This window comes from Brachypodium distachyon, chromosome 4 (assembly GCF_000005505.3).
Source record: "Brachypodium distachyon strain Bd21 chromosome 4, Brachypodium_distachyon_v3.0, whole genome shotgun sequence".
Classification (NCBI taxonomy): domain Eukaryota; kingdom Viridiplantae; phylum Streptophyta; class Magnoliopsida; order Poales; family Poaceae; genus Brachypodium; species Brachypodium distachyon.
Window position 1 is genome coordinate 16,580,442 of NC_016134.3, and position 69,117 is coordinate 16,649,558.

Here is a 69,117-nt window from a genome sequence, read left to right on the forward strand (position 1 = left end):
TTCTTGTCTTGAGCCCCCGCAGAACCTCTGCGTTGGCTCGCTCCGCCTGTACGTTGCTCCTCGGGTAAGCGACGGACACGAAGCGCAGCTTAGTGCCCATGCCTTCGCAGTAGGCTTGCAACGCCGCGCTCGTGAATTGCGTGCCGTTGTCGGTGACGATGCTGATAGGAACACCAAACCGGCACACAATTCCCTTAAGGAACTTGATGGCCGCCTGGGCGGTCACCTTCCACCCATTTGGAGAACTTGTCGACGGCCACAAACAAGTATTCGTAACCGCCAACCGCCCTTGGTAGCTTGCCGACGATGTCCAGTCCCAAGACCGCGAACGGCCATGAGGACGGGATGACATGCAGGGCCTGGGCTGGTTGGTTGCTCTTCTTTGAGTGGAACTGGCACGCTTCGCACGTCCTCACCAGCCGCTCTGCGTCGGCCAGGGCCGTGGGCCAGTAGAAGCCATGCCGGAAAACTTTCCCGGCCAAAGCCCGGGAGGCCACATGGTGCGAACATGTGCCTCGATGTATGTCTTCCAACAGCGCACACCCTTCTTCCTGCGACACGCAGAGGAGTTTGACACCATTCGCACGCCTGCGGTAGACGCTGCCGTCTATCACAGTGTACATCTTGGCTTGCCACGCTACGCGCTCCGCGGCGACGTCATCCTCCGGGAGAGCCTCTCCTTTCAAATAGCGGGCGATCTCTTCCGCCCAGGGAGGAATTTCTTTGCTAACGCATGCCGCCATATCAGCGGCATGGACCCCTGCTGCTGCAGGGGTTCCCTCGGTTGCCGGAGGGGCATCCCCGGCAGCCGGCTGGGGGGTGACTGAAGGAGCCAGTTGCTTCTGACAGAACACCCCCGCCGGAGGCTTCCGGCGCTCTGCTGCCATCTTGGCCAGCTCGTCAGCAGCGAAGTTGTCCCTTCGAAGCGCAAACCCTTGAACTTCCGTTCCAGCATGCGGACCTCTTCTACATACAGCGCCATTTGAGGTCAATCGTAGTCCTTGTTCACCTGATTGATCACAAGCTGGGAATCACCGCGAACAACCAGGCGCTTAATGTCGAGGGCAATCGCTGCCCGCAGCCCGGCAAGCAGGCATTCGTACTCCGCCGTGTTGTTGGTGGAGTTAGCGAAGTCGAGTTGGACGGTGAACCGTAGCTGGTCCCGTGTGGGTGATTCGATGACGACCCCAGCCCCCGCTCCCTGGAGACTGAATGCACCGTCGAAGTAGAGGACCCAGTGGTCCTCGTCCAGCTTGCCGGGAAGGCCGGTCTCCGACTCACTTTCTTCTACGCCCGTGGACGTCCACTGCGCGATGAAGTCCGCCAGGGCCGTGCTCTTGATGCTTTTGGAGTTGGCGAATTGGAGGTCAAACTCCGATAGCTCCATCCTCCATTCGGCCACCCTCCCGGTGGCTTCACGGTTGGTGAGGGTCCTCTCGAGGCAGAACCCGGACACCACCGTGACGTGGTGCGCCTGGAAGTAGTGGCGCAACTTGCGGGACGCAAGTAGAATCCCCAGAAGAAGCTTCTGTACTTGCGGGTATCTTGTCCGCGCGTCGCGCAACACCGTACTGACGAAGTATACCGGTCGCTGCACCAACCGCTTCCGAGGCGCCGGGGTTGCCGGCTTTGGGGTGGTCCCTGGGTTTGAGGCGGTTGCCGGAGGCTGCTCAGCCCCCTGCCCCGCAGCCCCAATCCCCGGGACGTCTTCCTCCCTCTCGGCAACCAGCACCGAGCTGACCACCTGGTTAGTCGCCGCTAAGTAGAGTAGCAATGGCTCGCCCAACTTGGGGGCGACGAGGATGGGCGGTGACCTCAGGTATCGCCTGAGTTCCTGGAGCGCCGCCTCGGCCTCGACAGTCCAGTCGACTGGACCCTTCTTCTTCATTACCCGGAAGAAAGGCAGGGCACGCTCGCCCAGCCTGGAGATGAAGCGTCCAAGCGCGGCAACGCAGCCGTTGAGTCGCTGGACATCTTTCACCTTGCGGGGGGCCTCCATCTTCTCGATGGCTTCTATTTTGGTCGGGTTGGCCTGTATCCCCTGGTGTGAAACCAAGAAACCCAGAAGCTGCCCGGAGTTGACACCGAAGGTGCACTTATCAGGGTTCAACCTGAGCTTGATCTTGCGGAGGTTGTCAAATGTCTCCCGCAGGTCATCAATCAACGAGTCCCTACGCTTCGATTTGGGCACTACTACAGGGTTAGCCAGCCAAGTGGGGTACAAAACATCCCTGAGCGCCCCGGCAGCCCTGAGCTTGCCCACCTCTTGCTTGATGAAATCTTTCCGCTCTTGTGCCTGCCGCCGGATCTTCTGCTTGACGAGGTGCGCGTCCGGGCGCACCGCGAGCCGATGCTCAATCACCTCCCTGGGGACTCCGGGAAGGTCCGACGGTTCCTAGGCGAACACATCGGCGTTTTCCCGGAGGAAGGTGACGAGGGCGCTTTCCTATTCGGCGGTCAGGTTCGCACCGACGGTAACGGTGTGCTCCTTGTCGCCGGCTTGGAGGGGCAGCTTCTTCACTTTGGCGGCCTCCTCCCGGAGCTCTCGCCCCTTGCCGGGACGCAAGCCCGAGCCTGCGCCTTGCGGGGTGGCGCGGGCCTTCTTCGTTGCCGGGGCGTCACCCGGCAAGGCGTCATCCTCGAGAACACCTTCGTCGGCGGCATCAGCTGCAGCAGCGGCCCGGACGACCTCGCCAACGCACCAAGCAGCGTCTTTGAGATCGCACCCGATGGAGAGGACTCCGTAGACGGATGGCATCTTCATCACGCCGTAGGCGCAATGCGTAGCCACCATAAACTTGATCAGCGCCGCCCGACCAAGGATCCCGTTGTAGGGCAACGGGGTATGCACCACGTCGAACACTATGTGCTCGGTCCTGATTGCTTCCCTGGACCCGAAGGTGACCGGCAGCGTGATGCGTCCCAGCGGGCGCACGATCCCGGGGTTCACCCCCCGGAACGGTTCAGTGGGCTTCAGCTGCTCCATCGGCAGCTGGAGCTTTTCCCCCAGCCTGGCGGATAGGAGGTTAAGCCCCGCTCCGTTGTCCACCAGCACCTTGGTCACCGTCATATTGCTAATGATCGGCGAGACGACGAAGGGTATTACCCCGGAACCCAATTGTCGCACCGGGTGGTCGTCGGCGCTGAAGGTGCTCGGCACGTGCGACCACCTCAGCGGCTGTTGCGGCTCCGCATCTGGCAATAGCGCGCATATGTCGCGGGTGAGGCGCTTCACCGCGGCGTGGGATGGGAGAGCGTAAGCTCCCCCATGGATGCAGGCGACGCCACGAGGCTCCTAGAAGCCCGGCTCGTCGCCGCCGGAATAGTCGGACTCGCGCCGCTCCTCGGCGCGCGCCCTGTCACGCCCCTGAGGAGGGCGTTCCCGCACAGCGAGGGGCTGGCTGCGCCCTCCTTGGGGTTCAACCCTGCCGGCACCACCGCCGGCTGGCCTCAGACCCGCTCTGGGGTCGTTCGGGCAATCTCGGGAGAGATGCCCGATGTCGCCACAATTGAAGCAGGCGCCGGTGGCACGGCGCTCCTCGTGGCGCTGCTCCCTCCGCTGCTTAATCCCTTGCAGGACATGGCAACTCTGCGCGTCGTGGGTGGAGTTGTTGTGGATAGGGCAGCGGGCCGCGTCGTCCTGCTTCCCGCCAGACTCTCCGCCCGGCGAGGCCTTCTTCATGGGCCTCGCAGCAGGAGCCCCCGAGTCCGCAGCGAGGACTTGCTTCCCGCTGCGCTTACGGGAACCCTTCTTCTGCGAGCCCTCGCCAGGGCTCGCGGCAGCCTGGGCTGCCAGCTCGGGCGCTAGGCGCCCCGCCTCGGCCATGGCGCACTTGTGTGCCAAGGCGTACAAGTCCTGCGTCGTCCGGATCCGATGCGTGCTCAGCTTCTCACGCATCTTGGGATCGCGGACGTTGATGGCGAAGGTGTTGATGATGGCGGCCGCCTCCGCCTCCGGGATAGAATAGGAGAGGTTGGAGAAGCGGTTGACGAAGGCCCGCAACGTCTCTCCCGGTTTTTGCACGATGGTGTGCAGCTCCGCCATGGTTCCCGGGCGCTTATAGCCGCCCTGGAACGCGCTCACGAACTGCTCGCGCAGGTCTGCCCAAGTGGTGACGGATCCGGCGGGCAGGTTGAGCAACCAGGTTCGCGCTGATCCCTTCAGGACCATCGGGAACCAGTTCGCCCTGACCTTGCGTCGGCGCCGATGGCATGCATGCCCAGCGTATAAGTCAGAAAAAATCTTTGGGGTTAGCGGTCCCGTCATACGTACCGAGCGCAAGCGCTCGGAACTTACGGGGCCACACCACCCGTCGCAACTCACGCGCGAACACGATGCAGCCGTCTTCTGGGCCCAGGGGAGCGTCTTCTTGCTCCAGTGGGCGCTGGTGCTCCACCTTGCGCCTGCGCCGGCGCTCCAAGCGCGGGCGCAGATCCTCCTATTGTCGGGCATTCAAAATGCCACGCGCATCGCCCCTCGGGATGGTGGGCGATGAATTCGAGGACCCCTCCGGGCTCCCGTCTACCTGGCCCCGCTGAGGAGGGGGAGGGTTCTCCCCCTGTCGTGAGGCGGGCGGTGCGCCTTCGTGCTCTGAGTTCCGCCCGTGGTCGGAGCCGACCGGGGCGCCCTCGCCTTGCGGCTGTTGGGCGGCCAGGGCGAGAAGCACTTCCAACTCCTCGCCCCACGTCTCGTGCGCCGGCGTGCCCTGCTGCGGCTCGTACCGCACCTTGACGCACGTGGCGACGATGGCTTCAGCCGGTGTTCACACGGGGGGCAACCGATTTCCTGAACGGCTGCTTCCCGCCCTGGCCCCGGACGCCTCCAGGTGCGCAGGGTGCGAACCTCCAGGGGTCGCCCGTGACGCGGCGTGCTCCGGGTGCCGCTGCCGCGGGGCATCCTCGGGCCGCGACTCCACCTGTTGGCTGGCCCGGGCGACGCCATGCGTGCTCGCCCGACTGCCCCTGACGCTGGGGGCAGCCGGTCCCCTCGGCCGATTGTCGGTCGACGGTCGGGGAGGTGGTGGAGGCAACTGCGTTTGCTGCACCCTCGAGGGCTCGGGATTCTCTTGAGCTCCCGACTCGGGTCGCACGTCGTGCGACCGCGTGTGCGCCGCTGGGGCCTCACGCGGGTCAATGCGTGGATCACCAGCCCGCTTGGGGGGCATGGTGACAAGGCTCGTCGACGAAGAAGAGTGAAGCCGATGCCGATGGGAACTTCCGCTGCCGGCGATCTCCGGCGCTGTCCACTCCCGCGCCCCCTACCTGGCGCGCCAGATGTCGTCGCTCGGTGCTCCGACACCGGGGGCGTGCAGCCACGTCCCCCTTTTAGGTTCGGTAGGGGCGTCTGGGGTGGAGACCAGATGATCGCCGGCACAGCCGATGAGGCCCTACGGGGCCGGCGAGACAAAATGCTAGGGGTACACGCTGGTCCAAGAACAGACGACGCACGTTTTTTACCCAGGTTCGGGCCACCCGGAGGTGTAAAATCCTACGTCCTGCCTGTCTGAGCTGATATTGATTACGGATCAAATGTTTACAGTTTGCCGGGCAAGCTCCCGGGCTTTCTCTCAGTGGCTAGGCACTCCTCACTAATCTCCGCCGGCTGCTTACTGGAGCCAATAAGCGTCTATCGAGCGAGCTTCACCCGAACCAACTAACTGACCAACTGACTCTCCTCTCCCCCTGTCTGACCCGTCAACCCTCTAACCCCCTTGACCATTGGCATGGGTTCTCCTTTTACACAAGGGGGTGCCACATGTGCCACGGTGCATGGGCTACAAGTGTCCAACGGGGAGGCACGCAGCTCTCCCTGGTGAGCTGGTGGCATGCATGGGTGCCACCTCCGCCGCTACACGCCTAAGACCCTAGGGTAGGATTGGACAACCACTGTTCCTTGGATCGGACGGGTAACTACCCGTCGGTCGGCTCGTTTACTGAGCCGCGCGCCTTACTCCTTGCCTTGCTGGGACCGCGCGTTCCGCGCCCGTCATGCGCCCGTGTGGCGCTGTCCAGCGGGCCCCACGACCCGAGGCGGGGGCACGCGTCCGGGAACCCCTAGTCCCCGCAAGTCGGCCCGGGAAGCACCCGGGCCCAGCGCGCCCGGGAACTTCCTCCCGGGAAGCAGCTTCCCGGGAGGTGCCTAAGCGGGAATATTCCCAGAAGCCCCGCTAGCCCCTTGCGGGCTGGTAGCTTGCCGGGAAGCTCGTTGGCGCTCCCCGGGATGAGACTTTCCCGGGAACCCCGGGGGGGGAGGGGGGGGGCCACGCGTCGCACAGCGGTGGTACCCCGGGTGCCACTGGTGCGACACCACTTGACCCTTCAGCTGCGCAACCGAGAGCGATCGAGGCCCGAGAGGTAGACCAAGGTAGGTGCAAGGGAATCTCTCAATTGGGCAATGGAGCGCATGTCTATTGTCTAGCGACAGCCTCCTCCACCTCCGAGCAACGGATCAGGTGAGTAGAACTCTTACCAAGGTTGACCACCAAGTCTGGAGCCAACCCAAACTCATTTAGCAGCATCTCACAAGCTGAAATGTCCTCCACCGTGGGCCGGATGAAAAGGGCCACATCATCAACAAACATAGAAATTCTTCTATGCAAACCACTGTCCAAAAGCAACCCAACCTCGATATCCATGGCGATCACAAACAGCATGGGTGATAAGGGATCTCCTTGACGAAGCCCGCGCTGGTGATGAATACCAACCCCGAGAATGCCATTGAGTAGAACCTTGGTAGAGGCTGATCCTACAAGACCACTGATCCAAGCCATCCACTTAGAGCCAAAACCGAGCTTGATCAAGATGTCGAAAAGGAAGGACCAATGCAATGAATCAAAAGAATTCGTGATGTCGAGCTTGAGGAGAATGGAAGGCTGCCGATCCCTGTGGAGCTTCTTAACCGAAGATTGTACCAGTAAGAAATTATCGTGCAAGCATCTACCTTTGACAAATGTGCTTTGATGCTTCCCCACAATCTCCGGGAGACGAGTAGCCAGTCGGGAAGCAAGAACCTTGGCGAAGATTTTTCCAAAACCATGTATAAGGCTGATAGGGCGGAAGTCTTTGAGTTGAATTAATGGCATCTTGCTTCTTAGGAAGCGGTGTAATGTAAACTTGATTAAATGCCGCCAATCCACGTGTGTCAGCCGCGAGAGGAGAGCGAAGCAGTCCAAAATGTGGCCTTTTATGATGCCCCAGCAAGACTGGAAAAAGTCACCAGTAAAACTGTCTAGGCCTAGGAATTTATCCAGGGGCATCTCTCTAATAGTGTTCCACACTTCGTCCTCATATAAATCCGCCTCAAGCTCCACCAGGTCATGGCGTTTGACTTGTAAGAAATCAAGGTCGAGCCCAAACGGCCTGTCAGCCAAAGAGCCGAGAAGGTTGAAGTAGAAATCATCCACCGCCTCCGCCAAATCTTCGTGGTCTGATAGAAACCGCCCCTCCACCTGGATCTTCGTGACAAAGTTTTTTCTTTTGAGATGGCTGGCCTTAAGATGGAAAAATTGCGTGTTAGCATCGCCTTCCTTCAGATAGAGAATGCGCGATCGTTGCCATGCCATCATCCGCTCCAAGGAGGATAGAACTAGAAGCTTCATCAACCACCTCTCGTCGGGCATAAGGACCCTAGTTTCCATCGCAACCTCAAAACGCAAGCTGACTTCAGTCGCACCAACAACTGCAGCTTGACATTACCACTTACTCTATCGCTCCAACTTCTCAACTTTTTCGCACAGTTTTTCAGCTTTAGCGCTACACGCCTAAAGGGATTTCCTTCATGCACCACTTCCGCCCAGGCCTCCTCGACCACCTGAAAGAAGCTCGGCACCTTTATCCAATGCCCCGCAAAGTGATAGCGTCGGCCCACACGAATGTCAGCGTCTAACTCAAGCAACAAAGGGGCATGGTCAGAAGTTGCCGTGCTCAGGGCTGAGAGGTATGCATTCGGCCTGGAATTCTCCCAATCCTCCGTGGTGAAAACCCGGTCCAGTTTTTCAAGAGTTGGGACGCCATGCTCGTTTGACCAAGTGTATTGTCTCCCAGCAAGATAAAGCTCTTTAAGATCCAAGTCAGCTAACAGCCGCCGGAAAACGAGCCATGGAAGCATGATGAAGATTGGAGTTGCTCTTGTCCTCAGGGTTGACGATGAGATTAAAATCCCCAAGGATAGCCCAGAGCCCCACGTGAAGGTCACGGATATCTCTCAACTCCTGGAGAAAATCCAGGATTCTCTGACTCCACATGCGGGCCATAAACACCCGACATCCACCAGTTTCCACAAGAAGTAGCAACCAGAGCTGTGATCGCATGATCAGTAAGATGCGGATTAGACACTGAAAGCAACTCTGGCTGCCAGGCCAGCAAAATACCACCTCTCGTGCCAGACGTGGGAAGATAAAAAAAACTCAGAGTAATTCAATCCCAAACAGTGAGCCACAACAGACTCATCAATGCAACTTGGTCTCTTGAAGGCAGACCAGTGCCGGATTGGCGCTAGAAACAACAACAGAAAAAGCCGCTCGTTTCGCCGGTGCATTGAGACCATGCACGTTCCACACCAAAATACGAATGTTCGACGACATGAGATAAGCCCAAAGCAGACCACCGGAAGGACGCACAGAAGCGCATCAGACCACCTCCTCATCTGCCACAAGTGGGTCATCAGCTTGTCGAACAACGCAAAGTAGGCCTGCAATGCCTCCTCACCAATCTGTGCCCCTTCATTCATAATGCCGAGATGGGAGATCAATAGCTTCTGCTTTCGCTTGATAGAAGCAACTGCCCTCAGGCGCTGAGCCAGAGCCTCTTGCTGTGGCGCATGGTGGAAGGCGGACCACAATGCTTCTTCTTCGCCTTGACCGCCAGCGGGAGGGGGAGAACAGCCGATGCAGTCGATCTCAGATTAAGCCTGAAGGAATCCGCTGGGGCGGGGGTGGGACAGGAGTGGTAAGAGTGATGGGCATGAAGGGCTCTGCCGCGGCAGAAAGACCAGACCCCAGCAAAACCCAAAAGCATTCCAGGAAGGAAGTGCAATCCGAATCGACAACGGAGTCGTGGCCCCGCGAATCAGCCCAAGAGCCCAAGTCCTTCGAGGCAGAGGCATTAGGTTTAGCTCAGAATCCAAAGCCTGCATGGGACGGACCACCTGAGCCTCAAAATCGGAATCATTAGCACGCGGCCCATACACCACCAACTGGGCCCCCCCTTCCACTGAGCCCGAAACCACCGGGATGCTAGGGCTGATCTGGCAGATACGTGGCGCCGACAACTCCAGATCCGCTTCCCAACGCATGCGTTCCACGCGAGCCGCCAAGGAGACAGGACCATCCGGGGTGGGGAATTCGCCAAGACACAGATCCCCATCATCCACCACTTCAAGAACCGCAGAACGGCCAGTCATGACAACAGTCTCGGGATCCTTGCCACCCCCAACCGAAAGTGAAAGAGAAGTTGCTTTTGCTCTTTGACCCAATTTTGAATTTGGAGCAGCAGAGACGAGTGCCGGCCAGGGTTCGACCTCCACCGGCGGCGAGGTGCAAGTCCGACGAGTCCATGAAGAGCCCCCACCGCCAGCCCCTCCGCCAAATGAACCATTCACACGCAATCTAGAAGGCTCGCCATCAACGATACCTCTCGCCTAGGGGTAAGTGACAATACGGGATGGACGTCCATGAGCATCATCACCCTCCATGTCGTCGTCATCATCAGAAGAATGCCCGCCGCCGCCATGACCAGCAAGATGACCAAACCTCTCTTCGATGCTCAAGATGTGAATCGGCACCGGATAAACGAGAACATCTTTCTCCTCGAGAATGAGACAGAGCACGGGGTCAACATCTTCATCAAGCGGTGAAATTGGCTCCGGGATGCCGAGCTCCACCTCCCTCGCGATCTCACTCGGGCCGTCGGTCCACACGAATGCCGTAAAACGCCCCATGTCATTCATGTTCACTGTCTCGGTCCCCAAACTCTCGACCCAGCAAGCCGGACCAAAGATGGCGTATGCCGTGGCCGCGTCCTAAGCGTGGGCCGGCATGCCATCGAGCTGGACGTGCAACCGGAAGCGAAGAGACCAAAGACGCGCCTGCAACTGCCTATTCCACTTGCTGAACCTCACCGAAAAGCCCACACCTTCAGCTCACCAGCCGCCAACACTGCAGTCTGCGCCGCCTTGGAATCAAGGACGCAGAGGAAATCGACCGGCGAAAACTTGTGCACCGAGAAGTGGCCCTCCGCTGCCAGGCAGAGCCGGCAGACCACTCCCTCCACTTCCGAGACCGGAATCCTAAGCCTCGAACCTGAAACAGTCACCACCAGACTCGCCACGAGCGCCTCCTCCACAGCCATCAGTGCCGGAGAACACGAAATGATGACACACGCCCGCGGTGGGCGAGAGTGTGGGGCACCAACCACCTCCAGGAACAACACGAGGGAGCGCTCCGGAGCCGGTGGCACCTGGACCTGCACCGGCGCCACCGGGGCTCTGCGCGCTCGACGGCGTCAACAACCCCTCCCCGTGTTGGTGCTCCGACTCCTAATATTGATGTGGCACATCTTTAAATACATGATCCTTCTTCTCAAGAAGAAAGAAATAATGATCCTCCGAATCTTAACAGAGAGTTATCCCTTCTGAATGAAAATGATCCTGGATATATCACCACTCAATTCTGAATCTAGAACTAATAGTCACACGCCCCATGAGTTATCCCCGTCAACTCAATTTTGTTCTCCTCATTCGCATATAGGACCTCATGACATTTTGATCAGTTGTGGAATGTAGAAATTTTCTGAACAGAAAGTAAATAAATGCACATTACATATTTGTTGTCCCATTGAATAAACATAAGGACAAAGTGTCGTTTGCATGGATTCACTATTTCCAAGTGTTACAAACATTTTTTTTTCCATTCTTACTGAACGCAAATGTGTTTGCCACATTGGACATATATCAAAATGTGTCAAACACAACGAGTCTTGTCTCATCACTATGGTTATGGGTTTGACATAATTTTGTTCTCCTCATTCGCATGTAGGACTGCATAACGCTTTGATAAGTTGAATGTAGAAATTTTCTAAACATAAAAAAATGTGCAACATATATTTAGTGCTCCAACGAATACACCTTTGGAAAGGAGTGTTCATGACATAGAAGAATTGTTCGTTTAATTTATTAAAATTGGTCATATTTATTATAATTATATTTAACACATCAGAAATATAATATTTATTTTATTTGAAAATATACGCCGATGAAGTTTATAAAAATGTTTCGTAATTCATAAGAATTATTCATTTGAAATATGTTCACCAAAGAACTGAAAAATATATCATAAATTGTATATAGGAAAAGGTAATACTCTAGTGCAATTGTTAGTGCAATTCAAGTAATAGCAAAGAAAGGAAGAGAAGCAACCACACATTTCATAAATTGTTAGTGCAATTCTAGTGAAAAAGGAAAGAAAATAAAGAAGCGAAGACTGTACGTGCATCACCGGTTTCGAACCTACGACCACTCGCTTAGGTTCTGTACAAACAATGGTATAAAACGAGCAAACCAAGAAACAGATCCATTGTACATCAACTAATTCCAGTCAAACCCTATTTGTAGATGGCTTTCCGTAAATCGTTAGTGGACCGGCGAATACAAAACAACACACAAGATAGTGTTCGGGGCCTCTCAGCGCTCCACGCCGCTTTGTCGCTAGAGCCACTTTGTCGCTAGATAAGTACCTTCGACTTTGCTACTCGAAACCCTAAAGTTAATCAATATCCCCTCAGGTGCTATCGTCGCCCGCATCCGTCGCTGTTCCTCTATCTGGTTCAGCCGCTCCATAAGCTTCCACCGAGACCGCTGCCCCTCCTCCCTGCTCATGGTTCGGTACTAGCCGATTTTGCACCATGCACCGCCGTTATCCGATATCCTCACTCGGGCCGGATCAGGCCACACGCCGCGTCCCTCGGGGCGGATTGCGCCACGTGCCTCCTCCCTCTGGCCGGATCCGCGTCTCTCGGGCCAGAACAGGGCGAGTTCTACCTGGGCGCTTCAGAGCTGGGGCGGTGCTGGGGAGGGAGCCTCACTTGCCGCCGTTCTTCACGCCGGCGGTACTCTGTAGCACCGTGTCCTTGCTGCCCGTCCCCTGCCGCCGCCGTCATCTATGCGAGAAGGTGCTGCTGCTGCTGGACAAGGACGACGTCCCGGACGGAGGTCGATCCAGCCAAGCACTCTTCCATGTACCAGGTCCCTCCGCGCCCCCTTCTCTTGCTTTCCCTTTTTCCTACCGGCACCCATGACATTTTGGTTATATCTAGATGTGGTGCTACCTGCTAGCCTCCGTCCCCTGTTTGATTGGCTGCTTGGATCGGAATCTCAAGCCTAGCGTCCCTGTTCGTGCAGTTTAATATGTGTTGTCGAAATTTTCTCAGAAATTTGTATTCTCATTGTTATCTCAGCGATGTACCATTGATATCTCGTTGTTGTATCATTGATTTTGTCACATGCCATTCGAATTTCGAACAAATTTCATTGATATCGCGTTGATGTATCATTGATTGTGTCCATACCTTACAAACTTCGAACAGATTTCATCAATATGTCATTGATTTTTGTGTATGGCATTGAACTTTCATTGATCTATCATTCGGATTTTGTTACCATGACTTATTTCAATGGTATAGTAGAAACAAAATAATGATATAGTATGCCGGGATACATGAAATTGCAATGCTATTTAATGGCTGAAATTTTAATTTCATTGAAAAAAATCGTTATCGTTTTAAAATCGGCGGTATTGAAATGAATGATATTTCGAGAGTGTTGAATAACACGTATTTGAAACAGATGGCGGAGATGAAATAGACGAGAAGTAGAAAGAGGACATGGGTGGGACCCGGCTGCAAAATGGGGTGCAGCTACTCCGCGCTACGTGCCAAAGCCTGATTGAAGAACCCTTGGCGGTAGGCACCGGGCACGGTAAAAAACACTTTGGCCATGGGCATGGCACTCCTCCTCTTGGACCTCATCCAAACTTTCCTACGATACTTCAACATGGCAGTCAGGTAGATAATGCACTCTTCTTCTTTTCACAAAGAGAACCGTATTGTGTTGGAAGAAACTAAAAGCCAAGATATAATAGTCGTGTTTCTACTTACGGAAAAAGAAAGAATATGATCTTGTTTTCTGACGAGCTAGCCTATGTGGCTTTCTGCCTGAACAAGCCGTCCACAAGTCAAACCAATTGACCACCGAATCGATAACGACTAACATCCCAATCCACAAATATCGAATTGTCGGTGGTTCTGTGATGTTTCTTCATCGAAAGTTCTAGATAGAAAAATGAAAGTTATGTGATGTTCCGTTTGCATATTTGAAAATGAATTTCCATTTTGTTTTCAAGTTTATTTAAGTAATATATTAGATCCCTGTCGTGAATATCACGCCTCGTCATAAATTTTGTCTCCAAAAAATTCATCAACTTATGCTACATTTCCTCTTAGTTCTCAGCTCATTTTATGCGTTTCTCTGCTGTTATTTCCTCAAATACCTCTTCTTCAATTCTTCCACGAGATGCCAAAACAAAAATGTCTTAAAAAACATGATCATTCTATTCGACATGAAAGAAGTAATGGTCCTCTGAATCATGATAGGGAGTTGTCCCTTCAAAAAGGAAATGATCCTAAGTTGTAGACCCACTCAGTTCTGCATCTAAAACAAATAGTCACACTCCCCATGAGTTATCTGCTTCAACACAGTTTGGATCTCCTTGTTCGCATATAGCATTGCGTGACATTCGTATCAGTTGCGGAAAGCATAAATTTGTATGCAGAAAGTAAATGGACCTTATATATTTATTGTTCCAATGAATAAACATTGGGAAACAACTGTTTTTTTCATGGATTCAATATTTTCAAAAATGTTAGAAACATTTTTTCCATTTTTACTGAATGCAGATATGTTCCCCACATTGGACAAAAATCAAAATGTGTCTGGCACAACGAGGTCATCTCACCATTGTGGTTATGGGTTTGACATGACTTCAAGCATGAAAGATTTCACACGTTAACCTATAATAATGAGCGTTGTTCACTAATACACATAAGTATAATATGAAACATCTCATAGCACCAGAATGAAACACAGCTTGTTTCAAAAACGATGTTGTTGGAATATCACCCGTGTCCTACACCTAATAACGAAGTAAAAGGACGACCTCTTTAAGTAACTCCGATATAAAAATATAAACAATATGTCGACTTACCGGACATGAACAAAATTAGGAAATACAACAACAATATTATGGTTTTCAATACTCTTATTGGCTGCATTATCTTCATTCATGGACTGTAATAAGCATGATTCGTGTGCCTCCTCCCTCTGGCCGGATCCGCGTCTCTCGGGCCAGATCGGGGCGAGTGCTTCCTAGGCACTTCAGAGCTCGGGCAGTGCCAGGGAGGGAGCCTCACTTGCCGCCATTCTTCACGCCGGTGGCACTCTGTAGCACCGCGTCCTCGCTGCCCGTCCCCTGCCACCGCCTTCATCTGTGCGAGAAGGTGCTGCTGCTGCTGGACAAAGACGACGTCCCGGACGGAGGTCGATCCAGCCAAGCACTTCCATGTCCCAGGTCCGTCCGTGCCCCCTTCTCTTGCTTTCCTTTTTTCCTACCGGCACCCATGACTTTTTGGTTCTATCTTGATGTGGTGCGCGCTGCTAGCCTCCGTCCCCTGTTTGATTGGCGGCTTGGATCGGAATCTCAAGCCTAGCATCCCTATTGGTGGAGTTTGATATGTGTTGTGTAAATTTGCTTAGAAATTTTATTCTCATTGTTATCTCATCGATGTACCATTCATATCTCGTTGATGCATCATTGATTTTGTCACATGCCATTCAAATTTTGAACAAATTTCATTGATATCGCGTTGATGTATCATTGACTCTGTCCATACCATACGAACTTCGAACAGATTTCATCAATATGTCATTGATTTTGGTGTATGGCATTGAACTTTCATTGATCTATCATTCGGCTTTTGTTACCATGACTTATTTCAATGGTATATGTCACACCAGTGGCATCCAGGTGTACCACCGTTGCTCAACGCGTGGGTCGCCTCGCTTGCTCCCCGCAATGACGGCAACCGGGGCAGCACAGTGTCAGCTGCCCGGTAAGCCACCAACCCGGCAAGAGCCTGGGAAGGGGGTTGCCCTGGAGCAGGACTAGCCGGGCTGCGGGGGTTACCCCGGATGACAGCGTGAAGATCCCCGTCAGGACGCCCCCCGGGAAGCTCACTTGGCGGGGAGGGTGTTTCCTGGCGCAGGCGCTTACAACAGGGCCGGTGCTCAGTGCAGGCAGAGTATCGGTGCCATGTGGCCGCCCGGCACGCTCATTTTGTACAGGGCTGGTCGGAGCGTGGATTGTGGCACAAGCCGAGCATTAAATGCTCCGACAGGGTGGTGGTTTCCTGTCTAGTCAACCTACAGTGAGTAGCCCGCAATGAATCTAGGGCACGTATGGCCCTAGCTACAGTGTGTTTTACCGTGCATGCATGCCAGCGCAGCAAAGGCAAGCTGCCTTGGGTCTTCGTTCGGCACGTGTCCTAAGGCGCGTCCCCATGCAGACTGAGCCACCTGTGGTGTCCCCTTGAGTATAAAAGGAGGACCAGCGCCACCGGTCAAAGGGTTCCAGTTTTTCTAAGGTTAGACTCTAGCTGGGTTACGATCCCTAGAGATTTAGTTCAGAAGTAGCAAGTAGCCACTTAGCAGAAAGGGAGAGAGCGCCCGGGGACTCCCCCGGCAACCTGTAAACACTCGTTCATTGGTTAATACACCCTCAGAAGCAGGACATAGGGTTTTAGACCTCTGGGTGGCCCGAACCTGGGTAAACCGGCTTGTACCTAGCTACGCTCGTCATTGGCCTCGTCGGCGATCGCCGGAGCGATCCCCATCGCCCACTGCTGAACCTAAAAGGGGGTGCCTCGCATCCCCAATGTCTAAGCCCCGGGCTACGACATCTCCCGCACCAGGTAGGGGTCGCGTGCAGAGAGCTCGCTGGTGACCGCCGGCGCCATCGCCTACAACTACATCAGCTTCGTCTTCTCAGACGACAGTACTCGTCACTATGCCTCCTAAGCAGGCTGGCGACTCTCGGATCGATCCGCGTGGTGCCCCAGCGGCACACACGTGGTCACAGGACGTGCAGCGCGCGTCGCAGGATCAGGAGAACCCTGAGCATGCCCGGGTGCAGCAACAGCAGCAGTAGTAGCAGGTGATACTTCCTCCGACTCCGCGACGCTCCGTTGGAGACCGGCCGAGGCTAGCCCCGCAGCCTAGTGCTGGGCCCAGTCATAGCCGGGTCGTTACTCGTGCTCGCGAGCCACACAACGAGCAGCCGCGGGCCAATCTTTCTGTTGCGTCCCAAGCAACTCCCTCCGGCTCGCGGGATTGTCCGCAAGGCACCGGAGCCGTCCCGGACGGCAGCGCCAGGCAGGAGTGCGTGGTGCCTCCTGTCCGAACCAGGTCAGAAGCCCTTGTGGCAGCTCAAGCCATCATGCGCTACGAGTCACCGCAGGGAACACCGGTGCACGAGACGTGGACGGTGGAGCTCGCCGCCCTCCTCGCTGCAGCCAACCGCCGGTCAGGAGGATCGCGCGGCCAGTCTAGGGCTGACACCGACCCGGTAGCGGGGCCTGGTGTAGGCCCTAACCCCCAGCCGGAGCATGGGGTGCCCAGAGGAAACCGTCGCACGGGCAGGGAGCCCGGCGATGACTCCGTCGACTCGTCATCAACAGTCATGCCTGCGGACGTGCGGGGGATACTCAACGCACGTCAGCAGGAGGATCTGAGCGAGCGCCTTGAGCGGCGTTGCCAACTTGCACGTGACCGTGCCAACCCCAGAGGCCAAGGCGAAGCGCTCCGGGGGGCTGACGATGGTTGCCCCGCGTTCACCCGTGAACTGCGGCAGGTGGAGTGGCCCCGCAAGTTCCGAGCCCCGCCAACACTCGGGATGTACGACGGGACCACGAACCCTAAGGATTTCCTCCTAACCTATTCGTTGGGCATGAACGTCGTGGGTGCCGACGAGAAAGTTAGGGCCAACTAGTTCCCCGTGGTCCTGAAAGGATCGGCGAGGACCTGGTTGCTCAACTTGCCGTCGGGATCCATCTCCTCGTGGGATGACTTGCGCGGGCATTTTGTTAGTGCATCCCAGGGCGGCTACAAGCACCCGGGAACCATGGTGGAGCTGCACACCGTGGTGCAGAAGCCAGGAGAGACGCTGCGGAGCTTCATCAACCATTTCTCCAATCTCTCATACTCCATTCCTGAGGCGGAGGCTGCCGCCCTCATCAACACCTTCGCCATCAATGTCCGTGACCCCAAGATGTGTGAGAAGCTGAGCACGCACTGGATCCGGACGACGCATGAGCTCTACGCCTTGGCGCACAAGTGTGCCATGGCCAAGGAAGGGCGCTTGGCGCCCAAACTTGCAGCTAAGGCTGCCGCGAGTCCCGCTGAGGGCTCGCAGAAGAAGGGCTCCCAGAAGCGCGGCGGGAAGCAAGTTGCCGTGGAACCGAGGGCTACCTCGAGGCCTGCAAAAAAGGCCTCGTCCGCTGGCGGGTCTGGCGGCAATCCGGACGACGCGCCCTGCTGCCCCATCCACGCCAACACGACCCTTGACGCGCAGGATTGCCGCATCCTGCAGGGTATCAAGCAGAGGCGCGAGCAGCGCCACGAGGAGCGCCGAGCAGCCGGCGCCTGCTTCAACTACGGGGATATCGGGCATCTCTCCCGCGACTGCCCGAATGACCCCAGAGCTGGAGCGAGGCTTGCCGGCGGAGATGCCGGTAGAGAAGAAGCCTAGGGGGGTCGAGGCCAAGCCCGCGCCGGCAGGGAGCGGCCTCCCCGGGGACGAGACAAGGCTCATGCTGAGGAGCAGCGCGAGTCTGATTACAGCGAGGGCGACGAGCCTGGCTTCCAGGAGCCCCGCGGCATCACCTGCATCCATGGAGGAGCTTATGCTCTCTCATCCTATAGCGCGGTAAAGAGCCTCACCCGGGAGGTGTGTGCGCTGTTGCCGGACATGGAGATGCAGCAGCCGTGGAAGTGGTCGCACGTGCCGATCACCTTCAAGTCTGACGATCACCCAGCCCGGCAGCTGGGGTCAGGGGTTCTGCCCTTCGTGGTCTCACCGATCATCAACAACATGACGGTGACCAAGGTGCTGGTGGAGAACGGACCGGGGTTAAACCTCCTATCTGCCAGGTTGGTGGAGAAGCTTCAGCTGCCGCTGGAGCAGATGAAGCCCACCGACCCGTTCCGGGGAGTGAACCCCAGGATCGTGCGCCCCTTGGGGCGCATCACGCTGCTGGTTACCTTCGGGTCCCGGGAAGCATTTAGAACTGAGCACCTCATGTTTGATGTGGCTCATACCCCGTTGCCGTACAACGGGATCCTTGGTCGGCCAGCGCTGATCAAGTTCATGGCGGCAACCCATTGCGCCTATGGCGTGATGAAGATGTCGTCCACGTATGGAGTCTTGTCCATCAAGTGCGATCTCAAGGACGCGGCTTGGTGCGTTGGCGAGGTCGTCAAGGCCACCGCCGCAGCCAATTCCGGTGACGAAGGCGTCATCGGAAGCGAAGGCTCGCTGCCGGGCGATCACCCCGCAGCGAAGAAGGCTCGTGTTACCCCACAGCAACTTGCCGAGGGAAGCACAAGCTCGAGCTACCGCCCCGGCAAGGGCCAGAAGCTCAAGGAGGAGGCCGCCAAGTTGAAGAAGCTGCCCCTTCAAGCCGGCAACGAGGAGCGCACCGTCACCATCGGTGCGAAACTCGATGCCAAATAGGAAAACGCCATCATCACTTTCCTCCGGGAGAACGCCGACGTGTTCGCTTGGGAACCATCGGATCTTCCCGGAGTCCCCAGGGAGGTGATCGAGCATCGACTTGCGGTGCATCCAGACGCCCGCCCCATCAAGCAGAAGGTCCGCCGGCAAGCACAGGAGCGAAAAGACTTCATCAAGCAAGAAGTGGACAAGCTAAAGGCTGCGGGGGCTATCAAGGAAGTACTGTACCCCACTTGGTTAGCAAACCCAGTTGTAGTACCCAAGGGGGAAAACAAACTGCGCATGTGTGTAGATTTTACTGATCTCAATTGTGCATGTCCTAAAGACCCTTTCCCTGTACCCCCCATTGATCAAATAGTAGATTCCACTGCCGATTGTGATTTATTGTGTTTTTTGGATGCCTTTTCCGGCTACCATCAAATTAAGATGGCAGTTGAGGACGAGGAGAAAACGGCGTTCATCACCCTGGTTGGCTACTACTGTTACACGTGCATGCCTTTCGGGTTGAAGAACGCGGGCTCAACATTCCAGCGTGCCTTACGCGAGTGTTTGTGACCCCAGCTAGGCCGAAATGTTGAGGCCTACATGGTTGATATTGTCATCAAGTCAAAGCGTGGGGACTCGCTTATTGATGACTTGCGGATGACGTTCGATAACCTCCGCAGGATCAAGCTCAAGTTGAACCCCGAGAAATGCACTTTTGGTGTAGACTCGGGGCAGCTTCTGGGCTTCTTGATTTCACACAGGGCGATTCAAAACAACCCAAAGAAGATAGAAGTTATCGAGAAGATGGAGTCTCCCCACAAGGTAAAGGACGTCCAGCGCCTCAACAGCTGCATTGCCGCGCTGGGGCGTTTCATTTCAAGGCTGGGCAAACGCGCCTTGTTTTTCTTCAAGGTAATGAAGAAGAAGGGCCCAATCGATTGGACCCCCGAGGCTGAGGCGGCATTCCAGGACCTGAAGCAGTACCTGAAATCGCCACCGATCCTCGTCGCCCCCAAGCCGGGCGAGCCGCTGCTACTCTACCTAGCGGCGACTGACCAAGTGGTCAGCTCGATGCTTGTTGCCGAGAGAGAAGAAGATCTCCCGGGGGCTGGGGTTGCGGGGCTGGGGGCTGAGCCAGCCCCGGCAACCGCCTCGGACCCGAGAACCGCCATCGAGCCGGCGGCGCCGATACCATGCAAGCGGCTCATGCAGCACCCTGTGTACTTCATCAGCACGGTGTTGCGCGATGCCCGCGTACGGTACCCGCAAGTGCAGAAGCTTTTGCTGGGGATTTTGCTTGCATCCCACAAACTGCGCCATTACTTCCAAGCGGACCGCATCACTGTGGTGTCAGGGTTCTGCCTCGAGCGGGCCCTCACCAACCGTGAAGCCACCGGCAGGGTGGCCGAGTGGAGGATGGAGTTGTGGGAGTTTGATCTGCACTTCGCGAACACCAAGAGTATCAAGAGTGCCGCTCTGGCTGATTTCGTTGCAGAGTGGACCTCGACAGGCATAGAAGAAGAGGAGCCGGAGACCAGCCTGCCTGGCAGACTGGATGAAGGCCACTGGGTCATGTACTTCGACGGCGCGTTCAGCCTGCAGGGGGCTGGCGCCGGAGTCGTCATCGAGTCACCCACGGGGGACCAGTTGAAATTCGCCATCCAACTCGACTTCCCCAACTCCACCAACAACACAGCTGAGTACGAGGGGTTGGTCGCCGGGTTGCGGGCGGCAATCGCCCTCGATATTAAGCGCCTGGTTGTCCGCGAAGATTCCCAACTTGTGATCAACCAGGTTAACAAGGATTACGACTGCCCACAGATGGCAGCATACCTGGATGAAGTCCGCAAGCTAGAATGCAAGTTCAGGGGTTTGCGATTCGAGCACATCAAGCGCAAGGATAACTTCGCAGCTGATGAACTGTCCAAGTGGGCAGCAGAGCGCCGGAAAGTCCCGGCGGGAGTGTTCTGGCACAGGCAGACTACGCCTTCAGTCACTCCCAAGCCAGCTGCCAGGGAAGCCCCCTCGGCAACCGAAGGAAACCCCGCAACAGCGGAGGTCCATGCCGCTGATGGGGCGGCATGCATGAGTAGGGAAACCCCGCCCTGAGCGGTGGACATCGTCCGCTACCTCAAGGGGAAGCCCTCCCTGAAGACGACGTTGCCGCGGAGCACATAGCTCGGCAAGCCAAGATGTACACTCTGGTAGACGGGAATCTCTACCGGAGGCGTGCAAACGGAGTAAAACTCCTCTGCGTACCCCAAGACGAAGGGCGCACCCTTCTGGAAGATATACACCGAGGCATATGTTCGCACCATGTGGCCTCCCGGGCTCTAGCCGGCAAGGCTTTTCGGCACGGCTTCTACTGGCCTACAGCACTAGCCGACGCCGAACAACTAGTCAAGACATGCGAGGCATGCCAATTCCATGCAAAGAAGAGTAATCCGCCGGCGCAAGCCCTGCAAGTCATTCCATCCTCCTGGCCGTTCGTGGTCTGGGGCTGGACATCATCGGCAAGTTGCCGAGAGCAGTTGGCGGCTATGAGTACTTGCTTGTGGCCATCGACAAGTTCTCCAAGTGGGTGGAAGTGGAACCAGTGCGGAAGGTGACCGCTCAGGCGGCCATCAAGTTCTTCAAGGGCATTGTGTGCCGGTTTGGTGTGCCTAACGGCATCATCACCGATAATGGCACACAATTTATGAGCGTCGTGTTCCAAGCCTACTACGAGGACATGGCACCAAGATCCACTTCGTCTCTGTTGCTCACCCGAGGAGCAACGGACAGGCAAAGAGAACCAACACAGAGGTGCTGCGGGGGCTCAAGACGAAAACCTTTGACGAGCTCAAAGGCCACGGGAAGTACTGGATTGAAGAACTCCAGCCCATGCTGTGGTCGATCAGCACCACACCTAGCCGAGCAACGGGTGAAACTCCATTTGCCCATGTCTACGGGGCAGAAGCGGTGCTGCCCCTCGAGCTCAAGAACGGATCCCCTCGGGTACGCGCGTATGGCAAGCATAGCCAACATGAGCAGAGGGTTGACGATCTTAACTTCATCGAAAAACTTCGATGACGGGCTGCTGTACGAGCTGCACGCTATCAGTAGGGGCTCTGCCGTTATCATGACAGGCGAGTCCGTACCCAGGAGCTCGAGGTTGGAGACCTTGTCCTGCACCGGATACAAGGAACGAAGGCCGGGAACAAGTTGGCTCCGAAATGGGAGGGCCCCTTCCGGGGTACCAGGCCGGGGGCTGCCGGCTAGAAACCGAAGAAGGCTTGCCGGCGCAAAACAGTTGAAATCTTGAGCACTTGCGCAAGTTCTACCCGTGAAGCGGCGGAGCCTGACCCACGGGTGATGCTGCTTCAGCATGCCTCTCGAACTAGTGTAGCCGGGCAACCCTCGATTGTAATCCGCCAGTTTCAATGAATAAAGTTAAGTGATTTCCTCTGAATTTCAAGTTGTCTCGTTATTGCATGTTCTTTCTTCTATCTCCTGCTCTAGGTGCACAGAAGTCTCTTTCCATCTTTGGTTGTGAGCAGGGGGCTGCCGGAGCCTCGAAAACAAAAATCCCGTTGCCGGATCACTCCGGCACGGGGTCGTGCCGTTGTCGGGTTCCCCGCAACGTGCACCACACAGCAGCTACGTCTTGGGGATAAAGGAATGCTCACACCCAAGTTTGGTATCGACCCTTCTGTGCCCGGGGGCTGGGAGGCAGGAGGGCTATCTGTGATGTACCTTTTTTCGTGCATTTTGAAAAAAAATTGCAGCATCTCGGGCTTGGTAAGAATCTGACATGCAGGATAAGGATAGCGATTAGACACACCGTGATACTCGTCGAGTACTCACGAGCCGTGTCGTCTAGCGGGTAGCCACTGGTGCATGGCGACCGCTTCAAGGCTCTTACCACAGGAGGGTGTCGCCACGTGTGCCGCGGTAGCTCGGCGTGCGCGGCGGCAGGATTCTCCACCGTGCCTATAAAAGGGCATGGTGGCCACGGAGCAACTCAAAGCAAAGCTAAGAAGATGGCGAGTGATGCAGTAGAGACGCGGTGGTGGTGCATTTCTCCGCGCAAAAGCGCCGCGGGTGTTCCCGCCATCGCGTCCCTGCCACATCACTCCACCGGGCGTCTCCAAGGTGGGGGTTGCCGCAGAGACGCGATGGTGGTGCATGCCATCAGTGCTCAGCGCCGATGGGTGCACTGCCATCGCGGCCTTGCCGCATCCCCCCAGCAGGCGTTTCCAAGGCGAGGGTTGCCGCAAAGACGCTGTGGGGGTGCATGCCATCAGTGCTCAGCGCCGATGGGTGCACTGCCACAGCGCCCTTGCCGCATCCCTCCAGTAGGCGTTCCAAGTGCAGAACCGATACGTTCGACAAGAGAACAGACAGCTAAGTGCATTATCCTAGTCGCCTAGCTTTCTAATCTCAATGCTGGCTCGTTGGTGTGGGTTGGGTCTAGCGTGTGGCTGGAGTGTTAGAAGGACGCTTGCGGGGGGAGTGCGCTCCTCATGCGGCTTGTGGGTCCGTCCCGTGGGCGCGTGCTTAGGAGTAGCTAACCCGCAATTGGAGTGGCTCGCCGCTGCTACTTAACCCCAGGTTGGCACTGCGGGTCCGTCCCGGGTCCCTGGTCTGGTTAACTGAGTAGCGTGTGAGTCCCCGGCAACACAAAGCATAACACACGAGGACAGGAAGGTCCACCCCGCGAGTCAATTTCAGGAACAAGTACCAAGTAGAACCAGAAAGCGGAATTTCTAAAAGTAGAGAATGATTACATGGGCTAATAAAACCATAATTGTTCAACGGCGCCAAGCGCCACTTGCAAGAGACAAAAGTAAAACAAAAGCTAGCAGGGACTACGACGACTGGTTGCCGGGGTCTTCCGCTGGGGGCACCGGCTTCCTCTGCATCCGCTCCACCACTTCGTCGACGAACTTGCCCACTGCCCTGGTGTGGGAGGGGCCATCCTCGCTGTCCGACCACGCGTCCAGCAGCCGCCTTGAAGGGGAAGTCGGGGTGGTAGTAGTGCACCCGTGGGAGGATCATCTCGGCGATCTCCCTAGCGCACGACGCTATCTCCCCGTCGCAGAACTTGGAGATCCACACGTCCAGCGCCCCGAGCTTCCCCACCATGTCGGAGAAGAATGGGATCGGGGTGCTGACGTCCGTGCCATCCACCTTCGCCGCCTGCAGCTCGAACCTCTGCAGCAGCGCACGTACGGCCTGGGCAATTTCAAGCAGCTTCTCGGTCTCCCTCCGCCGCTGCTCTGCCAGCTTGTCATGGTTGCTGCGCGAGGACACCACCGTGAGCTTGGCCTTCCGGAGAAGTTCCGTCAGCTGCACGATCTCCTTGGCCTTGCCCACATTGTCTTCGCCAGTCTTGACGAGCTCGCCCTGGGCGGTGGTCAGCTCGTACTCGAGATGGGCGCTCCTTTCCTTGGCGGAATTGAGCTCCCCCTTCTCCCGCCTTGCTGACGCCGCTGCCGCATCCTCCACGGCCTTGGCCTGCTCCTCCAACTTCACACACAGTGCCTGGAGTTGGGAGGAGTAGCTGCTGACCAGCTCGCTCTTCTCGTTGAGACGAGCATGAGCTGTTGCTAGCACGTCCTCGTGCTCCTTGTTGGCCTTCTCCTGCGCCGCGGCCAGTGAGTCCAGTACTTGCTGGTGCTCGGCGCGTTGGGCCTCCAGCTGCCGGTGGAGCTCCGCCTCGGGGACAACTAGCGTTGTGGCCTCATCCCTGGCCTGCTGGGCTAGCCGGGAGAGCTCCTGCCGCTCCCTCTCGACATCCTGCCGCACTTCACCCAGCTGAAGCTTCGCGAGCTCGTGGTGCTCCCTCACCTTGATGGCGTCGAGGAACTGGTGCCCCTGATCGTAGATACCTGGGTCCCAGATGATTGGGTCCCAACTCGCCCCGGCAAGAAGGCCGAGGTCTAGGCTGGAGGTAGCAGCAGACGACGACGAGACCCCAGCTGCAATGGTCTGGCCGGGTGGAGCATCGCCCCCTTGCAGGGGAGCCGCCTGCTGCTCCCCTGCCACGTCTTCCTCCACACCCGCGCCCATGGGTTGCGGGTCGGGTGGAGGGGCCGTGCTCCTGGCAAGAGTCATCTCCTGCTGTGCGGCCACGGGACCCGCACCCCCGGCCTGCAAGGCCAGGGACACGCCGCCGAGCCCCACTCCGGTAGCGGCAGTGGGCGCCACCACCGTCGTGTCTGGGGCGGTGGAGCTTGGCACGGGAGCCACCTCCGGCTCATCCTCTAACTCAGCGTCCTCGATGTCGGAGGTGAGGTCGATCACCGTACCATCCGCCCCCGTGGTGGGCGCATTGGGACCTGCGACAAGAGCAGAATAAGTACTTCAAGCCAAGCTGAGGCACCCGGCGACGAGCGCAAGGGAGTTCTGATATGGACATGCTAACCATTGATACGACCTTCGGTACCCTCAATTCTATAATATTTGACAAGATTTATAATCAGGTGAATTCAAGTAGTAATTGTTTTCATATTCATATTTATGAAGAGGCGGAGCTACTAATATCTTGTCTCGTTTTATTACGTAGGCATCTTGTCGAGCTTTTCAAGTCCAAGGTCAAGATGAGATACGATGGAGGCGAACGGGAGGGCCAACAAGAATCAAGCATCCATACAGCTGAGAAAGAAGGATTTCAAGTGTACTTTCCAACAAATCAAATGGCATATGATTCGGAGCTTGCTAGAGAAAGATATCACGAATTAAAGTTGAATCCGATTCGGGTCCGAGCTGTCAGAAGACCCGAATTTGTTTTAATCACCCAGGCCGCATCCGGAGTCCAAATCAAGCAAAGAAGTACTTGTTGGAAAGGTAATTACAAGACCTTTCCAACAGATCTGGTCCCATCAATATATTCGACTCGTGCTGACTGTGACGGACAAAACAAGCTGACGGATCTGTTTTTCTGTTTCCTAAAGAGTTGTAGTTTGTTAGCAAAGTTAGAGATAGAGTTGGATTTCGGCCTCCTTACTCAAGGTGGACGAAAATATCTTTCCCTCCACCTTTATATACCCCATGAGCCCCCCTAAGGAGCCTTGGGTTTTGTTTAGATAAAAGTTAGCCATCGCTACTGCTTCGTGTAATCGCGTGTGTCGGTTAGACCACCTGTTTTACCGCTTTCGGAACCCCAACTTATCGTCTCGTTGAGACATTGGTTTGATATAGTATATTCGCAATTTGAGATTGCATCCGCTATTTATCTTGTTCTTGCTTGTTCTTCGATTGCTTGCAGAAACAAAGACCTTCGTGGTAAGGTTGATTGTGCCCCCGCGTGATCAATAACCCTCTGAAGTTGGTGTATCGATTGCTAAGGCGCTGCCTCCTAGGCCGTAGTCGGATCGTCAACGTCACCTCCTACCCAAATCGAGAGTTATCAATCTCATCGAAAGATCGGGCCACCCCGACCCACATCAAGTTCTGGATGAGTACCTTGCGGGGTCGCCGCGCTTGCGGGGGGAGATTTGTTCCCCTCTTCCCCGGCTTCTGCTGCCGGGCTGCCCCCTGTAGGCTAGGTTTCACCTGCAAGCCAAGGTAATCGCACGGTTAAGGGTTAGCGTGCAGAAGGAGCATGTACAGTGGAGTCAGGGGAGGGGTCTGTACCTGCTGCGGGCTCCTCCTCCTCTGGGACCGGGTCGGCGGCAGACGTAGTGGCGGCATCGTTGGTCCTCATGCCGGTTTGACTGGCACTAACACTGGCCTGGATGCGCGGCTTCTTACTTGGCGTGGCGGGTGCAGTGTCGGTTCTCCCCCTCTTGCCGGCTCCTGCCGGAGCGCTGTCCCTGCAAGGCATCCACAAAGAAGCGAAGGAATCAAGGCAAACACAAACTTGTAAATAAAAGGGGGAGAAAAACATCAGCTTACGTTGGGGGCTTGAGCTTGAGCGAGTAGCCCATGAAGATTCTCCGCTTGGGCGGGACCGCGGACCCTCATGGCATTGCCGCAGCCCCAGTTGCCGTCGCGGAGGTAGCCGCTACGGCAGCGGGATCCGCGAGAGATGAACTCCTGCCGGGTGCTCTTGCCGCCAGCGCTCTTGGTCGCCGCACCAGCGGCACGTCATCCTCGTCCTCCACCTCCGCCTCAGGGAGGACCGTCTGGGCTCCGGCAACGCCGCCAGCCTCGTCGCCGGAGGACTCGTCACCGGGCTAGCTGGAATCCGATCCCCCCTCGCTCTCCTCAGCCACTTGCTTCCCACGGGCTGCGGGTGGCGGAGGCTGCGGGGCTGGGACCGGGGGATCAGACATCAGCCCCCACTCGTTGCAGGGTGGGTAGCTGCCGATGATGTCATGGAGGCCCGCGACGCCGGCGTGAAGGGATGGAGCCCCCGGGGGCAGCTCTGTGAATGGGACATCCTCGCCGGTGATTCCCTTCACCCACCCCTGGATCACCTCCGGCGTCACGCCCACGCTTTGTAGGCGGGTGGCGTCGCCGGGCCCCGTGTACATCCATGCGGGGCGAGACCGCAGCTGCAGCAGCGCGATGCACCGGCTGATGTAGGTGCGCGCCACGTCCAGATCGGTGAGCCCTGCTAGCCGCAGGGCCTTGATCTTCTTGACGATGGGAAGGAGCTCCGCGTCTCGGCTGTAGCGGTCCTGCCAGCTGCCGTTACTTGCCGGCAGCTCGGTGGGCGTATGGATGAACTCGTCGGGCTCGTCCACGCGAACCCAGCACCAGTCCGCGCACCACTCCTTCTCGATCTTCTTCTCGGTCCGCACGATGAACTCCGATTTCATCTTGTCACGGGCACGGAACGAGTCCCCCAACGACATCGCTCCTGACTGCTCCACGCGCGGGTAGAAGTAATGGCGGAACAACGCCACTGACGGCATCACCCCGACAAACCCCTCGCAGAGAAACTGGAAGAAGGCAAGGAGGAAAAGAGATGTGGGGTGGAGCTGCGCAACCTTGAGCTGGTACGCCGCCATGAGAGCATGGAGAAAAAGGGAGTACGGAGGCACCAGCCCACCGAGGATGAAGCGGGCGAACACCCAGAAGTCGTTGTCCTGGTGGTCGCCGCCGGCAGGGAAGATGAGCGTCTCGCCGTACTCGTTGAACCAGGTGGCGACGGCGTGCCGAATCTTGTCGACCCCCTCGCTGTTGTAGCCGGGCTTGAAGAAGGCCCGCTTGGCCCTCATCTCCCGATTCCTCTGATCCTTCTCCGACAAGGGCTTCTTGGGAGCTTTCTCTCCCTTGTCGACCGCAGAGCTTGTGGAACCCTTCCCTCTCTTGGGGGCCGTGGGCACCATGGGGAATGTGGGTGGCGATTACCAGGGTTAGAGGCACGAGGAGGAATGGGGATGAGGAGGAAGGACTGGGGGCTAAATGATTCCCCCCCCCCCCCCCGAGCACAGCGATGGGTTTTTATGGCACCCTAGCGCTGAGCAACAGTCACATCCGCACCCTACGGGTATGCTAGGGATAACTGCGTTTTAAGAGGGAAATGCGCGACGTGGCCTTAACCACCCGCGATTAAGGGGAAGGTTAGGGCGGAAATCTCGCCCCCACCACTCTATCCGTAATGGCGGAGTCCCTGGAGCAGGACATGGTCAGGAACCCGAAACGGCTTGGGACCCACGCGTCGGTTAGGGCGTAGCCCAGCAACCGACCAAGGATGATTTCGCCCGGAAACAGGCGTTGCCGGCCCACGCTCAGGGGCTACTGTCGCACCAGTGGCACCCAAGGGTATCACCGTTGCTCAACGCGTGGGTCGCCTCGCTTGCTCCCCACAAGGACGGCACCCTGCGCAGCACAATGCGAGCTGCCCAGGAAGCCACCAGCCCAGCAAGAGCCGGGGAAGGGGGTTGCCCTGGAGCAGGACTAGCCGGGCTGCGGGGGTTACCCCGGATGACAGCATGAAGATCCCCGTCAGGACGCCCCCCGGGAAGCTCAGTGCAAACAGAGTATCGGTGCGACGTGGCCGCCCAGCACACTCATTTTGTATAGGGCTGGTTGGAGCGTGGAGTGTGGCACAAGCCGAACATTAAATGCTCCGACAGGGTGGTGGTTTCCTGTCTAGTCAACCTACAGTGAGTAGCCCGCAGTGAATCTAGGGCACGTATGGCCCTAGCTACAGTGCACTTCACCGTGCATGCACGCCAGCGTAGCAAAGGCAAGCTGCCTTGGGTCTTCGTTCGGCGCGTGTCCTAAGGCGCGTCCCCATGCAGACCGAGGAACCTGTGGTATCCCTTGAGTATAAAAGGAGGACCAGCGCCACCGGTCAAAGGGTTCCGGTTTTTCTAAGGTTAGACTCTAGCTGGGTTACGATCCCTAGAGATTTAGTTCAGAAGTAGCAAGTAGCCACTTAGCAGAAAGGAAGAGAGCACCCGGGGACTCCCCGCGCAACCTGTAAACACTTGTTCATTGGTTAATACACACTCAGAAACAGGACGTACAGTTTTACACCTCTGGGTGGCCCGAACCTGGGTAAACCGGCTTGTACCTAGCTACACTCGTCGTTGGCCTCGCCGACGATCGCCGGAGCGATCCCCATCGCCCACTGCCGAACCTAAAAGGGGGTGCCTCGCATCCCCGGTGTCTGAGCCCCGGGCTACGACAGTATAGTAGAAAAAAATAATGATATTGCATGCTGGGATACATGAAATTGCATTGATGTTTATTTCTTTGGTATTGATATTGTGCGACTGATGGTTTTGTTGGTATGTGGCTAAAATTTTAATTTCATTGAAAAAATCGTTATCGTTTTAAAATGGGCGGTATTGAAATGAATGATATTTCTATGAAATTAACAATGGTATTGCAAGAAAATGACAGTGGTGTACGAATGGTATGACATACTCCAGTGAAATAATAACAAAATGGTAATAAAATGGTAATGACATTGAAAATTTCCAATGGTGTATCAATAGTATAATATACTCCACTCGAATAGTAGCGATGGTACTGAGATAATTATAGTGTTGAATAACGCGTATTTGAAACAGACGGCGGAGATGAAAGAAGTAGACAGAGGACATGGGTGGGACCCGGCTGCAAATGGGGGGCAGCTGCTCCGCGCTACGTGCCAAAGCCTGATTGGAGAACCCGTGGAGGTAGGCACCGGGCATGGTAAAAACCACTTGGGCCATGGGCATGGCACTCCTCCTCTTGGACCTCATCCAAACTTTCCTACCATACTTCAACATGGCAGTTAGGTAGATAATGCACTCTTCTTCTTTTTCCCAAGAGAATCGTATTATGTTGGAAGAAACTAAAAGGAAAGATATAATAGTCGTGTTTCTACTTATAGAAAAAGAAAGAATATGATCTGGTTTTTCGACGAGCTAGCCTGTGTGGCTCTCTGCCTGAACAAGCCGTCCACCAGTCAAGCCAATTGACCACAGAATCGACAACGACTAACATCCCAATCCACAAATATCGAATTGTCGGTGGTTCGGTGGGGTTTCTTCATGGAAAGTTCTAGATAGAAAAATGGAAGTTATGTGATGTTCTTTTTGCAGATTTAATAACGAATTTCCATTTTGTTATCAAGTTCATTTATGTAATATATTGGATCCGTGTCGTGAATATCACAGCTCGTCATTAATTTTGTCTGCTAAAAATTCATCAACCTATGCTACATCTCCTCTTAGTTCTCAGCTCATTCTAAAAGGAAATGATCCTAAGTTGTAGATCCACTCAGTTCTGCATCTAAAAAAAATAGTCACACGCCCCATGAGTTATCCGCTTCAACACAGTTTGGATCTCCTCGTTCGCAGATAGCACTGCGTGACATTTCTTATCAGTTGCGGAATGCATAAATTTTTAAACAGAAAGTAAATGGACCTTATATATTTATTGTTCCAATGAATAAACATTGGGAAAAAAGTGTTTTTTTTTTCATGGATTCAATTTTTTCAAAAATGTAGAAACATTTTTTCCATTTTTACTGAATGCAGATGTGTTCCCCACATTGGACAAAATCAAAATGCGTCAGGCACAACGAGGTCGTGTCACCATTGTGGTTATGGGTTTGACATGACTTCAAGCATGACAGATTTCACACGTTAACCTATAATAATGAGCGTTGTTCACTAATACACAAGTATAATATGAAACATTTCATAGCACCAGAATGAAACACAGCTTGTTTCAGCAACGATGTTGTTGGAATATCACCCTTGTCCTACACCTAATAAGGCAGTAAAAGGACGACCTCTTTAAGTAACTCCGATATAAAAAGAGAAACAATATGTTGACTTTCCGGACATGAACAAATTTAGGAAATACAATAACAATATGTCTCGGGATAAGGTTTTAATTGACTGGGATTAGATAGGTTAGGGTCTGAAAACCCGGGATTGAAATGCTAGGATTTGATTCGGACGAGTGTAACAAGTTTAGGGCCGGCAGATCTTGTGATATCCCATGTCAAGTCTACGACTTAAACCTGGGTGGGCTAGTTCTACCACAAGAAACCAGAACACCTGAGTTAGGCTCGGTTCACTAAATAAGCTTATTGTACTTGTGAACTGAGCCTATCTTAAGTGGTCTGGTTCCTTGTGGTAGAACCAGCCCACCCAGGCTCAAGTCCTAGACTTGACATGGGTGTCACATTTCTTTGGGTTATTTTAGGATTTAACCGGCGCTTTGCTTTCAGTGGTAGGTGACGTACCCGTCAACAGCGAGGCGCCTGCGGTGACTTCGTCAATCTCTCAAGATCTGCCGGCTCAGTCTTTCGGAGGTGCTCATAGGGGTAGGATGTGCGTGTGTGCGTTCATAGAGATGAGTGTTCGCGCGTGTTGTGAGCGTCTGCGTTTGTGCCGTGTTTCTCAAAAAATAAGCTTACTGTACTTGCTCTTATGCACATGTGTTGGTAGAGCCAGTGGAAAAGCCGTCAATCTACCAGCGGAGGAGTATTGGATGTACCGTCCGAAATAGGAGGAACATTTGGTATTCCCTCCAATCCTGTCTGATACACGTATGATCCGGGAGTCCTGGTAGGTGCGGCGTCCTCTGCTTAGGCCCTTACGGCGGTGGTAACGGCGGCGCGAATAATGTCTTCTTCCCCCCGCTTGCTGCTCTCCTGGAGTACCCGACGACGGCGACGTGAGATCTCCGGTGATGGCAGGGCAGCCGCTGGAAGGGTAGTCCTAATTCTCCTGTGCTTTGGCTTGTGTTGGGATTTTCTCATCTACGCGCCATTTGGCTCCGTTTTGTTTTGGGTTTGTTTGTTTGTTGCCGCGAAGGCAAACGGCGGTGATGTACGTTGATTCTTCTCGGTGTATGGAGGATTTGGTGCTTTGGGTCGTGACTTGCCAGTTGCCTCGCCTCGCGGGTGTGCCTCCCTGCCCCATGGTTTTCGCAGGTTATTGTCATCATGTCGTGACTTGCCAGTTGCCTCACCTCGCCGTGTGCTAGCATACCATAAAGAATGGTGACAAGTATGATGTCAATTCTACTCGCCCCCGTTGATCAACTCATGGCTGTACTACGTCTAAATTTCTTTGGAAAAAATACATTAATAATTGTCCCGTCTGAAATAGAAGGAACATCTGGTGTTCCCTCCAATCCACAGCAAGTGTCCATACACTTATGGATCGGAGGGAGTATGAATCTTCCTACGGCCTTGTATATGTTCCCTCTAATTCATAATAAGTTGTATTAAATCTCATACACTTATGAATCAGAGGAAGTACAAGGTTGTATATTTCACCTTCCATGTCCAGTCATCCAGAGGTGTAAACTACCCATGGCAGCTCCACTTCTGGCGGAGGGGCAATGGAGCCTGGAGGCACCCCGGGGGCGCTTCGGAGCAAGTTCCGGTTATCTTACCGATGAGGTTCTGGCGGAGCCGATCTACAATCCAATCTCACCGGTGTCATGTGCCGGTGCGGCTGGTGCTCGCCTGTGTCAGGTGCCAGTGCAGATGGTGTTGGATCGTCGTCGCTGGAGTTGGCAAAGGATGCTAAGTTTCCACTGGAAAATATCATTCTTCTTTTCTGTTCAATATAACATAACGAAACAAAAGTGTTTGACAAATACTCCTATTTTCGAATCCAACCTTGAGACACTGTGGAGGCATCTCTCTTGAATTGCATATACTCCCTCCGTCCGAATCCACGTTACTCATTTTGAGACGGAGGGAGTACATCGTTTTGCTTCCAGAATTATTTAGTTTAGCAGTGCAATAACAGGAAACTCTTTACTGTTCTAGTCATATTTGTCACGAGTAGGCATTCTATGAAGTTACCACATTCATTATCATCCATTATTTATAGCAAAATAAACAGAAGTTCCAGAACTTTTAATTACAGAGATGAAACAGGAGATCAAATCGACTGCCTAGGCAATACCTCGGGCACGACCACCCTTTTATCAAACCAATACATGAAATTGTCATTCAGATTTTCTGGAGGTGATTTATGCAACAGCTGAGATGGCACCATCATCATGTCTTTGGAGTTTCAACTTTGTCACCTGCACATACCTGTAATGCCAATCCTTCCATCCGTTAGTTGAATCCAACTAAATTCTGCGCAGGTAAATAGTCTAACTAACGGAGACACACAGATGACTATCATTTGACGTGAACCAGACTGCTCATACTTGCTAACTCTGCCCGACTAATACTCTATTTGTTGTATGCAAAAATGGCATATATTTTTACGTTCCAAATTACCTAGTCTGAGCCACTGGTAAAATGTCTGTAACCAAGCTAGCACTAAATTACGGCATTACTAGGCAAGCTATGCATAGCATATATTATCTCCTTCCAAATTACCTAGTCTTGACCACTGGTACAATGCCTGTAACCTAGCTAGCACTAAACTACGGCATTACTAGGCAAGCAACGAATTGTTCTGCTAAAGAAATAGCCTATCTACTGCTGGTCAAGATAAATAACATAATCTAATCCAATTCACAAGTAAAGCACCAGGATCACAAGTTCATAACAAATATCTTTCCTGTAAATACATGTAATACCTTTAAAGATGCAGAATCGGCACATGCATGCCTCTTCAGAAACAGTAACATGCACTAATTTGAACCAGATGTAGTCACACAAGGAGCAGAAGTGTTGCTACTACTGGTGGTATTAGTTGAGTTACTTTCTGTAACCCTCTCATTGCTTGATTCTGCAGTGGGACAAACTTCAGAAGTAGATGATGTTGGGCTATCGCTTCCTCTGCTACTTCCTCTAGTTTCCAAACGCTCCATCATCCTTGATACTGACGCAATTCCATTATTAACTTCTCGTCTCACTTCAGAACCAAGATCTGACACAGATGAGTTACGTGAAAAAAGCCTCTCCTTCCAACCTCGAGTACTTTTTGTAATAGATTCTTTGTACCTGAATTGCATAAAAGAAACAGGTTTAAGGTAAATATTATGCAGATAAAGGGAAAATTATAGAAATGCCACTAGTTCCAAGTGAAGCTTGCTTCCTGCAATGGCTTTTTCAGCTAAAAAGCCAAATTCTTTCCCCACGTCAAATTTAGTTGAAAAAAGCCATAGCTTTAAAAGTCTATGCACTTTCCTGTCAAATTCTTTACGTTTTTTCAATTGCCGTCACTTTTCAGCTATTGTCATCCCTGCCTAAAATAGTCCACTGAGAAATGACCAAATTAGCCCTTGCTCCACATGTCCGGATCTTCTTTACCTCACCCTCCCACACACGGATGCCATGTTCCTATGTTGCAGCTTCATCTTCTTCCGCTCAATTCTCTCGAGCTCTTACGTGCCCCTCACCTCTCGTTAGGAATTCTATGAGTGCGCAATAAGGAAGAGGACAGCACACATGAGGACCATGGCGCTGGAGGCAAAGCCAGCAAACAACTGAGGCATGCTTGAGATGGCCAAAATGGGTCCTCGGGGGTCTTGAGCTTACTTATTGGCGGTCTCCTCCAGAGTGGCCTCCACGCATTACTTATTGGGGAAAGCTTTCTATATATGAACAATCGGTAATGAAGCATGATTGCAAATAAATCGCCAAATCACAAACACAGTGAATAAATCACATGATTTAAGCGCCATGTTATATATACTATAATTAGAGCTAAAACAGAGGCATCTGATCCTGGCCTGCAATAATAAGATCTTGAGCTCTGGTTCACTGAGACCACGGAAGAGAGCACTGCGGATCTGAGGCCGAAGATGAATAAGACTATCTTTTCCAAACGCAACAGCTTCCCTGCACAGAGGCTGTCGCTTTGATCAACTCAACATCAAAATGTACTTGGCACGGACATCGCGGTGGAAGCTCACCTTTACATGAAGAAGAGCCATGGTGACGCTCTCGCTGGCACTGAGATCAAGCATGCACTAGGGCTAGGGAAGCAGCATGATGCAGGAGGAGGAGGCAAGTCAGAGAGTGCATGGGAGTGGTCTTGGGGCAGGGTGCATGCTGCTTGGCCATGGCTAATTAGGGGAGAGGAGAACATAATGGAGAGATGAAAGGAGGAAAACAGGGGCATGGTAGTTTTGTTCTATAACTGAGACGTGGGGAAAAAATGTGTGCTGAGTGCTGACGATGGTAACAGGTAAAAAGTGACGGTGCCAAAAAATGTACACAGATTTAACGGAAGAGTGCCATACTAATAATTACCCAAAAGCAATAGCCAGAGTTAGTTTTCCTTGGAACTAGTGGCATTACTATAAATTTCTCAAAGATAAAAGGTTTGCGTTTAATAAATCTACATACTTCGTGGAGACTGCATTTAGGCGAGACTTCAGAGAGTCTGAGAAAGACTGAAGATCTGATGGCCCAGCCCTGTCTGGAGTTGATTGTCCAGTGGAATGTCTCCTGAAACACCAGGACCATCATAAAATTTGATCACCAACAATATTAACACTGGTAGTGTCTGACTGTAGATAGGTCAGTTTACCTGTTGAAAAATCTAGGGCTGGATACAGGAGTACTATTTCCAGATGAAACAACAGCATCTTGTTCAGCATCATAGGTAAGCATCCCAGGACTTTGGTTGCCTGCTTCTTCAATGGAATTAGCACGCGGTGATAAATCACCAGCTGTGGGGACAAGAATCCTCAAGTCGCTAGCACCTTCCCCTTGAGCAGAGGATGATGAAATTGAGCCAGCAGAAGTCGTGTTTGGATGTGCAGAGAAAACCAAGAACTGTGGGCGATTATTAGAGACCGATCGGCCCCTCTGCCCCTCTCTTCTACCAAGGTGATGTGACCTTCCCATTGCAGCAGCAGCAGCAAGGTGCTGCAGTATGCGCTCTTCAAGTTCAGCATCATTACCAACAACAGGTAACTGCACACAATCATCTTGTGAATCAGGAATTCAGGAGAACATAAGAAAAAGATATTTTGCTGGTGAAAGCAAAAGAAATATATCACAAATTAGTTCCCTAACACATACATGCTGCACCTCAAAATCTCCAAGAGCAGGGTGATGGAATATGGTTGTATTTCGAGTCTGATTGGTTCTCATATTTCTCTCCCGTTCTACTGCCTCGAGCAGCTCTTGACTGAGATATTAGAGGCCAGGAGTTAGCAGCATTCTAAATATTTAAACATGTTTGGTATTTGGATAGGATGAATATCTATATTTTGCAAGCACTTGCCTGGTAGGATCCTTCATAGTGATAGGCTGCCAGCACATGGGGCACTGAGAGCTTCTTTGACACCTATGGAAAAAGGCCACCAGTCATTACCGTAAAATATTCTAAATAGAAAACGAATGGACCAAGTAATTGCTGTGGGAATGCAGTTCTATACACGTCCAAATAAACTGTAGAATATCCCAAGAGAACTTTCCAAGTGAAATAGTTATCCAGTTGAAAAAGAATTTAAAATACGTGAAAGGCAAGGTTCCACTGTAGAGTAGCCCTTACATTTGATTTTTGTGTTAAGAGGAGCCACAATGCGGCATGGTCCTTCCATTAATGAAAACAATTATGAAGCTATGGCATGGATGCAGTATATGCTCTTCATGTTGGATGACAAATATGTAATGATTGAAATTGGCCACACTGAAAATGATATCACTAGATTGGTAGTCAAAACTCAAAAGTGCTTAAAAAATACTAGTATTTTTTTTAGTTTGGTAACTTATAAATGCCCGTAAAAATAGTGAAGATGTGCATTTAGGAACAGGCCAACCACCCAATAATTCATTAAATACTATTGCCATCACAAACAAATCCTACGGGATTTGCACCCAGGAGAAAAAGGTACTGAAACCATCGATCAGCAGAATGCTATGACCAATAACTCAACAAAAACATGATTTTAGAGGGAACAGAACAATTGATCTGGCCAGCCTACCAACAAACTCAAGCTAGTCAATCTAGCAACTGCAAACTAAAAAACTGAGCTAAAGCGTGGGAGAAAACAATTGAAGGCCTGCCTGCCTCATCTTGAATGCATGTCTACGATTTGGTAACCTACTGGGTCAATTTAGTGATATATAGGTTAGTGGTTCATAACAAGGGAAAAGAGTTAAGTCCACTTTAAACTGGTACCATGAGTCTAACAGAAGTCAAGCTAATTTATAGTTCCAATAACCACTAGATTCACAAAACATATGAGTTCTAGATGGAAATAGGTACAGAGCACAACAAAAATATAAGGTGTCGGCAAGTGGTGAGGTGCAAATTAGAGCCAGAATCATACCATTCAAGAATGCATTGTAGATGGAATTCATGTTTGCAACCAGTCAACTGGAACATGATGAAATGATAACAAAATGGTTAGAGCCTGACCACAGTTAGCAAGCAAAATAACCCAATTAGAAGAAATAATATCTTACTGCAGAAGGATCACTCTCACAAAAGGCCTCGAGGCAAATGCTGCATGCATCATCGCATGCATCCTGAACCCCACCCTCTACAAAGGCTGCAGGTGATGTCAAACTCTCCATCTTGGCTTTCTCATCAGTTCCAGATGCCATTGCAAAGGAATCACAGCACTGATATCTAGAAAATGGATGAGAAAAAAGGTCTCATTATTAACATTTCAATACATCACAGCTCTATTGACTTGGAGAGAAAAGGTGAACTTGTTCACTTGTTTAGCAAATGCAGAAGACAAAAGAAAAAAACGTTGACGATATGGCTTAGTACAGCCCTTGTATAAAGAGTATTCTAAAGGAAAATTAATGGTGCTACTATGTTTAATGAGATTAGGTAAAGTACAACACTTATATCAGACCAAACAAATAAAATCAATTTCAATTGGCATAACGATGTCCGCTTAACAGGCCACTGTGTTTCATTTCAAGTTGACTGGGCTATGATAAAAAAGAACTGGCCAAGTTTTAGATCAAAGTCTGTTGGCCTGATTTTTACAATGTTATGCTGGGATTACCAGCTTACAATAAAGCATTAACGATGCTCCAGAAACAGACCAAACCAAAAGATATACAGAAAAGCATATTACCCAAGTGCTGACATATTGCATAAATAGTGCTATAAAAAAATTCAAAACAACCTAATGTAAAATGAGCACCATTTCATTGGACAAACCTAACCATCCAATTAGCCAAACAAAAAGAGAAACAGACTGCCAAAAGCATGTTCCCCATTCAAGAGAAGACCCCCACAAAATTATCACATGGAAACAATATACAGTACTAGTCAAACAAATAGGAAAGGAGCACACATTGTTTAAATAAAAGTTTATTCACATGTCTGCATTAGGTTACTATAACATTTTAATCCATGACGATACCTCAGCAAAACTAAGAGAAATACGATGGGGCACCACACACATTAAATTAAATAATATAAAAGGAACTCAGAGATTTCTCAAATATATTTATACCAAATTAACCATACTATTTTGTCAAACTTGTGAATGTTCGCTACAAGACATCACCTATAGTTCAAAGTATGCTATGTTCCGACTTACAACTTGCAAATACTAATGCACTACAGATATTTCAACAAATCAGAATTCAAGTAGCACTAAGATACTTCCTCGAGTAATATTACGTGTCACTTATCAGAGTGATCACAATCACAATTATGGCAAGAGAACCATTAGTCAGTAGCGTCTCAACCAGCTGTAATTCTCCCAAATTAATACATCTCGAGCTCAGATCAAATCAAACGTAAACCCACAACACACCTGATGAAGTTTGTCGCATAGGAAGTGACCAGTCACCTTAATCTCACGCACAAAATCCTAGTTCTCTCAAATCAGGATGCAAGCTGCTCTCCCTAAATCTATCAATTCGCAACTAAACACTACCTTGAAACCACTCCAAAACAAAAATACGGCGCATAGCCCTAGAGAAAAGCGCAAATTGTGCTAAATCGAACCCCGATTTGCACCAAATCGTGCAGAAATCCCCAGCGAACTCCAGAACTAGGAGGACGAAGCCAGCCCCCGCCGAGGAGCAGGAGCTAAACCTACCGCATCAACACGAATTCGCCCCAAATCCAAACCCCATGCCGAACCCCCTCCAGAAACCAAATTTCACCAGCAGTCGAAACGCCTCTCGACTTCCATCCCCAGATCACTGACGGCTCGCCGTCCGATCACGCCGGGAAGAGAAAGGGCGCGCGGGCGAGCGAGCGGCGCGGGGAAGGAGGGGTCCCGATCTTACCAGGGCAGACAGGGCGGCGCCGGGACGCCGGCGGGTCGGCCCGATCCGGTCCCGATTCGATGCGTGGAGCAGCACGGAACCCTCACCCTCTCCTCTCCTCTCTCCCCTCTCGCTTTCTCTCTCCTCTCGGCTTGAGCGAGACGATGGGGGAAAGGAAAAGAAAGCAGAGGGAAGGGGGGAGAGGAGAAAGCTATTGCGAACAAGCGCGTGCTCGCGTGCTCCGTGTCCACTCGGCCCCCACCTCCCAGTAGGGCCCACCCTCAGTGCCCACCTCCCTCAGCGCACCCTCTCACCTGCAAAATTTTCTCCGTTCACCAACCGACGCATGGGCCACACGAGCTCGTTGGCACCACCTGTCAGTGAGAGGTATGGTGAGCGGCCGCGGTGTGAAGGGGGCAGGTGTGTGGGGTCGGGGGGTCTCGAGGGTGAGACAAGCGGGTCGCATTTTAAGTACGTTTGACCGCCCCTCTGACAGCTCGCACCACCGTCTGCCTGCCCCCGCCGCGTGGGGCCCGCTGCTCGGCCCGCTCCCCCTGCGTGGTGTCAGTTGGCGTGGCGTTGCGGAGTTGGTGGGGGAGGTGTTCTCTTTTTTTTATTTTTGCTGGTAGTGCCAGGAGCGTGTGTGGGGCCGGTGTGTCGGTGGGCTATGGAACGCGGTGGTGTACTGTGTCGTGTCGTGGTGGTCGCCTGGGTACACGGGAATCGAGGATAACGGCACGTCGGCGGCAGGACCGGCCACCGTCTCTGGGGATAAGATAGGAAATGCGCGCCTGTGGGTGACAGGTGGGACCGTTTCGGAGACTAATGGTGTGTTGAAATTAATGCCAGCCCACGTGGCTAACACCTCTGTTTCTTCAATCTAATACTTGCTCGGCCAACCCCTTTTTTTTTTCCTCCGGAGCACTATTACATGTTTCTTTTATTTTTGTCATGACGACATGGGCAGTTGGACACCCCGCCGTTTGAACTCCGTTTCGTGACGATGTCCGTTACCTTAGGGTGTCAAACCTCCTAGTCCGTTTTGTGACGATGTCTCAACTTTGATCAAATTTGAATACATCTATACACTAAGTTATGTCTAGATATATCCAAATTTTAGAAAACTTGAGACATCTTTTGTTGGACAGAGGAATATATGAATTGAGCTATGCTCGAAAGTAAAAAGGTTAAGCTCGTGGGAAGAAACCTCGAGCCATAGCCCGTTTGTCTAGGGTGTGTATTTCCGAGTCTGTCTGTCCTTACCAATCAAAATTTTGCTTATTTGTTGCCCCATAAGAGATGATTCGTGGATTATTAGTGAGAGTTCTGTTTTTTTACCTCCTATTTCAAGATTTTTATAGTGGTATAACTATGGAATGCAGTGGAATATGTGGAGGTAGCGGTGTGCCTACGTGCAACAAAAGGCATACATAAGCAAAAAAAGAAGTAATTCTAACATAAAGGTTTAGTGTGATGGATACTGAACTTAATAGATTAGAATTACACGTGAAAATCCTCGTGCATCCAAAAAAAATTCCACATCCATTTTGAAGTGTATGTGTATAAAGGACAAGGTGTATATGTGTCCATGACCAAATGCCGGCCTTTTATGCACGCACCATGTAGGCATTGGGTGATACGATTTAAATTGAATATGTGACTTTGCTCGAGGACATGAGGTAGAATGGGATGGAATGTAATTGTTACATGCACATAGATGTAGTGGAATGGTTCGTCTAGGTGTTTGATTAAGAACTATAATGGTTTCTGATTTTTTTCGGAACAAATCATGGAATGCGACGAGAAGACTTCATTATGTGTTTGGTGGGGATGGGGTAAGATGGAATTAATTAACGGTGAAATCAGATCGGATAACCAACCGTCCTGGAGCACTCCGATGGCATTCAGTCGGTTAGTTGTTGATACAAATATGGATAGCTTTTTTATACGGAAATGAATATTATTTTTGCATTACATGACCATATACGAGATTATCCAGAAATTAGTCAGATGATATCTGGATAGTACCTCAGATTGTTATCGAAGTGCTGCCAAGTTGTTTAATTGAGCCCAAAATATCATGTGCCGACCTTATTCAACAACAGTCCAACCTGCTTAGGTACGTGTGAAGCTTAAATGTGGCAATTCAATATGGCTTCGATGAATATATATGATTTTTTATATGCATACATATTCATTACCGTAACATATGCGATAGATATCTGTTTGTTTTTGTGACTGACATGATTCGGTCCATAATGTATTCGGACACTCTCATTTTCTACACCGGATTAAAAAAATGAAGACAAATACAATTTAGACAATATCCGATCGTATCCACTCCAATCCACTCCTAGATGTAGTCTATAGCAACGGACAATGAGATTGTGGGCACATATGACGAGCAGGGAGATCGACAAACCAATTGTTACCTCAATTTGAGTGTCATCAAATGGTTCTGAATCCGAGTGGAGTATCCGCTCACGTGAAACTAGTTCTGGCCATTTCAAATTACTAATTAAATTATACAAACAAACAATCGGCAGAATGATTTCATTCCATTCTATCTTGTGCCACGAACAAAAACACACTATTTGTATATGTGTGGTGCAGTAGACAATGTTGTGCTGCATGCATTGTTGGGAGAGGAACATGTCAATGTTGAACAAGATGTCGATGCTGAATAAGATGCATGCGTGATGAAAACAAAGCCGAAGGAACTATAGTAAAATTCGCTCACATATGCTGAATTTGGGTGCGAAACTAATTTAGGTCACTGTATTTCAGAAACTTAAAATGACGGTAACCAAACTTGTTTAAATGTTCTATATACAGTCACTGCACGTGTGTACATATATGTTACCGTATTCTGATGACATGGCACTTGTTGACTGCAATTGACTGGTCACGTAGGTCGCCAACGTGGCGTACGAGTTGGAAGCAAATGAAAAACATGCATGGACATGTGATTTTTCATTTTAACCCACTACGACACTTTTTGTTACCATGCGTGGCTCCACGTAGAGAAACTTGAAACATGTTTCCAGTATGTGCTCAATTCAATGTCATATCAGCAACCTAGCTTAGCTGGTCAATCGTACTCAACAGATACCTTGTCACCGAAATACGAAGTGACCATGTATATGCGGACATTCTGCCAAATTCAACCACCATCATTTGCGATCTCTAAAATTGACCTCAGTGAGTATTTTTCGAATAATTCAGTGACCGCGAACGCTTTTGCTGACGTGTCAGCACCCTGTCCCACCGTCAGTCGCTGCCACGAGTCCCGTCATCCTCTTCCTCCCTCCACTCCACTAAGCGCCACTCGCCTCCTCCTTCGCCTCCGTCGCCTCCCGCCGCGGAATCCACCCTCCTCCCTCCCCTCCAGATTCCCCCCAATTCCTCCTCCCGTATATAAACGCCCGACCCCGACGTCGCACAAGACGACGAACCCCAGCCGCCTCCCACGCCAGCAACTCGCCTCCACCATGCCGCTCCTCCTGTCGCCCCACGCCGCAGCGAGGAGCCCGAGTCTCCGCCACGCCCCGTGCGTCCTCTTACCCTCTCGCGTCCGTCCTCTCGGCGCTAAGCCCCGCGGTGTCGGCAAGGGGAGGGCCGCGGTGGTGTCGGAGAAGCTGGCGGCGGCGGTGGAGGGGGAGGGGAGGAGCGGCGACGGGGAGGGGGAGCGGTATGACGCGATAGTGGTCGGGTCGGGGATCGGGGGCCTGGTGGCGGCGACGCAGCTGGCGGCGAAAGGCGCGCGGGTGCTGGTGCTCGAGAAGTACGTCATCCCGGGGGGCAGCTCCGGGTACTACCGCCGCGACGGCTTCACCTTCGACGTCGGCTCCTCCGTCATGTTCGGCTTCTCCGACAAGGTGAGCGAGCGGGCGGGCCATGGCCCATGGGCGCTGGCTGACCTCCAGCGTTCCGGTTCCACCTGGGGATGTTATTGTCGTCGTCGTCACATTTTGTCGAACCATTCATCGCTGTTTTACAAGATATTACCCTTTGGTAAGAGTATGACATGTGCCATGCCAGGGAAACTTAAATTTGATTACGCGAGCACTAGAAGCAGTTGGCTGTAAGATGGAAGTCATACCTGATCCTTCTACGGTTCATTTCCATCTACCTGGTGATCTCTCCGTTCTTGTGCATAGAGAGTATGACGACTTCGTCAAAGAGCTGGTTAGCAAATTCCCTCATGAAAAAGAAGGAATCCTAAAATTCTATGGCACATGTTGGAAGGTACTGTCTTCATTTTCTCTACTTGTACTCCCTCCGTTCCATAAAGATTGGCACGGAGGGAGTATCTGATACTTTTGTGTTGCTATTGTATTCTGCGAACCTCAAAACTTACAGCTGTTGTCTTACATATAACAGATCTTCAATTCATTAAATTCTTTGGAACTAAAGTCCCTGGAAGAACCACTATACCTTTTCGGACAATTTTTTAAGAAACCTCTGGAATGCTTGACTCTTGGTATCTAAACTGCATCCCTGCATTCCTCATTAAGAAGTTTTAGCTTTTCTATTCCCTGCAGAGTTGAAATAAATAGAATGCACTGAAATATGCTTGACAATCAGATCATATTTAATGCTTGATCAGATGTTATGATACAATAGAAGTCTTTCTTTGTTCTGTTTTGCAGCATATTATCTGCCACAGAATGCTGGGGATATTGCTCGCAAGTTCATAAAAGATCAGCAGTTACTATCCTTCATAGATGCTGAGGTTTGAGATATTTGTGAGTTTACTCACTTATTCGATTTTTCTTTCATGCACATACATTTTCATCTAACGTTTATTATTTTGAAGTATTAAATCAACCTGTGGTATTTGTAGTGTTTTATTGTGAGCACAGTCAATGCCTTGCAAACACCCATGATCAACGCAAGCATGGTAAGTTCAGTCTTAATCTGTCAGACCTCTCTTTCAATTCATTCAAACGTCAGTTATCTCAAAGTCAAGATAACAGGTCTTGTGCGATAGGCACTTCGGGGGAATTAACTATCCAGTTGGTGGTGTTGGTGGTATTGCGGTGTCCTTGGCTAATGGCCTTGTTAACATGGGCAGCGAAATCCGTTACAAGGCGAATGTGACCAATGTTATTCTTGAAAGCGGGAAAGCTGTGAGTTCATCTTACTGGCTTCAAATATCTGGAGTTTGGTTCTGGTTTCGTAGCTGAGCACTTCACTACTACAGGTTGGAGTGAGGTTATCAAATGGGAAGGAGTTATTTGCTAGAACAGTGATATCCAATGCCACGAGATGGGACACATTTGGTAATTCTGCACTCATACTTTTCACTGAAACTTTCAAGCTAGAAAGAGTTTCTCTTTCAGTTGCACTTGCTACAATGTTCTTTACCTTGCCGTAGTTTTGTTTCTCATGTTACAAAACACTCAAAGTGTAACCCTTGGTCTGGTAACTTGCTGACTGTGTCAATGTGAACATTTTCTGAGTCATGCTGTAGTTATGTACTCGTTTTCTCCGTCAGAGGTTAACAGATACGTGAACTTACAGGAAAACTCGTGAAAGTTAAGGAGCTTCCGGAGGAGGAGAAAAACTTCCAGAAGAATTATGTTAAGGCACCGTCTTTCCTTTCCATTCATCTGGGTGTCAAAGCCTCAGCATTACCCGCTGGTACTGATTGCCACCATTTTGTACTGGAGGTACGCATTAGCTTTTACATTACTGGGTATGTCATCGTTGTCGGAGGTACTATCACATTAGGGGTAAGTTTGATATAAACAATTTAGTCTGTAATAAGTTAATTGTGAGTGCAATTAGCAGGATAGCTGGTCTAACTTGGAGAAGCCTTATGGAAGTATATTTTTAAGTATCCCTACAGTTCTTGATCCATCACTGGCCCCTGACAGACATCACATACTTCATATATTTACAACTGCAAGCATAGAAGATTGGGAGGTATGTCAGTGCTCTAGATGAAATGTAAATAGTGTCAAAAACTATGATAAACCAAGCCTTCTGTTTATGCTGTAATAATTTGCATTACCGACTGATGCTCGCAATAAATACTGCTCTGCTTTCATCCTTGGCAGGGTCTTTCTAGGAAGGATTATGAGCAGAAAAAAGAGGTTGTGGCAAATGAGATTATACGAAGGCTTGAAAAGAAACTGTTTCCTGGTCTTGAAGATTCAATCATCCTCAAGGAGGTATCTTGTGACAGTCCTCTGTGTTGGGATTCGACAGATTTTCAATTATTTAAGTTTGTCTACTACTTTGTTGAACTCAAGAGTGCTGGCTAGCAGTGCTTGAAGTGATAATGGAGCATGAGCAAGCCTTTAGTAGCTAGCAGTGCAAACATGACCAGCTTATCGATGATGCATCACTTACTATGATTACGGATCAGATTGTCTGAATAACTCATCTGATCTACTGTTCATATTTTGTTGAGTTTACTCGCAAGATTGGCGACTACACAGTATGCGGTAATATTTTTAGGCTAGTTATAAACCACAATCACCAATTCACCATGATGACCTCTGGTGAAGAGTGTTGAATACCTTATACCAATGGGGATGCGTGTTTGAGACGTTTGGGCCAACCAACGAAATTTAATATTTGCATAAAGTGGATTACCAATGAACTTTAAGTGAACCATCAATTAAACAAACTGGGTCGTGAGTCCTAGCACCAAGCTCTTGAATAGGTTCATGACTTCTTTCAAATGATATAAACCAAGTAACGAATTATCAGGTATTTGAATCTGGTTTTTAGACCGTAACACAGTTGGTTATGAGTCTTCATCAATTTCTTGTTGTCCTTTTGTGTGGCAAATTGCAATGTTGCATTGTGCACAATAGATGCTGTGACAGACTGATAGTGGCCTTGTTTTGGTTTCTAGTACTAGTATGTTTTATAATATAACAAAATTGACATTTGATTTTACCAGGTAGGATCACCAAAAACTCACCGAAGATTTCTTGCCCGGAGTGATGGCACGTATGGACCCATGCCACGGGGTAAACCCAAGGGCTTGCTGGCAATGCCTTTTAATACTACTGTAAGTTACTTAATACTCATTTCTGAGAAGAACATTTTGGGTTAACCTGTACTGATTGATGTCATAGTGATATACGATTACTTGAACTCAAGTTTTATTCCATTTGCAGTCAATAGAAGGACTTTACTGCGTTGGCGACAGTTGTTTTCCTGGGCAAGGTGTAATTGCTGTGGCATTTTCAGGGGTCATGTGTGCTCATCGAGTTGCAGCAGACATAGGTACGAGTTTCTACTGTCCCTGTAAAGTGATGTATTTCTTCTTTTTTTCAGCAAAACAAGGGTTTCTAGCATGTTAATTTTTGGGTAATATGAAGTGGAGAAATCTTCTAGCTCGATGAAAGACAATCACTGTACAAACAATGTGATCTTTTTGGCTGATTTGCTCTTATCACAGGTCTGGAACAAAGGTCCCCTGTTCTAGATACCGGCCTTCTCGGGGTCCTCAGATGGTTGAGAACACTTGCATAGAATAGCACCGGACGTCGAAGATTGAGAATAGGTTTCATGTCCACTCAGCAGAGGATGGTAGCAGTCTGCATGACTGATTTTGTTGACACATCCATACAATCGCAGCAGTCTTTGTGTAGCCATTTCTCTTGCTGCCTGGTGTACATGCGTAAAATTGGTTTTCCAGTGGTGATTCGTAAACCACAAAATGACTGAGAAAGTAGGCTAAATGTGACGATTTCAGTCTATAACTTGAGAGAACCAGAGATCATTTTTTTTGCGAGAACCAGAGATCTGAAGCCATATCCCTGCACTGCAAGTGATACTGTACAAAGAGTTGTACTCCCTCCGTCCAACAAAGGATGTCTCAACTTTGACAAAATTTGAATGCATCCTTTGTTGGACGGAGGAAGCACATGTTGTAACGATGTAAACTGGATGAGTTCTAACTTTATGAATATAAAAGAGCTTGTATGTTTCACCGTTATCCAACCCTGTTGGTGTGGACCAGAGAGAACCATGTGCAAGTCGGGCCGTGATGCGGGCAAGACAATGTTGAGATGACATGGATGTTCACAGGTGTGGTGGTGTGTAACTGTTTGGGCGAGGTCCTTCTCACTGCCTGGAAGGTCCTCCCGACGTGCGCCGGCGCTAAAGAAGCACAAGAATTGGCTATGCAGGAAGGCGTAGTTTACTTCGGGACTGGGCTCCTATGCCGGCCATTGTCAGAACTGACTGCTTAGCTGTGGTTTATGCCCTGTCGAGGAAAGATACCATCCGGTCAGCGCTCGGATTTATCTACTCCCTCCGACACATGTTACTTGTCGTTGACAAGTAATATGGATCGGAGGTAGCATGCTGGATTGTTGCCAACTGGATAGAATAAGTAGAGCAGCTCATACAAACTAGCTCAATTAGCAAATAGGAATGCCGAGTCTGAGACGTTGCGACTCAAAGCGACTCTATGTATCCTAGAGCTTCTCGCCTTAAACCGAAACTCTATTATCAATTAATATCTCTCGCTGTTTGTCGCCAAAAAAAAAACAGATACCCAGATCATCAAGTACCCATGTCAGAGTCAACTCTAATGGATAAGCACTTGTTAGTCACGTACTAGAGCTGACGCACTGTCAAGTGTCAACTTGCCGAATTGTAAACATTTTTCAGCTTGATTTCGGTACACCGTCACATGAGTCGAGTGCGTTTAAGACCAGTGATCAATTTATCATGATGTAAAGTACAGAACATGATAGTACAACCTTACAACAACAATGGATAGTAAATATCCAGGTGACTAAATACTACCAAAATTTTGGATGATGCAAACAGGACAGGCTATCATAGCCTTGTACAAGTCAAAGATCTGCTTCAGTGCAAGCTCATCAAAGTACGAACCTGGGTTCTCAGTGAAAATTGGATCTGATTTCTGTGGCTGCGCAAGAAAATTAGAAAGTGAACTTGAATCCTCCAGTGTTGGCATCAACAGCATTATCCCAAAATCCCACTTTCTTCTTCCTAGCAGCAGCCTTCTCCTGAGCTTCAACTTCAAGCCGACTAATAGTTCCAGGGTAAGCCGTGTCGATGGCATTCCGGAACTTGTCATGCAGGTTTACTCTGTCTTTGGTCCCTGACACAAGTTCACTTGCATTGGGCCTCTTGAGAAAGTCAAGAACATTCAACAGGTTTCTCCTGGATATTTCACAGGGAAAGAAAGAGAAAAGTTAATTATAAGCTAAACATTTTTCATGAAGATGGCATGTTACCTCCCAAAAATAGCTTGCACGATCCTGAAATCATCCAGTTTTACTTATGCAACCTTGTAACTGCCCTGGTGTCCACAGATACAGAGCCTAGAAACTGAACTAAATCTAGAACTCAGTTTCATCTTCAAGGTTTTAAGCCTAAACCCTAATCAAATTTCAGGTGTGTTCGTGAGGACGAGTAGGAAACAAGGTTTCTACCCAAAGGTAGTTTTGGACAAGTATGAAATATATTTGACAGTTTACACTGATTCTCACACCAAAAGGGAAAACTCTTTGAAGACCAATATTTTTCTTAACGTGATCAAAGTTCATAACTGACACAACAGCAACAACACCTATATCTGATAATGCTGAAGTGACATGCTAACTAAGTTGAAGCGTAGATGGCCATCCCCGGGTTTTCTGTGAACAAATATATACTCTCTTTTTATAAGCAATAAACATATATTTACAATCTTAGAAATTAGACCATTGATTATGATTTGAAAATTCAAGATTGGAACTTTCCGATTCTGTCTGCTCAGTCATAGTAAGAGGCAACACATATTAAGTGAAAAACAGAAAAAAAAAACCCACAAAGAAACAGTATGCAATTTGAAATCTAACCTGCTCACGTAATTCTGAGTGATGGCAACAGATTCTTCAAGATTGATAACCAAATGCCACCATCCATTAGGCACAAAAACAATCTCCCCAGCCCGGCATACACACTCAACTGGCCTCTTCTCCCAGGTCCTACATGCCCCATAAAAGTTCATGAACCACTCCATGATAGACACAGGGCTAGTGACCTCTGCCCCATCCGCGCTTGGGTGGACCCCTGGTGGCGGCACCTCTGGTGGGAACATCACCCACTTCTTGGCCCCCTTGATCACAGCATTCCATGCTGATGTCGAGTTAGGGTCTACATGAAAGGATGAACCTGATCCAGCCGGACCAATGATAACCCAGCGATGATCTGGCCTCTCCTCCCCGAGCACCTTGAACAGGTCCTCCTGGAAGTACACCGGCACCTCATAGTCCCTCCCCATCTCCGGAACCTTCTCGGCGAATTTCGCATCAAATAGGTACAGCGGCCTCTCCTCCTGCACGTTGTCGGCATACATGAAGTACTTATCCAATGTCATGCTCACCGGACCGACTGCAAACTCCTTCCCGGCCGAGACTTCTAGTAAATACTCACGCGTCCATTTTTGCGACGCTGGCCAGTTCTCGAGGCATCCCTCTAGCAGCACCGGCCAGTTGGGCTCCTCGTATTCAGTGATGAATTTCTCCAGAGACAAGCCGCGGCGGCGGTCAATGGTGTCCCGCTGGAGCCACTCGGTCCGCATCTCCATGTTGGCGCATAGCCAGCTCTGGAAAAGGTAGTCCGAGTAGAATCCCTCGATCTCGAGGGCGCGCGGGGGAAGATGGGCGCGGCCGGACACGGCGGAGATGTAGGTGGCGCGCCAGGAGCCCGCGAACGCGAAGTCCCCGCCGAGCTCGGCGAGGACGACGGCCCGCCAGAGCGGGTCGTGTGAGGAGATGACGTAGAGCGCCTTGGAGGCCGCGGAGAGCGCGGCGAGGTCGCGGGCCGGGAGGAGGCCGAGGACGTCGAGGAGGAGGTCGTCCGGGAGCGGGCGGAGCGCGCCGAGACCCTCGTCCCGAAGGTTGGCGCGCCGGGCGGCGGCCAGGAGGAGGTTCCCGAGCGGCTGGACGAGGGTACCCCTTCCGCCGCCGATTCCGGAAGCGGCTGACGCGGAGGCGGAGTTCTTCAGGTCGAAGGAGGCATCTCCGCCTCCACCTCCGGCGGCATCGTCGGCGGCGGCGAGGCTCCTGGCTTCGCTGAGCCTCTTGGAGCGCTTGGATTTGCACTTGCGCTTGAGGGAAGGGCGGAGGGGGTGGAAGGCGCTAGGCATGCTCGTGTGCCGCGCCCGGCCCCTGAGAACGGCGTCGGCGGCGCGGCGGCGGGAGGGGAGCGGGTAGAAAGAAGAGAGTGGTGGGGGTTAAGGTTTTTGTGAAGCAGACGGGGTGGGGCGATCGAGCGGCCAGGGAGACAGCTGTGGACGGCTGTGATCGAGCCCTGCGCTTGTGAGTACTGGATTCCGAGAAGGCGAGTACACAATAATCATGCCGCGATTTTGGTTATCATTTTAGATTTTTTTTGTCTTTTTTTAGAGAGAGGATTTTGCGATTTTTTTGTGTCTGTGCATGAATTTCGTAGCGATGCTCAGGGTGTCTGTATCCCGTTCACCCAGTCACAAGAAACGGGCTGACTTCTAAATTAGGAACCTAAAAGTTTCAGGCCGGGCAGCATGATAGAAAAAATAGACGCCAACGATGAGCGCGAGAGGTGCCGTCTGATCTCCAACGCAAGTCCCTCTCACTTCACCGCATGCGGTTGCAGCACTGGTTCCTCTACCCGCGCCACCGTGTCGGCCGCCGCATCTCCCTTTGTCGCCGCGCCGGCCGCGGTCAGTGCCACCTCCTGTTTGCTGCAGCACCAGCCATAGGTTTGCCGCCGCCTTCCGTTCACTTCACCTCCGCAGGGAGTCGCAGCATCTCTGGGCGCCGATCGCAGCACCTCGCCCACTAACACCGCTTCCCGTTCGTAACACCTTTGGCCACCAGTCACAGCAAATCCGCTTGCCGGTCGCAGCAACCCCAGCCGCCTCCCGTTCGCAACACCGGCGGCTAGTGGTTGCAGCACCTCCGGCCACCAGTTGCAGCAAATCTGGTTGCCGGTCGCAGCGACCCCAGCCGCCGTTTGCAGCACCACTGCTGCATCCCGTTCGCAACACCGGCGGTGAGTGGTCGCAAGCCCTCCCGCCGCTGCTTCCATCGCCGTCAATGGCCTGGCCTTGCAGCTCCCGCGTGCGGCAGCAACGATGGAGAAATATCCCGTCAAGATTGGAACAAGAGAAAGGATACATAAGAAAAGGAAAGCAAGACAGAGAGGATAATGTAGAAGTAGCCTACGCGAGAAAATAAGGGAGAAAGAGAATGTGGGGCGGCATCGCTTTCTCCGTGTCACGTGTCAGATGCGGAAGGCGGTCGACACGCATCGTGCGATCGGTCGCCAGATAACCGGGTCCCTATTTCACGGCCATGGTTTCATCCAATTTCAACACAAACCTATCTAATTTCAACAAACATCATTTAAATTTGACAAACATCATCCAAATTCAACACAAACCCATCCAACCTCAACACAAGTCAATCCAATTTCATACAAGATCATCTGCCCACAACGCATGCAGGGGATGTGCTTTTGATGGCGAGACAGGCGGCTGGACAAGCAGTGGCGACGACAACTCGACGGGAGACGGCACCGTCCCAGTGTAGGAGAAGCTCGGTGCCAGCCGGGATGGAGGAGGAGGAACTCGACTCCGTCGCGGTGGAAAGGTTCGAGGAAGGTGTTCTAGGAAGATGAGACTTACTCCAAGGCACTCCAGAAGTTGATAATAAGCTCGGTCTTGCAGTGGGTTGTGTCCTTTCCCAGGGGATGAGAAAATACCTCGTCCTGAAATAATGAAGTAGGCAAAATACATACTTAGACACACAAAAAAGGCATGAATAAATAATGCCATGAAAGTATTATTACACACATGCATTTAGTCACCATTCAGTGTAGCCAGGATCAACCATAAAACCATATACAAGTCGACAATATCATACATGGAAAGGACCAATTCTATGGACTTCATTTCAGTTCCTTTAGCACCTCTTCATAGGCTGTACGTTGAAAAAGATGAACAGGATTCGGAAGTTCCTGCTAGGTAAAACAATTGTCTGGTGTTCAAATGTAAATTATTCTGGTCGTCCACAAATCAAAACTAAGTAAAAACATTATAGAAAAATTTAAATCGTTCTGCATTAGTAGAGGTAAAAATTACAGGCAATAAATTACGTCCATCATTGCATTGATTTCTTTGCGAGTCAAAGTTTTATAATGAGCACCTCATCAGCTGCAATCATAAGTTAGAAAGTTGGAAATCGTGGTTCAAAAACGTGAAGTGTCGACTATTCTCAGAGCGCAACAAGATCACTTCCCAAATTGAAAACTTGAATGAAGGGCATTGTCCTGTGATTTCTCATAGTATCGACAAATAAAGTATAGGGATTTAAGAGTCAAGACTGAAGTCAATTGGAATAAATTAGGATTACAGCATTACAGGGGCCCTTCAGTATTGCTGCCATACTTCGAGCAGTGCTCCTGACAACCAGTCAAAAATCCCTTTTCAACGCAACTTATTTTGCATATTTCAGCAGATGAAAAAAAAAGCGAGTCATTACGGAAAGTGTTATGTAAATTAGTTCTAGAATACAATGTACTTTTCAGTTGGTTGGATAGAATCATAGAAGTATAACACTATATGACACTTAAACAAAAAAAGGTAATAAGAAAAGCAAGGCAGGCAATAAGAACAGTAAATTGACAATGTAAAGGAATATATTATGGACTCCACAAGTCCATAACAACATACAAAATAGATTACCTTATTAACAGGTGCCTCATTTCCTCGGAACACGGCATTGTACGCATCAATCTCTCATCAGAACTCTGTTTTAAGTCATCTCCTGAGTTGCCAACAACAGCACATGTCACAAATTGGTTTGGATGGAAAGGGGGTATAGCTGGCAGCAAAACACTAAGCTCTTTAAACAGAGTAAGATCGTAACATTTGTCAGCGTCACTGCAGATTCTGAAAAACACATTTAACAGCAAGATTGATCTCAGTTTATAAGAACAATTAAATCAATCTCGAACTTACAGCTGTCCTATCCTTTTAGCTGCATAATAAGCAGTTTGTTTATTTTCCAGCACAGCATGAATCCAGCCATCCAGCAGGTCCCACATCTAAGTACTCCCTTGTCAACACGATCTTCATATTGTGGTACTGACATAATATTAGCATTAACACATCTATATACGCTGATAAACATGTTATTTCAGAGGCCATGTGCTGACCTGTTCCCACAAAAGGATTGTTTCACAGACATCGGATTTGTATTCCATTGGTTCAAAAATCTTGAACTGGGCATTATCCTGCAGAAGTCGAAAGAAATGTTATCATTATTCTATCTTGATTGAGTGATATCCAACGGAGAACAGCAGTAACTGCGTATGAACATGAAGGAATACTAACCCAACTGCTGTTGGTTCCTTAAGGAAATTGAAGGACTAACTCGCAGTGGTCACCAATATGTGCTATGAGGCCCAAGCCCCCTAGTTTTCTAAAGAAAACAGAAATTTCAGAAGCATGCTAAAATAGGAGCGAACATTAGGAAGTAAAGAAAAACTATTAGCATCTCTACTGCCAACCTGAAATGTTCAAATGATGTGTCAACTTTCATTTCTTGAGAAGTTTCAACCAAGCCTAACATAACTGAGTAGGATAAGCATTTTTCCTTCACATGTCAATAACTTTTACTTACTGGCATGTTCTTCTACAGATGGCATCCACTTCTCCCTCTACATCACAAAATTTACGCAAGACAAGAAATAAAGTTGCCAAGAAATGGCGTATCACAAATGGCACAGAAGCAAGCTTGGGCATGGTTCCAATTGAGGTAGTAGCTCACTCATCATTTTGCAACGTCGTGACCACACAAGTTTCCACATTGTAAAACCACCTTGAGTAAAAATACCAGAAAGCGATCTTGCTACCACTGTACCACATGGACCCTGCAATGATCTCAAAAAGGTACATATCCAACACAAAAGCATGCTCCCTCTAGTACAAAGAGAAGAATCTCGCCATGTCATATGAAACAACAATTTTGTCTGACTATTGCGAATCCATGATCGAATCAACCAATTGCAAAGACTTCATGTCTGAATTATTTATACAGCTTCTGCAGCAGAAACTGAGAAATGATTCCTTGTTCCAATGGATGATATGAGTAGAACAAACACAGCTATCGCACTGCCCCCACATTCATTGTCCCCGGTTACCAATAAACACATACTCTACTCAGCCAACATTTTAATGAAACAAATTGGTCTCCTCACGCTTCTTTTCAAGAAAGCAGGATCTCATCATTTCATTCATCCAAAGTAGATAGAAAGCGTACAAAACAGAGAGGTAATGAGGTCCAGAAGAGGCAGGCGGCCCCCAATTGCTAGGCAATCCAGCTTAGGAAAATAGTGTGCTCCTGGAGGGATTATCTTTTACTAATCAGTTACATTCTAGATTTCTGCCCTTCTTCCTAGGCCTATTACGTCTAAACATAAAAATAAAGGAGCATAAGAACATATAAAATGGTCACAACACTACCCCTCAGGTTGGTATGGTTGGTCCCTCCTCCTTTTCTCCGGGCTTGGGACCGGCTATGCAACATGAGTATGACCTCATAATAGCATAGGCGGAGTTACCCACCCAACCCTCCGAACAATAGTAAAAAAACGAAATGCATGGTTCTTGCAATTTGAGTAAAGTAACATAGCAAGCAACAAAAAATTAGATTCATCACTAGAAAGGGCAAAGCAAGGATTTACTTGGTTTTGAGGGAGAGCAAAATTTGCTCTCCTCCACTAGCAAGTATTGCCTTGTCTTTGCATGGCTATAATTTAGGCAAGGTAAAGAGTTCCCTCGATTTCGAGGGAGAAACAAATTGACACCCCTTCATTAGCAAGGATCATCTTGCCCTTTAGGTAGAGTGACCAAATCATGCCCTCTTTAACTAACAAGGATTGCCTACTAGGCCCTTGTGTCATCAAACCAAAGATTCTCTCCATTTGGAGGGAAATAAAAAATTGCCCACCTTCAGTAACAAGGATTGTGTTTCCTTGCATAGATTTTAGATAAGTGAGCAAGACGTTCCTTGATTTTGAGAGAGAGCAATACTGCTCTGCTCCACTAACAAGGATCGCCTTGCCCGTTGAGTAGCCTTAAATGAACAAGGATTTCTTTGACTTCGAGGGAGAGCCAAATTGGCTCTTCTCCACTAGCAAAGATCACCTTGCCCTTTGCCTAGCATTTTGTGCACAGTGAAGTTGGTGATCCTTGATTACGAGGGAGAGCAAGATTTGATCTCCTCCACTAACAAGGATTGCCCTGTCCCTTGAGTAGCTTACAGTGAGCAAGGATTTCTTGATTTTGAGGGAGAGCCAAATTGGCTCTCCTGCACTAGCAAGGGTCACCTTGCCCTTTGCTAGACTTTTGCGTGAAGTGAGCAAGGCGACCATTGATTTTGAGGGAGAGCATAATATACTCTCCTCCATTAGCAAGGATCGCCTTGCTCGGTAGCTTGTAATGAACAAGGGTTTCCTTGATTTTGAGGGAGAGCCAAATTGGCTCTCCTCCAATAGCAAGGATTACCTTGCCCTTTACCTAGCCATAATTTTGTTTAAGTTCAACAAGTATTGTCTTGATTTGACAAGGAGCAAAAACTGCTCCCTTCCACAAGCAAGGATTTCCTTGTGCCTTTACCGACAAGCAAGGATATATTTGCCATTGTATTGCCTTACTTTTCGGCAAAGTGAGCAACAATCTTATTGCCCCCTGAGTTGCCTTACTTTTGGGCAAATAGCGCAAGAATTTACTTGCTTTTGAGGGAGAGAAAATTAATTTGATCTCCACAAGGAAGGATCTCCTTGTGACTTGCCTAGCCACACTTCTGTGCATGTGCACAACAGCACAAGAATTTCCTTGTTCCAGTGGAGAATTAATCCTCCATGAGCAAGAATCATCTTGCCACATCTATTGCCTTACTATTCGGCAAAGTGAGCAACGACATATCTTATTGCCCCTTGAGTTGCCTTACTTTTGGGCAAATAGAGCAAGAATTTACTTGATATTGAGGAAGAGAAAATTTGATCTCCACAAGCAAGGTTCTCCTTGTGACTTGCCTAGCCACAATTTTGTGCATGTGCACAAGGATTTCCTTGTTCATATGGAGAAATAATCCTCCGCGAGCAAGAATCATCTTACCATTTGTATTGCCACCCTTTTTGACAAAGTGAGCAAACAATATTATTGCCCCTTGAGTTGCCTTAGTTTTGGGCAAATAAAGCAAGAATTTACTTGCTTTTCAGGCAGAGCAAATTTGATCTCCACAAGCAAGGATCTCCTTGCGGCTTGCCTAGCCACACTTTTGTGCATGTGCACAAGAGTTTCCTTCTTACTGTGGAGAATCAATCTCCATGAGCAAGAATCATCTTACCACTTGTCTAGGCATACTTTTGGGCAAAGTGTGCAAGTACTTTGTCGATTTTGAGTGAGCGTGAGACTGGCTCAACACTAGCAAATGTAGGCAAGGCCATCCAAAGGAACCAAAATTCCCATCAACTCATGCTATGAGAAGTTATAATGCAATCGTGTAGCTATTGGCAGCATGTATCCCACCTGTTATTGTCAAACAATGGTTGATAAAGGAATCCACAATATATTTCACATATAAAGAAAAAAAAATCCCTAGGCAGACATTTTAACTACAATAACCCCAACCTTGTCATCATATGCCACCTTTTATAACGGAAATAGGACCAGATAGTGGAGATAACAGATATTAGGATAATTTCTTTGAGAAAATTCACAGCCATTATCACCACTAGTAAAGAAACATTGCTATTTCGGAAAACAAGTAAATGGATCTTTGGAAAACATGTTACAATGAGAATGAGAAGAATAGATAAATGGGTAGCTACAGTTTCAAGACTTATGGACTCAATGATGAGCAAGAAGAAAAAGGACCTGAATTAAATATTCATGCTGAGCACACATGATGTCCATCTTTCCATAACCAGCCTCAATCTGGAACCAGTACAAGAGGTTGCGAGCTTCCTCAGTAGTGGTTATCCTAAGAGCAGCAGGTCTTTCCTACACGCTTTGACCCATGCCGCATGTTAGGGCATTGTTGTCCATAAGTGGGGCTGCAATTCATTTGTAATATCAGAAAAGAATTGGTACCAAAAAAGGTGCAAGACAACCCTATCATACAAGCATCACCTCTCAAGAACCATAGTTGCTATCCTTCAAAAGAGGATCAGCAAGCAGGTATATCAAATAATTAATCACTTGTGCCTGAATTATCAGATGAAACTAAATGCAAGTCCCAGATAAAATTTCTCTGGAAGTATAGGCTATTTGGGTACGACCAATCTTTTCAAAATGAGCAACACTTGGGGAAAAAGAGGATTTCTTGACCATGTTTTATACACTTGCATTACAGTATAGGAATACATGTCAATAATGCATCACGGTATAGAAATAGAGTTCTAGAACCAGAGAGATCCCTTGCCAATGAATTTTGGTAATCGAATGATTGAAAGAAGTACGCATATCTTGTTTTAACAAGATGAGGTGAGAGGGCTAAAGGTTTGTAGAATAAGAACTACGCATGCAACAAATATCATTAATCTATTGAAAGAGGAATTATCTAAGATACATCAAAGTGGTATACATAGAGATGTAGAATAGAATGGAATTAAATTTGTACCTGCCAGATGGAATAATGGATCATACACATGGACATGGTCTTCTCCTCTTGTGGAACAGATTTGGGTGTAAGAAAATAATCACCCCTTGAATCGAGATTCCCATGAGGCAATGCCGCAATTAGTTGATCAATACATGTAGTCCTGAAAACACCCTCTCCTAGGAGACAAACTGTTTGCCATATGGGCTGTACAGCAGTTGGCGGCCAATTCTAACAACGTGCCTTACGAAATATCTGCTTCACCACATAAGGTTTGGTGACACGTCACCCTTGGCCTTCGTAGTTTCATGTGATGAAAGAGAGACCCATATATATAAGGTCCAATATTCACTGAATCCCATATTTAATGGATGCATGGACAACAAGGAATGCCTGAAACACAAAGTTGAATATTCTAAAAGACTCAGTATAGCAATAAAATTTAACAATTATTGCAAAGGAAGAATATAACAAAAGAGGTAACATCAATAGTCTGCAAGGATGGATGCATTCAACAGATATACCACATAGTGAAATATATAAGCACACTTCCATTTTGGACAAACTGCCTAAGAGCATAGTGGAACTACGAAAATCCAGTGGACAAACTTACAACTAAATACACAATAATAAACATCCCTTAAGACAGGTACCATCAATTACTTTTGGGAACAGAATTGTGAACTGTCAGAGAAGAGCTATGAAATGTCAAAATGGATAAACTACCCACATTTAAGATCAAGAAGCCACGGGCAGAATGACGAATTTCAATAAATAAACCAACACGAAGCATGTCACTGACAATAAAATGCTGCAATGATCATACACCTACTCTGATTTGTAGGTAAATGGGTGACCTGATCATACATCTATTGTGATCCATACACTGATGTCCTGACCATACACCTACAGTAATAAATAGGTTTATCCTTTGCACAGAAATTTGGAATCGAGACTTAGTGCTCTGTTTCGAATAAAAACAGCCATGTGAGCAGGAAACAAGCTGTTCAAGCGGTCGGTACTCTTATGAGTGGGGGAAACAGATTTGTTTAAAGGTTTAGGGGTTCAGTGAGAAGCCATTGGTAGCACAACTGTAGGAGTGTGCGATTGGGGGCCTCGCACTTACCACGCTGAACTGTTTGCGCCGCGGGACACGACAGGAAGCTCGAGAGAGCGCAGCGGACGGGCCAAGCCTGCTCTCCGCTCTTGCAGGAAATCTAACCAACCAACCCCATCGGAAGCGGGGACGAGAAGGGGATTGAGAGGGCGGAAGCTAGGGTTGGGGGAGCGAGCGCGGACTCGAGGCGGACTGGACAGAGGGGCCGGACGACGACGAGGAGGCGGGAGGGAGGAGGGACTGGGATGCTCCATGCTTCTCCCTCGCTCGCTCTCGAGTTCGAGCGCTAAGCCGCTAACCACAAAACGAATTGGCTGAAGTCATTTGATCACAACGTTTAGCCGTAGCACCAGCTTTGCTGGGGTGCTCATGCTCAACAGCCCTCTTGTCCTTGCTGTACTTTTTCCCGTATTGATATTTTAGAAGAGTAAAACGATCAAGCAAGCTTTTTAGATCTAATTCTCTAGAGATAACTGCTCCCTCCGAGTTTCATATAAATTGGAATGGATTTAGCACAGTTAATATGAAACGGATGGAGTAGAAGACTAATGATTTTAAGTCCAACTACATATTTTCTTGATTGTGTTTACTACGGAATACTGGTATTTGGGAATTTCTAAGTTATATATAGCGGAGAGAAAGAGCACCGCGTGACCACCATTTATATTTCCCTCTGTCAATCCATGCTCTTTTTCAGTTCCTGTATTGGCTCTGTTCTATGTGGTATGATCATCATAGTTCTGCAAGTGTTGCTTATGTTTCAGTAGTCTCTTGGTATAGTGTTATTACATTCAAGCTTCCTTCAGACCATTCAAGCCCCGTGTGATATGTCTTTGTCGCCTTGGACTGTTCGGGAGCCAGAGTTGCGGTATGATTGATGGATGATGACGTTCCTTTCTCTGTTGTTCGTTGACATCTAACGGCTTGGTGCCACTGGCTGACGAGCTCCTCACTAAAATACTAATCACAAAGGTGATATCTACAGAGGACTCGGTATAAGACAAGACTCGTTAGATAACATCATTTTCTCGATGGCTTTGAAATTCATATCAAGCGTGCAGTGCCACAATAGGTTACTGTTAATCTTGGTTGGAGCAAATGCAAAAGTTGCATTGCAGATTTCACTTGAGTCATACATCAAAGCCACATGAGAGGTTCTTCGGTGTTAACCTCGGATTTGGTGGAGTAAGCAATTTGAGGTGGGGCCCGATGATATTCTATTCTTACCTATCAAAACTCAACCATTATCATCCTCAAGGTCCTTAAGTGCATATGCTAGAGACATTGCCGTGAGAACCACCGGAGAGGCATCAACTGACAAGCATATTTGAGCCTTGGAGGTTTAGTATGGTCGCTACTTCGCATCAGAGTTCTCGCCCGAACAAGTTACTAGTTCAGTCCCTTCATTCTCTCTTGTGCGAGGCATGTGATCATTTAAATAATATGTTTTTTTTGGAAGGCCTCGTGTTCTCATATGTGTATCATCGTCCTTAGTGGTAGTGCAGGAGCTAGCGCATGCGCACAACTAGAGCATATGACTAGGCACAACTAGTTTACGATCGGTGGCAACTTTCTTCCGACGCGATTAATCTGGGCAGTTGGTTTTCTTGTGTCACGGTGTCAGCAAACACTCTCATCTAGCATTTTTATTTTTGAGGGAAACTGCGGCAGGCAAAAGCCAGCCTGCACAACTTTATTAAAAAGAGTTTAATTACAAAGCCAGAGATTAAACGGATTTACAGGGCAGAAATTATACATGCGCAACTAGGTGTGCCGACACTACACCCTAGTCCTTTAGCAACATTTTGTGAGCATCTTGGTAGCATCGATGGGCCCAAAGGGAAACATCATCTGAACACCGTTTAATAGGCAGGTGGATATCCTCCTCCACATTGTTGAAGACCATTTCGTTTCTTCTCTTCCAGATGTTCCATAGCAGAGCCATGATGATGCTTGATCGCACCTTGTCATTAGCTAGAGGGTTGATGTCAGAGATCCGAGACTGAGAGGCCTCTCAACGGGCTTGGATGAAGAGAGAGCATGGAGTCCCAGAGAGGTTTGAGCATGTCGCAATGTAGGAACAGGTGAGCAGTGGTCTCTGTCTGATCGCAGAAAGGGCACATAGCAGAAGCGGAAATCCCCCTCCTGAAGCAGCGGTTGTTGGTGAACAGACAGTTCTTGAGAGCAAGCCAAAGGAAAATCCGGCATCGATTTGTTGCAAGGTTGGTTCCCGTTGCCAAAGGGTCATCATATTTGAGGGAAAAATCCACCTTGTAAGCTGATTTAGTGGAAAGAGGTTGCCGTCCAGTCGACCAACCCGAACATCCGAAACCTGCACATTCAAGATAACAATGGACAAAACAAGATGAAAGCTGGCCAGATTCATCTACGCAACCGAGGAGAGCCTTGGCTGGAACAAGGAGGAGAACGGAACCGTGGCCAGCGCAGCAACAACGGAAATTTGCAGCCGCAAAGCATGGGAGAATAAGGTCGGAAAAATTGAAGCAAGCGTGGACTCACCAATCCAAAGATCAAGCCAGAAGGCACAAGACAAGCCGTTCCCAGTGGTGACTTTGGAAATAGAACGGATGAACTCCAATCCCCATGAGATTTCTCTCCACACCGGGGTATCAAGAAGGGAGGAATCCCCAAGATCTCGCTGAGCAGTCAAGCCATAGGAGTTCGCAAAAAAATGCTCCCAGGGAGCCTCCCAAGGTGCATGAACCTTGGCGAGGTGCTTTATAAGGAGACAGAGGTTATGGGAGCAAAGACAGCGGAACCCTAGCCCGCTTTTTCTTTTGGCGCGCAAACCTCCTCCCAGGCAACCTTGAAGCTTCAACCTTTCGCATGATCCTCACCAGTCCAAAAGAACACCCGACAACGCTTGTCAATATCGAGTATCGTGTCCGAGTGCAGAAGCAAGGTGGCCATAGCATAAGTCGGCATCACGCGAAGGGCAGGTTTGACTAAAATGGCCCGCCCGCCAATGGAGAGCATTTTGCCTTTCCACCCCGCAAGCCTTTTGTCGACTTTGGCAAGGGGAAGCTTCAGAGAGGAGAGTGGCAGTCCCAAGTAGGTAAGAGGGAAGGTAGCAAGAGAGGAGAGTGGCAGTCCCAAGTAGGTAAGAGGGAAGGTAGCAACGGGGCAGCCTAGAACAGCAGCCAACCGGTCCGCCTAAGGGACGTCAACATGGATCGGGGCGAAGCTACTCTTGTGGAAATTGATCTGCAACCCGGTTGCCGAAGATCTAGCATTTTTAGCTCGATTGCTTCCTCTGCTTCTTTTCCCTTCTCTCTTCACGATAGGGCAAGTTGGTTTTTGTATTTGTTTGGTGAACTTTCGGTATTTTTGGTTATCTTTCAGTGAACTTTTTGCATTTTTTGTTGTGAACTTTTAGATATTTTGGGTTAAGTTATAGAAATTGGTGAACTTATGGAAAATTTTGCTGACTTTCACAAATAAAACTAGAACTATCTGTGAAGATAGACCAAACTTAACAAATGAAAATTAGTATCCTAACTACTCCCTCCGTCCAACAAAAGATGTATCAAGTTTGTCAAAACTTGGATGTATCAAGACATGACTTAGTGTATAGATGCATTCAAATTTAGTCAAAATTAAGACATCCTTTGTTGGACGGAGGAAGTAATACTCTCTCCGCTTCTAAATATAAGATGTTCTAGTTTTGTACCAAGTCAAACGTATTAAATCTTGACCAAGTTTATAGAAAATCTACCGACATCCATAACACTAATCTAGTTTAAATCTTTTGTGATATATATTTTCATACTATACTTTATTTGATATTGCTGATATTAATACATTTCTCTAATTTGTCCCAGTATCAAATCTCCCACGGGCAGCCGGATCAAATTAATTAATTGGTACGTCCTAATTAAGAGTACTAAAATTAATACAATTAACCAGAAAACACTATAAAAAAACCATTGGCGTCTCGTTTGCTCCCAACAACCAAGAGTCGCAAACGCATAGTTACAATCTCCTGAGTTTTGTAACACCAGAAAGACAGATCGATGAGGACCTCACAAATCCTACTCCTAGCTCTGGCTCTCCTCTTGCTATCTCCGGGTATCTAGTCTAAACTTTTATCTTTTTGGATCATTGCAAGGGCCACAAAGAAACTTGTTTTTCTCTACCTTTTTTTTTCCTTTCCTTTGATAGATTCCTTGTCCGTTGTATTTGCAGATGTGGAGAGCGCTAGGCTGAAGTGCACGGATTTTTTCATAGCCAACGATTGCGACAACGGCAAGATCGCGTGCCAGCACTACTGCTACGACCACTTCAATGGGACCGGCAAGTGCATCCCCCGGGGATGCCAGTGCAATTTCTGCGTGGCAACTCCACCGGCCAAGCCGTCGTCGCCGGTCGCCTCGTAGTCATAGAGCACCTAGCTAAGGCCAAATTCAAGCCTCAAGCCCGTGCGAATGCAAAATGGTTCTAGAAATTATGTTTTGTTTGCTTTTTTTGGGACAAAAGGACTACATGTACCCAACTTATAGTTCATTTCCTTTTTTACCTTATAAAGACTATTAAAGTGAGTTTGATTTATAGCCATCCGATCTATTACGTGCTATCAATCAGCCGGTCATTTGACCATTGTGTTGTCCGATCGAGTTCCTATCCCTCGCAAAAATCATGCCATTGACCATTGTCTTGGAGGTTTAGTATGGTCGCTGCTTCGTGTCAGAGTTCTCGCCCGAACAAGTTACTAGTTAAGTCCGACACCTACTTCAGTCCCTTCATTCTCTCTTCTGCGAGGCATGTGATCATTTATATAATATGCTGTTTTTTTGGAAGGCCTCGTGTTCTCATCTGTGTATCATTGACATAGATCAATCCTTAGTGGTAGTGCTGGAGCTAGCGCATGGGCACAACTAAAGCATATGACTAGGCACAATATGATCAGCGGCAACTTTCTTCCCACGTGATTAACCTAAGCAGTTGGTTTTCTTGTGTGACGGTGTCAGCAAACACTCTCATCCAGCATTTTTGTTTTTGAGGGAAACTGCGGCAGGCAAAAAGCCAGCCTGCACAACTTTATTAAAAAAAATTAATTACAAAGTCAGAGATTGAACGGATTTACAGGGCATAAATTATACACGCGCAACTAGTTGTGCCAACATTACACCCCGGTCCTTTAGCAACGTTTTGTTAGCATCTTGGTAGGATCGATGGGCCCAAAGGGAAACATCATCTGAACAACGTTTAATAGGCAGGTGGATATCCTCCTCCACATTGTTGAAGACCGTTCCGTTTCTTCTCTTCCAGATGTTCCATAGCAGAGCGTCATCAGGTATACCCACTATGGCCCAGCTAGGGGCCGATGTAGAAGCTTAGTCCAACTCCAGGAGCCCGGATGCCTAATCTTGCGACTCGAGATAAGGAGACTGATTTAGGGTTTAAATACAAATTGTAACCTACCCGGACTCTGCACCCGAGACCTAGCCTCCTATATAAAGGACTAGGAGGGGCACCCGAGAGGATAGATTCTCTCTGCCCCGAGACAGCCAATCTCTCATAGAGGCTCAATCTCATACACAACACGCCAGATCTCATCTACGTACCCTAACCTCCACGGCAACCTTGTAATCTCTCCATCAATACAAGATCAGACAAGCAGGACGTAGGGGTATTACCTCATCGAGGGACCTGAACCTGGGTAAATCCTTGCCTCCCCTTGCTTGCAGTCGACGGGATCACCAATACACACGCATGTCGCTCTCCCTAAACACAAAGCCCCTAACATGGTCATTGCCGAAGTGCAACTTCGTCAACGGGCTTGGATGAAGAGAGAGCATGGGGTTCCAGAGAGGTTTGAGCAAGTTGCAATGCAGGAACAGGTGAGCAGTGGTCTCTGTCTGATCGCATAAAGGGCACATAGCAGAAGCGGCAATCCCCCTCCTGAAGTGGCGGTCGCTGGTGAATAGACGGTTCTTGAGAGCAAGCCAAAGGAAATTTTGGCATCGATTTGTTGCAAAGTTGGTTGCCGTTGCCAAAGGGCCCTCATATTTGAGGGCAAAATCCGCCTTGTAAGCTGATTTAGTGGAAAGAGGCTTGCAATCCAGTCGACCAACCCGAACATCCGGAACCTGCGCATTCAAGATAACAGTGGACAAAACAAGAAGAAAGTTGGCCAGATTCATCTGCGCAACCAAAGAGAGCCTTGGCTGGAACAAGGGAGAACGGAACTGCGGCCAGCGCAGCAGCAACGGAAATGTGCGGCCGCAAAGCGTGGGAGAATAAGCCAGGAAAATTGAAGCAAGCGTGGACTCACCAATCCAAATATCAAGCCGTTCCCAATGGTGACTTTGGAAATAGAACGGAAGAACTCTCCAATCCCCATGAGATTTTTCTCCACACCGAGGTATCAAGGGAGGAATCCCCAAGATCTCGCTGAGCAGTCCAGTCGTAAGAGTTCTCAAAAAACTGCTCCCAGGGAGCCTGCTAGGGTGCATGAACCTTGGCGACGTGCTTAATAAGGAGACAGATGTTATGAGAGCGAAGACAGCGGAACCCTAGCCCCCCTTTTTTCTTTTGGCGCGCAAACCTCCTCCCAGGCAACCTTGAAGCTTCCACCGTTCGCGTGATCCTCACCAGTCCAAAAGAACGCTCGACAACGCTTGTCAATATCGTGTATCGTGCCCGGAGGCAGAAGCAAGGCGCCCATAGCATAAGTCGGCATCGCGCGAAGGGCAGATTTGACTAAAATGGCCTGCCCGCCAATGGAGAGCACTTTGCCTTTCCACCCCGCAAGCCTTTTGTCGACTTTGGCAAGGGGAAGCTTCAGAGAGGAGAGTGGCAGTCCACATAGGTAAGAGGGAAGGTAGCAACGGAGCAGCCTAGAACAGCAGCCACGCGGTCCGCCTAAGGGGCATCAACATGGATCGGAGCGAAGCTACTCTCGTAGAAATTGATCTGCAACCCGGTTGCCGAAGATCCAGCATTTTTAGCTTGATTGCTTCCTCTGCTTCTTTTCCCTTCTCTATTCACGATGGGGTATGTTTTATTTAAAAGAATCAATGTGTCAATACCTTCCTTCTTCTCTGTACACCAACTTTCACAAACATTAAACTTCATGTGAACTTTTAATCTTTTTGATGAACTTTCTGCATTATTGGTAAACTATTTGTATTTGTTTGGTGAACTTTCGGTATCTTTTGGTTATCTTTCAGTGAACTTTTAGCATTTTTTGTTGTGAACTTTTAGATATTTTGGGTTAAGTTATAGAAATTTGGTGAACCTACGGAAAATTTTGCTAGACTTTCACAAATAAAACTAGAACTATCGGTGAGGATAGACCAAACTTAACAAATGAAAATTAGTATCCTAGTAACTAGTACTCTCTCCGCTTCTAAATATAAGATGTTCTAGTTTTGTACCAAGTCAAACGTATTAAATTCTGACCAAGTTTATAGAAAATCTACCGATATCCATAACACTAATCTAGTTTAAATCTTTTGTGATATATATTTTCATACTATACTTTATTTGATATTGCTAATATTAATACATTTCTCTAATTTGTCCCCACAGGTATCAAATCTCCCAAGGCCAGCCGGATCAAATTAATTATTTGGTACGTCCTAATTAAGAGTACTAAAATTAATACAATTAACCAGAAAACACTATAAAAGAGAAACCATTGGCGTCTCGTTTGCTCCCAAGAACCAAGAGTCGCAAACACATAGTTACAATATCCTGAGTTTTGTAACACCAGAAAGACAGATCGATGAGGACCTCACAAATCCTACTCCTCGCTCTGGCTCTCCTCCTGCTATCCCATTCCCAGGGTATCGATCTAGTCTAAACTTTTATCTTTTTGGATCATTGCAAGGGCCACAAAGAAACTTGTTTCTCTCTACCTTTTTCTTTCCTTTCCTTTGATAGATTCCTTGTCTGTGGTATTTGCAGATGTGGAGAGCACTAGGCTGAAGTGCACGGATTTGCTCATAACCAACGAGTGCGACAACGGCGAGATCGCGTGCCTGCTGCTACGACCACTTCAACGGGACCGGCAAGTGCATCCCCCGGGGATGCCAGTGCAATTTCTGCGTGGCAACTCCACCGGCCAAGCCGTCGTCGCCGGTCGCCTCGTAGTCATAGAGCACCTAGCTAAGGCCAAATTCAAGCCTCAAGCCCGTGCGAATGCAAAATGGTTCTAGAAATTATGTTTTGTTTGCTTTTTTTGGGACAAAAGGACTACATGTACCCAACTTATAGTTCATTTCCTTTTTTACCTTATAAAGACTATTAAAGTGAGTTTGATTTATAGCCATCCGATCTATTACGTGCTATCTCGGCCGGTCGTTTGACCATTGTCTTGTCCGATCGAGTTCCTATCCCTCGCAAAAATCATGCCAGGACAACTCTATTTTATTCTCCTCCACGCTCGATCCATCGCTACATCGGCCGCATCGTGCACGCGAGGGCGAAGTACGCCTCAAATCTGAGGCTGCGTCATTGTCCCGCATACTCGCATATAGAATCTCTCCTAAGGGATCAAAGGTCTGATGGCCTCTCAAAGGGAGATTAAGCTTATCAAAATTCATAATCGCAGAATGGCGTTCGTCGTGACTTAGCTGATTTTGCTAGGGTCAATAGACGTACCTGCTTGTTGGCTTTGGAGCAATCCGCTTGTGGATGCACAAGATGCAACCCTTTTGTTGATCAATGAAAATGTCGTTTTCTGGCAGAAAAAAGGATGTCTCCTAGGGATGGTCCGGTAGAATGAAATGGATCAAAAGGGAATGGGCTTGATAGGATTTCCAAGCCGAATGCAAAAACTAGAGTGGGCCAAGATTAATTTCTAGTTAGACTAATCCACGGGGATTGGGTCACCATCCCAGCCAGGATGGGTACAGGGGGCTAATGGGCTGAGTACCAACCTGGATGGCCCCGCCATTTTAGAATTATTCACAATTACCGGTACCCAAACAAAATACTCCGTACACAATAACACAGGTGAATCTTCTAAATTCAAACAATAACACAGGTGAATCGGTGATTTAGACTGGAAGCGTCACGGGTTTCAAAAAGCACAACCAATGAATATAACTCGCTGATGGTTTGCGTTCAAAAAAGAAAATTCCCTGATGGTTGTTTCGTCAAGAAAAAAACATGACCATTCGAGAGATTACTTGGAAACGTGACTGGTTTGAAAGGGCGCAGGCTCAACAAATTGAGCCCTTTTCCTGTTGTGAACATGCCAAATTCGGATGTATATTCTTTCAAAAAACCCGGATGCATATAAGGCACAAATTCGGGTGACTAAAAAAAAGAGGGATAAAATTGACAATCAGTTATACATCCAAACACTCTTTTTTTTGGAGAACACATCCAAACACTTCAAAAATGATTGAAAATTTCTAGACAGGGTCTTGTTCGAATACATGGACTACCCTCTTTAGCCTAAGACCCTCAATATCAATTTCTAAGGCTCTACTCAATTTTACACACATGGATAAATCACGGAACTAATTAAAGATAAATTCTGCTGCTAGCTGCTTCCTCGTCGACCGGCCTGCAACACACATGCCCAAATCGAACGGTGGTCTCATTTTAGAGATTACGAGTCAAAGCTGATCTCCATCTCGTCCTCGTCAACCATGAGGAAATGCGACCCTCTATCAATCACCTTGGTGCCATCCACAGTCGTCCTGCTGAAATGCTCGCAAGGGCTGATGTCAAAGCTGACGCTGGCCTTCTCCCCGGCCCTGAGATCCTGGCTCCGGAAGCCCACGAGCTGGCTCGCGGGCCGGCCCTCCGTGGCGGTCGGCCACCGGAGGAACAGGAGCACCGACTGCTTCCCGTCCATCGGCCCATGGTTCTCCACCTCAACCACCGCCGGAAACTTAAGCCTTTCGCACACCTCGCCCCCAATCTCCTCCACAAGGTAATACCTACTCGCGCCGCAATCCACGGCCGCCGCCGCGAGCAGCTCCGTGTTTGGCGCTCTGTTGTTGCTGCTGCTGTTGCGGACGAGCTGGCGGGAGAATTTGGAGTAGCTGA

The 69,117-nt window shown here is 49.5% G+C and overlaps 4 protein-coding genes and 3 long non-coding RNA genes across 18 annotated transcripts in view; 1 reads left to right on the forward strand and 6 right to left on the reverse strand.

Annotated features, from left to right (window-relative positions):
- Window positions 1-32,978: 32,978 nt before the first annotated feature.
- LOC100833434 (E3 ubiquitin-protein ligase RHF2A) lies at window positions 32,979-39,517 on the reverse strand. 2 transcript variants are annotated; one of them, XM_010239319.3, is made up of 9 exons: window positions 39,352-39,517; window positions 37,552-37,717; window positions 37,416-37,462; window positions 36,365-36,427; window positions 36,169-36,268; window positions 35,663-36,051; window positions 35,479-35,580; window positions 33,762-34,128; window positions 32,979-33,264 (listed from the first exon to the last, which is right to left on the reverse strand). In XM_010239319.3, the coding sequence occupies exons 2-8, from the start codon at window positions 37,690-37,692 to the stop codon at window positions 33,816-33,818; spliced, it is 1,155 nt and encodes a 384-aa protein (XP_010237621.1). In that variant the 5' UTR covers window positions 37,693-37,717; window positions 39,352-39,517; the 3' UTR covers window positions 32,979-33,264; window positions 33,762-33,815. The 2 variants fall into 2 exon arrangements, with proteins under 2 accessions (XP_010237621.1, XP_003577438.1); XM_003577390.4 differs by having other exon boundaries at window positions 36,160-36,268; window positions 39,352-39,516.
- LOC104584517 lies at window positions 34,332-35,472 on the reverse strand. The gene is made up of 2 exons (XR_732258.2): window positions 35,043-35,472; window positions 34,332-34,968 (listed from the first exon to the last, which is right to left on the reverse strand). It is a non-coding gene; the product is annotated as an uncharacterized LOC104584517 (long non-coding RNA).
- A 3,134-nt stretch (window positions 39,518-42,651) lies between the features above and the next one.
- Window positions 42,652-47,287, forward strand: LOC100840652 (prolycopene isomerase, chloroplastic). The gene is made up of 13 exons (XM_003575897.4): window positions 42,652-43,208; window positions 43,372-43,578; window positions 43,714-43,813; window positions 43,983-44,065; window positions 44,177-44,233; window positions 44,310-44,462; window positions 44,537-44,615; window positions 44,857-45,005; window positions 45,127-45,261; window positions 45,396-45,509; window positions 46,250-46,360; window positions 46,470-46,578; window positions 46,754-47,287. Exons 1-13 carry the CDS (start codon window positions 42,822-42,824, stop codon window positions 46,825-46,827), a joined length of 1,758 nt encoding a protein of 585 aa, XP_003575945.1. The 5' UTR covers window positions 42,652-42,821; the 3' UTR covers window positions 46,828-47,287.
- Window positions 47,209-50,660, reverse strand: LOC100833736 (F-box protein At5g06550). Of its 2 annotated transcripts, XR_732259.3 has the most exons (3): window positions 49,176-50,660; window positions 48,202-48,495; window positions 47,209-47,563 (listed from the first exon to the last, which is right to left on the reverse strand). XR_732259.3 is itself a non-coding variant. In XM_003577391.4 (2 exons), the coding sequence occupies exons 1-2, from the start codon at window positions 50,465-50,467 to the stop codon at window positions 48,252-48,254; spliced, it is 1,536 nt and encodes a 511-aa protein (XP_003577439.1). In that variant the 5' UTR covers window positions 50,468-50,649; the 3' UTR covers window positions 48,006-48,251. The 2 variants fall into 2 exon arrangements, 1 of the variants encoding a protein (XP_003577439.1); XM_003577391.4 differs by lacking the exon at window positions 47,209-47,563 and having other exon boundaries at window positions 48,006-48,495; window positions 49,176-50,649.
- Window positions 50,661-51,688: 1,028 nt separating this feature from the next.
- Window positions 51,689-54,915, reverse strand: LOC106866760. Of its 9 annotated transcripts, none has more exons than XR_002966341.1 (4): window positions 53,699-54,915; window positions 53,521-53,598; window positions 53,324-53,434; window positions 51,689-53,129 (listed from the first exon to the last, which is right to left on the reverse strand). It is a non-coding gene; the product is annotated as an uncharacterized LOC106866760 (long non-coding RNA). The 9 variants fall into 9 exon arrangements; XR_002966343.1 differs by having other exon boundaries at window positions 51,689-52,320; window positions 53,048-53,129; window positions 53,324-53,598; XR_002966336.1 differs by having other exon boundaries at window positions 51,689-53,598; window positions 53,699-53,786; window positions 53,875-54,915.
- Window positions 54,916-56,329: 1,414 nt separating this feature from the next.
- LOC104584518 lies at window positions 56,330-59,434 on the reverse strand. 2 transcript variants are annotated; one of them, XR_002966344.1, is made up of 5 exons: window positions 59,098-59,434; window positions 58,804-58,877; window positions 57,993-58,364; window positions 57,248-57,426; window positions 56,330-56,899 (listed from the first exon to the last, which is right to left on the reverse strand). It is a non-coding gene; the product is annotated as an uncharacterized LOC104584518 (long non-coding RNA). The 2 variants fall into 2 exon arrangements; XR_732260.3 differs by lacking the exon at window positions 58,804-58,877 and having other exon boundaries at window positions 59,098-59,432.
- An 8,943-nt stretch (window positions 59,435-68,377) lies between these two features.
- Window positions 68,378-69,117, reverse strand: part of LOC100834047 (probable beta-D-xylosidase 7) — a 3,528-nt gene continuing 2,788 nt past the window's right edge. The window contains exon 5 of the mRNA XM_003577392.3: window positions 68,378-69,117. This exon is cut by the window's right edge and continues 927 nt beyond it. Coding sequence (XP_003577440.3) covers window positions 68,675-69,117 — 443 coding nt within the window. The 3' untranslated portion in view covers window positions 68,378-68,674.

Bases quoted from the DNA above. Each gene is read 5' to 3' on its own strand.
- LOC100833736 (XM_003577391.4), bottom strand. From the start codon at position 50,467: ATGCCTAGCGCCTTCCACCCCCTCCGCCCTTCCCTCAAGCGCAAGTGC. The intron at 48,496-49,175 runs GTTAGATTTCAA...TGAAATATCCAG, and splicing joins ACTCAGAATTACGTGAGCAG to GAGAAACCTGTTGAATGTTC.
- LOC100840652 (XM_003575897.4), top strand. From the start codon at position 42,822: ATGCCGCTCCTCCTGTCGCCCCACGCCGCAGCGAGGAGCCCGAGTCTC. The intron at 44,066-44,176 runs GTTTGAGATATT...TGGTATTTGTAG, and splicing joins TATCCTTCATAGATGCTGAG to TGTTTTATTGTGAGCACAGT. The intron at 45,006-45,126 runs GTACGCATTAGC...TGCAATTAGCAG, and splicing joins GCCACCATTTTGTACTGGAG to GATAGCTGGTCTAACTTGGA.
- LOC100833434 (XM_003577390.4), bottom strand. From the start codon at position 37,692: ATGGCATCTGGAACTGATGAGAAAGCCAAGATGGAGAGTTTGACATCA. The intron at 37,463-37,551 runs GTAAGATATTAT...ATCATGTTCCAG, and splicing joins GTGAGAGTGATCCTTCTGCA to TTGACTGGTTGCAAACATGA. The intron at 34,129-35,478 runs GTATGTAGATTT...TATGCAATTCAG, and splicing joins CTAAATGCAGTCTCCACGAA to GTACAAAGAATCTATTACAA.